Here is a 72,089-nt window from a genome sequence, read left to right as displayed (position 1 = left end):
TCAGTGGGGAATATATATATATATATATTCAACTCACGGTCAGCACTCCACTGGAGTCAAACCTCATCTCCCAACAGATAACATACCCCTACCAATACAGAGGGAAAAGAGGGGGAACCAAAAGATCAAATAAAACAACTAAAAAATCTAAACCCTATAAGAATAGGAGAGAAAAGAAAACAACCCACCCCCCCCCAATAACCACTGAACATGAAGAAAGCGATAATCAGGTAACTACAAAAATTTTCAACTTAAGTTCCCATAACTTATCCCAAGATGAGATAAATCTGTTGCAAAAGGGATTAAAATATGCTCCCACCAATCATATAAATAATTTTGATTTATATATTGACTTACAGCGATTCTCTAGAAAACTAGCTCTAAAAAAGTTTTTCTATAAAAATGAGGCAACAGAACTTCCAACAGAAGAGGGAGAGATCACCACCCAAAGATTTAAACCCAAATCCATATTTTTTCCTCAACATTGCAAGGGCCCATTTGTGGAAACATTCTCAACATTGGTATTAGAGGACATCAAATCAATAAAAATAGAAAAGGGAACATCTAACCTTACATCCAAAGAAAAAATAGCCATGAAAAACTTAAAGGAAAATAAAAAAATCATAGTCAAACCGGCTGATAAGGGGGGGGGGGGGGATTGTCATACTGGATATAGAAAAATATGAAGCCGAAATTTTAAGACAATTAGGAGACAAACAAACGTACAAGAAATTAAGAGGCGATCCCACCTCAAACACCTTGCAAAAATTGGAAGATCTTATAAAAGTAGCCCTGGACAAGAATGTTGTAACTTCGGAGGAAGCCAAATTCCTCCTTGTTGAAAAACCGACCACTCCAGTCATATACATTCTGCCCAAGGTGCACAAAAGCCTTATAGATCCCCCCGGGAGACCCATAATATCTGGGGTAGAATCTATCACTAGCAATTTATCTATGTTTGTGGACCACCATCTCCAACCGCTAGTGTCGTTAAATAAATCCCATCTTAAAGACACCGGTGACTTCCTTAAACTTATAAATTCCATTGTATGGAAAGATAATTTCCTTCTTGTCACAGCAGATGTGGGCTCTTTATATACCATAATAGAACATGAGATAGGATTACAAAGTTCAAAACATTTTCTCTCACTATCTGATAAACCAAAGGGCCTACAGGATTTTATCCTCAATAGTATAGCATTCATTTTGAAAAATAATTTTTTTCTCTTCAATGAAGAATTTTATATCCAGCGCACAGGGACTGCGATGGGCACCAGATTCGCCCCGAGTTATGCCAACCTTTTTATGGGGGCATGGGAGCTCGACACCATCTGGGCAAACAACCCATTCGGGGCGAATCTGGTGTCCTTCGCAGGATATATTGATGACATCTTCTTTATTTGGGAGGGGGACAGAGAAACCCTCGGACAATTTTGTGATTTACTCAATCACAATGATCGTAACATAAAGTTGACCTTTGAAATCGATGAGAAGAGTATAAACTTTCTCGATATCACGGTTTACATAGAGGGAGGAATTTTGAAACATAAAAATTTCCGAAAGCCTACAGACTCAGGCACCTATATTCCATCTTCTAGTTGCCACCATAGTCAATGGCTTCACTCTATACCAAAGGGCCAATTCCAACGCCTGAGGCGAAACTGTTCTGACGATAAGATTTTTCTAGAACAATCAATGGAAATGAAAAATAAATTTATGGCCTGTGGCTATGATGATAAAAAATTAGATGGTGAGATAGAACCACTGAAAAAGTAAGAAGCTATTACGCATAGACATCAGAACAAAAAAGGAAACCAGAGAGAAACTTTTTCATTGGCATTTATATCAACATATACTGATGAGCATAAAAAAATAGAAAAAATCATTAAAAAGCATTGGAAGGTGCTATTATGTGATCCGGTCCTGAAAAACATCATACCAGACACACCAAAACATATCTATCGCAGGGCACCCAATATCCGATCCAACCTTGTAAGAAGCAATTATGTTAGAAAACCCCCTATGTCGAGGATCACCTCAAAAGGTTTTTTCCGCTGTGGAAGCTGTACTGGGTGTAAAAACACCAAGAGTGATGGTACTAATAAAATAACTAATTACGAAATAAATGGCTTTAAGATCGATATAAAGGACTTCATCACATGTAACGTAAAAAACGTAGTGTATACCATTAAATGCAGTTGCAATAAACATTATATTGGCAGAACTACGAGGGCACTTAAGATCAGACTAGGAGAGCATATTAGAAATATAAAAAAAGGCCTGGAGTGCCATGCTCTATCGGCACACTTCAAAAAGGTGCATAATTGCTCTCCGGCTGAAATAACATTCTTCTGTGGCCTAAAGGTAGTCAATAAAAACATCAGACACAATGACAATACCTCTGCTTTAGCAAAATCTGAGATGAATCTCATCTATAACTGCAAAACACTACTACCCAGTGGTTTGAATAGCGATTTTGAGCTGAAGTGGTTCTTATGAGGACCACTTCAGCTCATGAGCTATCATCATGTTTTCTCCGCTTTTTGTGTATATTAAATTTTTTAATGTAAAATGCCAATGGTTACATTTAAAAATCGTAGAGGATATCTGCTCATTAATGTTTCTCTCTTTTTTTGTTATGATAGATGGACGCGTCGCCATGACAACATATTTATAAGCACGCTACTTTCTACACCTTACGCTATGCGGTTCAAATACCGGAAGTTGTAACATCTCCATTATACGTCTGATCCCTCCCGGCCTCCGTAGTTTGCGGTCCAGCGACCGGAAGCCAGAGGGACAGCGTCATAGTCTCCGCTCGCCAAGATGAGTCCTCCCCAGGATACCCGTCAGACACCTTTGCGGTCCAAATCGCCGGAAGTCGGTGTTTGCGCCCCAGCACGGCTTCCGGAGTCTGCGGTTCAACACAGATGACCCGGAAGTAACGGACATCGGCATCACGATCTCCACTCTCTAACTCATGAGGTGATGATCGCCTGCTTGTAGTACTAGGATTATTCAGGTTGGACTTATTACCTCTCCCAGCCCGTTCTGATCCTTTCCCTTATCACTGAAATAAAGTGGATCAACACCCGATCCCGGAAGTTACACCTGTACACCGTTCTTACTACATCTCCATCGGAGCTTTATATATGGAGTAAATGTATATGTTTAAACTATGGACTATACCTCTATGATATATGTATATTATTATAAATGTTTTGTTAATTTTCCTAAACTGTTTTAATGTAATTAGATACAAACAGGAAACACATCATGAAATCTCACTTCCTGTGATATCTGATAGGCTGCTCTTGGTATAAAAGATGGGCTCTCACCCTCCACAGACATGTCTTGAAAAAGGTGCTCTTGAACACCGAAACGCGTCGACTATTTCTGTGGAGTGTGAGCAGCCATCACCTTCTTCATCTATTTCCGGACAATTTTGGACTTTCTGTATGTATTTTTAACTTTTTAAATTTTTTTTATTTTTTGGTATTTTTCTGGGATTATTGTGGATCTCCTGCTGCTATATTTGGGACTTGTACCTGATCCTTCCATTGTTGGGATGGAGGATTTTTTATGCATTTTTTCCTATGTACAATAAAGAACCTTTTTTAAAAATAAGAGAAATTTTTTTTTTTCGGCTAAGAATATTTTGGGGGACTCCATCCTGAGCAAAAGAAACCGCTATAGGTGGTAATATACTTACTTCATTGTAAGTTCTGGTACGCATATCTCCAACTCATTGAAAATATCTGGGGTATATATGTGATTTATGTATATAAACACTATAAGCGGTGAAATCCCTTCTCTAAAAGAAACCTTTCTGGGAACCCCTCCACACATCACAGTGTGAGTCACGGTACGATACTAGTACCTTTTCCTATCTTGAAAGCACTATCCTCCCACTACTTACCCTCTTTATATAGAGGCTATAAGAGAATAATTTAAGTTCACTCACTAATATTCTATTACTATTTTCACTTACCTATGTACACCTCAATTGAGAAAAACTGGTCCCGACGGTGATATTAGAACCTATATTTCAAGTCAAGCACACGCTACGGGTGGATACCTACCATACAGTCACGTAAGTGCGGTACGCACTTTTATACTTCCCTTGGATAAATACTAGCTACACTTACAAAGATACCTTTATATAAGTATCTTACTCTTCTTTCGGGTGAGTAAGGTACGAGCATCACCACTTCCTATCTGCACGGGGTGTTTAGAGAAACCTTTGATCAAATGCACTAACCCTGATTCTTTACTCCTACATTTTTCACATAAACCACTGAGTGAAAAAATCCCCGGCTTAAGAAAACAAAGAAAAAAAGAAAAAAAGAAAGAAAAAGAGAAAAGAAGTAAGAAGGAGAGATAAAGACAAGAAACCGCTACGTGCCTGTACATAGAGCTACTTACCGTGAGTGGGGTACGCCCATCCATTCGTCTCCTCCTTGTGATCCATTTCTGATATTAGAATAGTCAGTATCATTACTGATATCCTTTCTCTTTGTTTTTGAGAAATTCCCTTGAGAACTGTGAAGACTCCTGAAAATCTTTAGACCCATCGTTTTCAAGCATTGCGCCAGAGACTTGGAAATTCCCAATTTTGTATGTTGTATATATATATATATATATATATATATGTCCATCTACAAAAATAGAGGGGGTGCCTGTAATATAATTTTTAATCAAAAACGTGTGCAACAATGTTAAAACAATTTTGCAGAAAGTAGTGCCCGTACGAAGGTCTCCCTCTGGTGTGGGCTGGCTACCACAAGATTTCACAATAAACCACTGGCAAGACAGCTCACATAGATGGACTCACGGGACCCTCAAGATCTCCACAGGCTCTCCCGGCTGGCTGCGACTTAGCGCTCGGCACACACACCCGGCAAACAGCTCGGGTCACCAGCAGCGTCTCCAGCAGCAGCGTCTCCAGCAGCAGAGTAGCATCACACAAGCCACGTTCCTGCGCGTTTCGTCACAGGACTTCATCAGTGGGGAATATATATATATTCAACTCACAGTCAGCACTCCACTGGTTCTATTCCGTTAATGCCCAGGTGTCTCTGGAGGGTCAGAGAGATATCGAGGGGGGTGGTGGCGGCACTCAAAGGACTTTGTTACCATTGCTTTATGCGCTAAGCACGGAGGCTTATCTTATAAAGCAATAACGTTAAAGATTGAAACGTTATTGCTTTATAAGGTAAACCTCAGTGCCTTTTTCATGGTAGCAAAGTCCTTTGAGTGCCACCACCCCCTCGAGTTGTCCATGGTGTCCATTTATTTGAGTGCCGCCATCTCCAGACACAGTACATTTGGTGTCGACAACTACCGGAAGGCACCTGATTGTATATTTTACATGTTTTTTTACACCGCAGCATTGGAGTGCCACCTTCGAGCAGACTATATATATATACAGGGCCGGCGCCACCACCGGTGGTACTGAGCCGCCAAAGGAGAGGTACCGTAGAGAGGTACCAGAAAGCTGGGAACGTGGAGCAAGTAAGTCTGTGATTTTCCCTCCCACCCCCCCTCCCTCCCCCCATCCCACCCATAAATCAATGCTGCCCGTGGACACAGGGGGTGCGGGCGCTCGGCTTAGTATCGCCCGCACCCTTCACCACCCCCACCCTCCCACCGGAGCGCGGGAAGTGCCGCTCTGAAATCCCCGGGGATATATATGAGATAGGATGGGGAGGACACAGCACTCCAAGAGGCTTCAGAATATAGACGGCATTAGATAAGACAACGTTTCATTGCCGCGTATATATACACACACACACATAGACACGCATTTTAAAATATTGTAATGTTTTAAATTGATTTTTATTTTTAAACACTAAATTAGTAAATTGCAGGACTTTTTTTCATTACCACAACTAGTTAAAAGAAACTAAAATAATGTGTAGTATTATATAATTACGTTACAAATAGGGTTATTTAAGGTCATCTGCAGATGGTTTTATGTCTAGGTCAGATTACACTGCCGTAGCTTGGCTACCAATATTAATCTTTTTCCTAGAATCAGCCTCATTATATGTGAACATACTATTTCTAGGAACTGTACTGCTACAGTTTGGATTAAATATATAATAATAAATTATCCAAAATAATTTTATGTTTGAAATAGGGAAGATAAAAACAATATTAATGTAAAAATTATAGTAGACCAATTCAACATTGCTTACACAATATATAAAGAATGTGTATGCATTTATTGTTAGTTGCAAAGTAAACGGCTAAAACCAGATGGCACAATGCTTAGCACTAAATAAATGATAAATTATAATTGATGTCTAACATCAGAGTCAGAAGCAGGGCCGACAATAGAATTCTTGTGGCCCTGTACACTGAGATTTCTGCCCCCCCCCCCCCAAAAAAAAACCCCACACATTATATATATATACACACTGTGATTTCTGCCCCCCCAACACACATTTTATATGTATATATATATATATATACTGTATATATATATATATATATGTGTGTTTGTGTGTGTGTGTGTGTATATATATATATATATATACTGTATAGCACATATATACATATATATATATAAAACAGAGTATCCTACTCTTTGCTCAAATAAATAAATTTCCGGACCCCAATTCTAATAGTAATGTCATCTCACCTCCCTCCACATCTCCAGAAGATCTCTAGGACACCGTTCGCCGGGTGCCTGCTCTGCAGTGCACAAAAGACGGTGGAGCAGTAGTAGCCAAGGTGCAGGAGAGAGGGCTGAGCCGGCGGACAGGGTGCATTCACAGTACAGGCGCCCGCCGCCAAGCCGCCTTACAGAGCGTCCGTGCACACTGTGACAGCACACACAGCAGTACAGGTGGCCGAGTGGATGGCTGTCTGCGGGGCACAGATATTAGAGCCGGCCGCGGAACAGTATTGTACAGGCGGCCGGGACAGCACATACATCACTGACGCTACAGCCATGGCTCCGGGGCCCCTAAGATTGATGAGGCCCGTCACAGTTGTCCCCCTTGATCCCCCCTGTCGCCGGGCCTGGTCAGAGGATAATTTTATACTGTATGTTCTGCCCCTGTTTTCATACATTTCCTCTGGGAGCTCTAGCTAAAGGTGTCCCTCACTTTGTAATGCCACTGGCTCTAGTTTACTCCCATACTGCAAAGACATATTTGTTGGTTACTTGGCTTCTGACCAAATTGGCCATAGTATGATGCATTCAGAATGGTGAGCATCTCAGTCATGTCTCCACTTCCCAAGTGTTTCTGCTTGGCAATGAGGAGTTGGCATGAAGGCTGTTTTCTGAGGGCATTTCACGGCCGTGAAGGTGGAATTGAGGGCAAATTTTGTTAAGCCTGCCTGAGGCAGGTGAAACCAAACCCTGGTAAGCTGAGGATCACGTTGACTTTTCGGGGACAATAGGAAAGACCCTGGTTATAAAATGACATTGTACAGAGCTCTGCATTGGATCAATAAAGGAAAATCTGCATATTCTACACAAGCGTGCATTTTTTTAACAGCTCTCCTCTTTTGGGAGGTTTGCCTCCTGAAACAACATCACCCATACTCTTCCACCCATCACTTACAAGTACAGGAAGAAGAAGAAGAAGAAGAAGAAGAAGAAGAAGAAGAAGAAGAAGAAGAAAATATGCCCTCCTTTGCATTTCTTTTTTACTTGTTTTGCTTGTTGATTTTTACTAGTATTGCATTAGCTATGATCCAGCAACCTCTCTATAAAGTTATTTTGAAATGGTTTAAAGATCAGCTTTAACATGTTAGCCTCCTTAGGGGTGTGCTCACTTACTGGGAGGTTCACTCACTGGGGGGGGGGGGGGGGGTGGTAGGGGAGGCAGAAAAGGGCTGGAGCAGGGTTACGCCCAGTGATTTATGGGCATGCCTATAAAAATTCTTGGTATGTCAATGCCTGCTTGGGGTCAGCACCCGCTCCAAATTCGGAGGACAGCCTTGAAATGAAAAGTAAGTCTTTTCATTACAAAGGGAGGAAAAATCATTTAATGGTGAGTGACTATTGGATGATTTTTCCTTGGTGTGGCCCCACATCTACACGCATGCAAATGCAGAGATCTGCTTGGCTTCACTCGGAGGGGGGGCGGGGGGCCCGTGGAGCGGCCTTTACCTATTCACTAGGCTGCGAATATACACTGCCTAGCAAACAGGTCTGAATCATGCCCTGATATTAACCAATCCCCAACTTACCCCATTTTGAGTCTCTCTTGCAGACTTGTGAACAGTTGAGTGTAGGTGAGAATAGATGAGAAGGAAAGAGTGAGGAGTGGGGACTTGGGAAAGGTATTGAAGAAGGATAATGCCTTTATGGAATTATGTGTTGTGAAACAGACTGATTTTGAATTTGGATTTGCATGTTTTCCCAAAATTAACAACAAAAGCTAAAGATAACATAATTTGGTGCTTTTTTAATTCCTAGAATATTATTAACCTCAATAACATTAATTCCAGTCAAATTTTACAACCTCATAGATCACAATATTGTTCATAAACAAAGGCAAAAATCTGGCAGGCTAAGCAAAGCAACAGAGTAACAATACGAACACAAGGTGGTTATTTAGCAAATTAGTAATGCGTTAGCAATAACCAATTGAACCAACTTTCAAGTACTTTCATAAGAAAATAAAAGAACACATAAATTTGAGTTGACTACAGTTTGGGTTGGATGTAGTGTAGTGTGGGATACAGTGTAGGAATACAGTGTATGTTGCACAGAGTGTGGATTGGATACAGTGTGGGTCAGATACAGTGCAAGTTACTGTAAATACAGCATAGGTTAAATACAGTGTGGGTTGGAAATAGTGTGAGACAGATACAGTGTGCATTAGATACTGTGCAGGAAAGAATGGAGGTCGGATCAGGGCCGGCGCCACCACTAGGCAAATCTAGGCATTTGCCTAGGGCGCCGGCCACTGGAGGGCGGCATTTTGTGCCGCCCGGGTACCTGTCCTGCAGCGCTGTGTATTTAAATCTGGCGGCGGAGGCAGCGGGGGTCCCTGCAGTCCATTAGAAATCACGAGCGATATCCGCCGGGCTATGCGGAAGCGCTTCTAGTGTGAAAACTCTGGCAGCACGGCGCACGCTGATCTCAGCCAATCAGCGTGCTGCCAGTGTTTTCACACTAGAAGCGCTTCCGCATAGCCCGGCGGATAGCGCTCGTGATTTCTAATGGACTGCAGGGACCCCTGCTGCCTCCGCCGCCAGATTTAAATACACAGCGCCGCAGGACAGGTACCCCCCCCCGGCACCGGGGCGCCCCCACCCCGACTCGCCTGGGGCGCTCCGGTGCCTTGCACCGGCCCTGGGTCGGATACAATGTGGGATACAGTGTGGGTTGAATACAGTGTGGTTTGGTTACAGTGTGGGTTTGATACAGTGTGGGTCGGGTACAGTGCAGTTGGAAAAAATGTGGGTTGGATACAGTGTGAGTTGGATACAGTGCAGGATACAGTGTAGTCAACCTACACTGAATCCTGCACTGTATCCAACTCACACTGTATCCAACCCACATTTTTTCCAACCGCACTGTACCCGACTCACACTGTATACAGTGTGTTTTGGATACAGTGTGGTTAGGATACAATAATGCAGGATGGATACAATGCAGGTTGGATACAGTGTGGGATATCATGTAGGTTGGATACAGTGCAGGTCAGATACAGTGTGGGTTGGAAAAAGTGTGGGTGTGTAGGTCAGCATCAGTAAGCGTCGGAAACAGGCTAATTCATCATTGATCACTAATCAGAGAATTTGCAAATTGAGCGATTATCGAATGTCTACGCATGCACACCGTGAGCATCGCACATGTGAGATGGAATTAGTGACTGAAAATACATATGGATCATAAACGCAATTTAACTGGAGCATGACTGACAGGAAGCTGGCATTTGAAGTTGAAACCTGACATTTTTTGTATGTTCTGGCATTTTTGAGGAGGGCCTGTGATAACCACTTCCAGCCTGTCTTAGTCACAGATTAGTGGAAGCCTCAGACCTACTCGCCATTGCAAAGACAGCAAAAACTCTTTGATGGGTCAGGAATTGTGTACAGATTTCAATGAATTCCGATTAGCCATCCATTCACAATTCTTTCACAATTTAGTGCATTTTCTCTTACTGTCTATATGGATTCTTCCTCCCAGTGCACAGCAAGTTCTCAAAATAGGGATCCATGCTGAATTAGGTCCACATTGTGGAATTAGTGCAGGTTGGGTACACCAATAGAGCACTTACTGTGACAGGGGCACTGGTGGTATCCTCAGCGTGGGGATGCTGGATGTGCAGCAGTGCTGGAATGCTAGCAGTGCTCTCAGTGTGGGGGTGACTTATGTATCCTCATTGTGGGGGAGTCAGTAGTGCAGAATTGCTGTCTACGTCCTCAGTGTGAAGGTGCCGGCATTATGGGCAGTGTTTGAGGTGTGCTCAGTGCAGGGGTGGTAGTGGTATTGGCAGTGCGGTGATGGAAGTGCATGTGTTAGCAGTGCAGTTTTAGCATTGCAAGGTTGCCGGGCGTGTCGGTATTGTGGGGTCGATGGTGTCCTCCATGTGGTGGAGGCCACCATCTTCCATGAGTCTGCCCCCATTGAAGTTTATGTATAACCAGTGTCATGACATTGATTTCAATGGGAATTGTAAAAGTGCCAAACAAAAAAATATCTTAAGATTCGACAGTGGTATATCAAGTTTTTGCCCTGCATTGGGAAACAAGGGAGACAGGGAGATCGGAGCTGTGGCTTAGATCACCCTGGATCCTCTAAGTTTGGGTAGGTTTAGATATCTATAAATAACTGCTCATCTCTACTATTATTAATACCTAAAAATGTTAAATAATCAACCACCTAAACATTCTGTCTATTCCGGACTAATGTTCAATGTTCTGCTTGTTCACTTTCCTAAAATCTTTAGTGTTTTTTATGATAGAGAAGTGAGCATTCTAACAGCATGTGGCTTATTTGTTAAAAAATCGAAAATCTATCTAAAAACAAAATGATCAAGGTCTAATTCTGATAATGTTATTACTAAAGACATTGGTACACCAGTATAAAATGCTGAGCAATAATCCAAAAATAAGATAATGACTCCAAATAGCTAAGTACAGATGTAGCCATGCTCATAGGTGCAACATGGTACACCTGGACAAAGTGACTAGATATGTTGTCCAATAATTCCTTTGGCCCACTTGCCACACCATTTTTACTGTCAATAGGTTGCTCAGAATGTGGCTATATCTGTACATGATGTACTATAAAGTAAGCAAGTATCGTCCAATACTCTATTAGACCTATATGAAAACTGAAATGGGTCCAAATCAGTGTATGCCCCTGGCCTGCAGCGCCAATCAAAGACTGCAGCGGGAGACAGCCAGCACATATTAATATATACGTGTAAAGTTGTATGTAAGGTATGGAATTAGCAGCTGCCACAGCACAGGACACATGCTTAGGACCTAACCAGTCGCAGGGTATTGCTAATCAACTAGGGACAGAAAATGGAACAGGATGGAGTTACCATACTGGCAATTGAGATGCCAGCAGCCCAAATCCTAGCACTGGAATTCCAAGTGCCGCACATAATGCCCACAGTACTAGTGCCTCTTACACATAATGTCCACAGTAGTAGTGCCACACATAATATCCTCTGTAGTACTCCCCCTTACACACAATGTCCACAGTAGTTTTGCCACACATAATACCCACAGCAGTAGTACAACTAAGACTTATGTTCACAGGAGGGTAGAGGAGAGGTCGGGGGTGCAAGGGAGATCAGTAAGAGACTGAAGAGCCACGCCTGCCACTTCAAGTTGTTGGTGCCGCTGCCAAAAGGTGCAGAGTGGAGAAGGGGAGGAGAGAAGAGGGAGGGAGCTAAAGGGACCTGACACAGGAACCGCTGTCTGTCATATGCTGTGAAGTACTGTATGTAACGGCAGCCGGCAGCAACAACTGAGTAGCAGAGTAGGGCAATAGCCTCAGGATCTGCTGAGTGGGTTGCACTGGCTCTGTGTAAACTTATTTTGTTAATGGATTGAAATTCTAAATTCCCATCCATCATACATTAAAACAACAGTATGCAAATTACATGAAGTTACTTCTGGGAAATAAAAATGCAATTAATATATTATTGTTTAATTCAAATTACAGCATGCATTGTTTTAATTGGATGCTAAGCTTAAAGGAAATGTGTGCCCCCTTTTAAATGTTAGAGAGCCATAAGAGAGTTATAAGCAAACTGTGTAGGGTTTGTTAAACACTCAGTAAAAGAGTTTTGTGAGTTTAACTTATGCGGTATAATGTGAAATTACAAAAATGATATAACACAAGTGGTTTTGCGAGACCAAAAGAGGAGAAAAGATTAATGAGGCTCAAAAAAACTTGTGTTGTTGGGTAACTATTATTAAGGTTATGTAAGATGTGTAAGGATGAAATTCGGAGACTGCAATTATGTCTGCATGCCTCCTTTATCAGTGTGTCCTTCATTGCTCAGTGACTAAATTGTTAGGAAATCATTACACAGTAGAACAAATGCAGCTGTTGGCCATTGAGCCCATTAAAAAACCTACAGAATAGCTATAGTCTTCTCTAGTGCTTTAGCGCCCACTTGTGGTGGATTAGGAATAGTTTGTTTTGTTATTCCATTGTTTGCAGTGTAGATATATATTTATATTTTTTTTACTCCAAACTACAAATTATCTTCCTCAAAATGCCAGGGATTAATCAAGCAGACATTAAAATCAATAAAAACAAATACATTATAACACATTCCATTATTCACGTCTGTAAAAAATATGGAAGCCAAAATCAAACGACTTAAAATGATTAATTACAATGTTTTCATTATAAAATACCAAACTGATTTGAAAGCTTTGAATTTGTTAACAGGTGGTCGGTAAAAATGTTGCCAAACGTCCAATAGTTTCCACACCAAATTTAAATTTTGCAAGGAAGGACAGTGGCAAGCCATCAGTTCACTAATGTAGAGCCTGATTCAGGGAAGGACGCAGCTTTGTCCCTGTATACAGCTCCTGTAGAAAAATATGCAAATACTGCAGGAAACATCTGGTGTTGATAAACACCTCCTGTTGGCTTCTGTGATCTACCAATATGACTGAAGATCCATGATTCTTTATCTATGACATCAGCCATCTGAATAACCCTCAGGTTTTATATAGGGGGGAGAGGGGGGTGGGGGCGGGCTTGGACTGCACATCCTAATTCTAAACATAATGCGGCAGATGTATGATGTTGCATTATGAGGGAGAAGCAGAAACGAATTTAGACTTCATGGGGCCCAGTCCATACCTGCTCATTGTACTGGTCGTTATAACAGTGCACTGCCTAGCACTGAAACATTGGCGCATATTATAATGAAGGCTTATTGAAAGATGAACTAAAAACCATTTCAAACTTCATTTGGAGTGGCACAATCTTCTTCTGGATATCTATCTATCTATCTATCTATCTAAACACACACACCAAGGTGGAGGTGCAGTAGGGCAGGGAAAAGAGGGCCGCCTACCTGGCATTGATCATGTACCAGTATTTACAGTTTCTTATATAGTGCAGCAAACTGCAGTCCCTCACTGTGTCCTGGTCCCTGCAGCTGCTGTACGTTTGTCAGCAGGGCTTATTGTGCTCCTATTCAGAAGCCAGGAGAGGAGATGCTGGTCTGTAATTTAGGGTGGTGGGGTTAGGTGATAATGTATCACGCTCTGCTCCCATTCCAGCAAAATGAAGCAACCTATGAAGAGGAGGGGATATGCAAACTATGGGATTTGCATAATTTTAACCCGCATCATCCCCAAAGCACAGTGATCGCTGGCATTTGTCTTTTGCAGCCATGGGAGAATTGGCCGCCTTTCAGGGAGGACCGGTAGAGCTACTCACTTTTTGGGAGCCTCCTGTCTGTACCAGGAGGGTAGGGAAGTATGTGCAGGAGCGCACGTACTTCCCTGCTAATCAGAATAATTATAATTAACTCAACAATATAACAGAGAGGTACTAAGCATACATTTGGCCAAAAATATGGGCGTACCAACCACAAACTGGAGACCTCACTACAACCAGTGTAATCAGGGGCTCCATACACACTAGGGGATATTTTGAAAGATTTTGCTCAGAAAATATCTTCTGAGAGATATCTTTCACAATATTCTCTAGTGTGTAAACTCAATTGTTAACAATGCGTGCTCCTGTGCTACATCAATGAGCCTTGCTGTCTGCTAAATATGCAAGTAACTTTTGCTATATAGCCAACGTGTGTGGTATATAGTGCCGACAGTCCGGATCCCGACAGTCATTAGCCCGACATCGGGATCCCGACTGGCCGGACTCAGACAGCGGGGCAAGCACAACAAAGCCCCTTGCGGGCTCGCTGCGCTAACCACACTGCGGGCACGGTGGCTCACTACACTCGCCACCTATTCTATTCTCCCACTATGGGGGTTGTGGATCCCCACGAGGGAGAATTGCCGGTGGCCGTTGGGCCCCCAAGTGTCGGGGTTTTGACAGTCGGGATTCCGACGTCGGGGTAACGACTGTCGGGAAACTGTCCAGCACCCATAGCCAACACCTGCACGTTCAGCATGTCCCACTTATGTCACTGAAGGACATCCTTTACCAATATCGTTCAGTGTGTATGCTCAATATTGGCCACCCATGAACAATATTATTAACGATATCACCTTTGCCAACATCGTGTAGTGTGTATTTTGATTGCCAATTCTGACTGTGTGTATCATGTGCTCTTAGAACCAGCTTTTAAGAGCATGCTTGTAGAAGATCACTGAATATGTGATGTTCTATTACATTCAATAAATTAATGCTTTTAATGAAAAATATAATTTTCTAGTAGATTAAATTTATGTATACCTGAAGGAGACCTAAATATGAGAGACATATATTACAGGACAAGATTTTAAGAACATTATTTATGTCATTTGTCTATGTACAATATTATGTTCCCTTGAAATTTGTATTGCTTCAAGGTGATATTGTACATGTTGTATTTCCGCTGGATATTTCTTCCCTTCTTTAAAGGAACAATGTTATACAATTTGTAAATGTATTAGATTTTTACATGATAAAAAAACAACCATATTACTTATTTACAGTGCACGTTATATATTTCAAGAAAATATATAGGGTCAAATGTACTACTGGTACCCCTTTCAGACAGAAAATGAAATTACCGGGTGAAGCAGATCTACTCGGTAATTTCGTGAATAACACAGGTCCTTTTTCTGTCTGAAAGGGCACACACAGGTCGTAAATCCCATGTCTCCAACTCTAGAATTGTCCAGAGTCGAGGACCCGGAATTTATGACCCGGTTGACCTTTTCACACAGAAGAAATACCAGTGCTATTCAGCAAATTATCCGGTAGAAATTTTCAAGCCAGTAAGATTAATGTAATGCCAGCACTAGGCATGGAATGGGTTAAACATCCCAGGCTGTGTGTGTGACCCTTGGGGAGCATGTGACTCGGGGATCCAATAAGGTGCTTGGGAATGGCAGAGTTAGCTGAATATTGGGTCAGGAAAGGGAGGAGTCTTCCTCTCTTTCCTGATGAGATTTTGGTGAGTGGACGTTTTTCCCTGAGCTCCCACTTGTCCTAAATTAAGCACCTTTCCCTCTGCTAGGCCATGTCCTCACGGTCCCCGCGCCCACGGCGTTCTGCCAGGCTGCCTGCCCGTTTTGCTTCTGAGGATGCCCAGCTGCCCGCCGCCGCGCTTACCGCGCGGTCGCCCGCGACAACGGCGTCCACGCCTCCCTTAGGTCGGCGTGTGAGGAGGGCTGTGTCCGCTAGCCCCAGCCCCCGGGCTGCGGGTGCGGCTGCGGCCTCCTCCGGGTCGGCTGGTGGGCAGCGTGGAGCCGCGTCCGCGGGTGGGAGGGGGCCTAATGCTGCCTCAGCATCCCCGGCCCCTGCTAGGAGTCGGCGGGGGGGTCCCGGGAGGGGTGAAGCTGCGGGGTCACAGAGGAGTGTGTCTCCTCAGTCTGATAGGGGCCTCATTCAGAGCTCCCAGCCTGCTGCTGGGGCTCGTAGGGCTCCGCTTGTGCGCACGCCAGCCAGGGCGCGTGGAGGTGTGGAGGCACAGCGGTATCTGGGGTTAGCGAGGGATTCCCCACCAGGGTCCCCAAGGCCATATAGGCCCACTTTGCTGGGCACTAGGTCCCGGCTTGCCGCAGGTGACGCTGCGGGTGTGGGACATAGGGGCTCTGGACTTGCTCGGGGCAGAAGCTCCGCCCGCGGTGGTCAACATGGTCGAAGGACTGGTCAGGGCCCTGCGGCAGGATCTGCCGACATGGCCTTTGACCCCGAGGCCCTATCTGCTGCTTGGTCCTCGGTTGCTGGGGCTCTGGCTCCCCTGGTGGAGGCAATGCCTCGGGACGCGGGTGGTAATGGTGATAGTTGGAGGTCACCGGGTTCGGCCAGTCGGGGTGTCGCCCGGGGTTGCTCCCAATTCATGTGGGCCATACAGGATATTGGGCGACGCAGTAGCGGTGATGGGGGGAGGTCTGCCCGTAACCCTGACACCGTCGAACCCACCCCACGGCGGGCCCATAGGGGGGGTCCCTCGCGCCGGGCCTCAGGCCGCTCAGCCCCCGTCCCGGACGAGTATGATACTGCCATGGAAGAGGATTTCCCTGACACTGACGATGTGTTCGGCGAGGAGGTCGACACGGCTGACGATGCCGACATGGATGATGATACCTGGGTTGCTCAGCCAGAGTCGGCAGGTGAGGCCTCTGATGAGGAGGGGGCAGGGTCTGATTCTGAGGGGTCGTCAGGTAGTTCCCAGGGCACTCGATCTACCTCTTCTTCCTCTTCTTCTGCCGGTGGGTCTGACCACGGCAGTGCGGCTAAGGCCCGCAAGCAGGCCGCTAAGTACGCTAAGAAGGCCGCGGGGCGCTTAGCGCAGGGGACAAAACGAAGGAAGAAGGTGGCCTTATCACGTAGGGAACGCAAGAGGCGTAACCTTCCCGGGGTGGTGCACTGCGACTACATGGCAGTGTTGAGGGGCCTTAGAGAGAGCTGTAGGGTTAAAATTCAAAAGGGGGATTTTGTGGATGTTTTTAGCCTGACGGAGAAGTCCAAGAAGGCGTTCAAAGAGGCCAAAGGTAAAGGGGGGATAGGGGCGGAGGCATACTGCCCCTATGATAATTGGCTGGCAGGTTTCTGCGTATTCGCAGCCTGCTACCTGGAGGACAGGCCTGAGGAGCATATGAATGTCATAAGGTACATCCATATGGTCCATGACATGCACCTGAAATATGGTGGCGCTGCTTGGCGTAGCTACGATGAGCAGTTCCGACGCAAGCAGGATTGCTTGCACATATTGGACATGAGGGGTAAGGATGTGGAGGTGTGGATGGAAGTGGTCAGGGTCCATCTGAGTGCATTCAAGGGTGTAGCGACAGCTGCGGCCGCGGCCCCCTCCAATGCACCCAGGGTTCCCCCGGGCACCCCGCAGGCGCAGCATCCTGCGCCTGGGGCCAGGCCTGCTGGGACAGGGCAGGTGAAGGGGAAATGTTATGCTTATAACAACTCGGGACAGAAATGCAGGTTTAAACATGTCTGCATTAATTGTTCCGGGAACCACCCAGCCTCCAGCTGCTTTCGGGGCGGCCGCCCCGGCAGAGGGGCGGACGCAGGTTCCTCCTCCAAGGCGGGTCCCTCCAGGAACCCTCGATAGGACTCATACCCCGGTTAGGGTCAAGGCGATGGCCGGCTGGCTTAGCCGATACCCAGATAGGGCGACTGCAGAGTTTTTGTTTCAGGGTTTTAGTCAGGGGTTCCAGTTGCCAGTTCAGGGCGTAATTAGAGGGGGCTCCTTCAGAAACCTGTGTTGAGGGAAAAAGTGGACAAAGAGTTACAGTTGGGGCGTATGGCCGGCCCCTTTGATCAGCCCCCAGTAGATGGCTTGGTTATCTCCCCAATAGGAGTCGTGCCCAAGAAGGTCCCTGGCAAATTCCGCCTAATTCAACATCTGTCTTACCCTGCGGGTTTCTCTGTCAATGACGCCATCCCGGAGGCATGCTGTTCAGTGGCTTATCAGTCATTTGACGATGCTCTGGCTATGGTTAGGTCATACGGTGCAGGGGCCCTTATGGCTTAGATTGATGTTGAATCCGCGTTCCGGCTGCTTCCATTACACCCCAATGCTTTCAGGTTAATGGGCTTTCGCATAGGAGAGGAGTATTTCATCGACAAATGCTTGCCGATGGGGTGCTCGGTATCCTGTGCCTTTTTTGAGAGGTTCAGTACCTTTTTGCATTGGTGTGTGGAGCAGTCGTCAGGGGAGAGCGGGATCGCTCATTACCTTGACGACTTTCTGTGTGTTGGTCCGGCTGGGTCCACACGTTGTGCGGCCATCTTGGATAGCATCCGTTCTCTTTTCCATCAATTCAGGGTTCCGATTGCGGAGGAGAAAACGGAGGGCCCTGTCGTGTGTCTCTCCTTTCTGGGGATTCAGATCGACTCCGTGCAGGGGCTTAGCTCACTACCGCGGGATAAGGTCATGAAGCTTGGGGAGGCCATAGACGTTTGTCGCCGAGCCAAAAAAGTTAAATTGCATCAGGCTCAGTCTTTGCTGGGGCAGCTGAATTTCGCTTGTAAAGTTATCCCTATGGGCAGGTTGTTTTGTAGAAAGTTGGAATGTGCCACTGCTGGGGTGGCCAGAGCGCATCACCTAGTCCGCCTGTCGAGTGAGATCAGGCGAGACCTGGAGGTTTGGGCTGCATTCCTCCAGCATTTCAATGGTGTGCGGATCTGGTTGGCCCCGGTAGTGGACAACCTTCAGTTACAGCTGTTCACTGACGCCGCAGGTTCCACTGGCTTTGGTTGTTTTTTAGCGGGTAGCTGGTGTGTTGCTCCTTGGCCCCCTGGTTGGTTTGAGTCAGGCCTGACGCAAGACTTGCTGCTGTTGGAGTTGTTCCCCATTATGGTCTCCATGGAGATCTGGGGACCTCGCGTGGCGAACAGGAGTCTGCTTTTCTGGTGTGATAATTTAGGGGCGGTTCACGCCATTAACAACCAGAGGGCCAAATCGCTTGTTGTGTTGCACGTGTTGAGTCACCTGTTTCTTCAATGTTTGGGCTTCAACATATTGTTCAGGGCGCGACACGTGCCCGGGGTCGAGAACGAAGTGGCTGATGCCCTTTCTCGCTTCCAGTGGTAACGCTTTCGGGAACTGGCCCCCCGATGCTGACTCTGCGGGGGTTCCCTGCCCCTCTTCTGTTTGGCAGGTGATCGGGCCGGAATGGAGGGGTTGGCTGAGTCCTCCCTGGCGCCTGCTACCCTTAGGACATATCGGCAGGCCTGGATTGAGTGGGAGGAGTTCTCTGGAGGGGCCATGCGTGCAGGTAAGCGGGGTTACAAGCGCTTGTCGTCCTTCCTGTGGCATTTGTACAGCTCTGGCAGGTCCAGGGCAGTGGCGTCCCGCTATTTATCAGGGATTTCCTTTTTCTGTAGGCTTAAGGGCTATCCTGACTACACAAAAACTTTCTTAGTTACCAGATCAATGAAGGGCTGGTCCTGTGTTTCCCCAGTCCCCCCGGACTCCCGTCGTCCTATAGATGCTTCCATGCTCCCGGCCCGGATGGATGAGGTGGGTCGCTGCGCTGACTCAGTGTACGAGACCCTCTTATTCCGCCTGGCCTTTTCTTTGGCATTCTATTGGGCTTTCCGAGTATCTGAAATTGTGGCACCGGCTAAGTCCAGGGAAGCGGTCCTTTTGTTGTCCGATGTGCGATTAGATTCTGGGACACTATGGGTACGGCTTAGGCGGTCCAAAACAGATCAGGCGGCTAGGGGTAGATGGGTATCATTAGCGCCCGTGAGTCCGGAGGGGGTCTGCCCGGTGGCTCTTGCCTCGCCGTATGAGTTGGTGCGGCCGCCCCGCGAGGGCTCTTGGCTCTTGCATTATGACGAGTCCCCGGTGTCTCTTAACCAGTTTCGCTGGATGTTGCGTCGCTGTTAGGCAGGAATGGGTCTCTCCCCTCGGGAGTTCGGTACCCATTCCTTCGCATTGGGGCGGCCACATCTGCTGCTGTGGCCGGGCGATCTATTGGGGACATTAAGGCTTTAGGGAGGTGGCGCTCTGCTAGCTATAAGAAATATATTAGGCTTCACCTCCTGCCCTGAGCGCGCTGTGCTGTCTTGTTCGTTTTGTTTGGATGCTGAATGATCCTTTGTTACCCCTACCCTTGTCCTTCCTACTCAGGGATTAGCTACGCTCTGCTGTTGGGCCAGCGTCCGGAGTTTTCTCGCTTTTTGCCTGACCTGACGGACTGAATTGACCTTTAATTCGGCTATAGTCTTAATTAAGACAGCAGGTCCAGTCGTTTTTTCTCCGGCCGAGTACACCTTTCATTCCGCATCCCCTTCCACGTATTGTTACCCTCAATTGTTTGTGACTCTTCCCTCTTGTATCCTGGTATGGCTTCAACTGTGATTGAAGCATGTCTCCGGCACCAATACGTGCCACAATCAGAATCTTACAATTTTTTTCTTTTTTGGCAGATCCTCTAGTCCAATAACATGTCCCTTCATATCAATACAACCTTACTAATGGCTTCTTTTTTCTTCTCCTTTTTATAGGTGTGGGGTACGATAGGTTAAAGGTGTGGGCAGTGGGTCACTCCTTTATCTATTGGGCTGCTAGGTTGATTGCCTCTGGGGAGGGGCCTGAGTTTCCTTGCTCTCAATCTATTAGGTGGTTGGGTGTTAGGGGAATGACTTGGGGCGCCCTGAAGTCATTCCTTATGCTGAATATTCACAGGTTTGGTGTGCCCGAAGTCCTGGTGCTTCATCTCGGTGGCAACGACCTTGGGAAAATGTCCCAATTGAGATTGCGGGCCCAGATCTTGAGTGATCTGGAGGCCATTTGTGCAGCCTGGCCACACTGTAGGTTAGTGTGGTCTTTTATTGTGCCTCGTATTTGTTGGAGAGGGGCCAGAGATGCTAAGGCAGTTGACGAGGCCAGACAGAAGCTTAATTCGGCTGTTGCCAGGTGGGTTTTAACGGCCAGCGGTGCTGTTATACCTCATACACGGATTAGGTTCAAGTGCCGTCACCTGTTTAGGCCTGATGGGGTTCATTTAGTTCCAGAGGGGCTGTTTATGTTTCTGGAGGATCTGCTTCTGGTTGTTGCCAGGGTGTCTTAGGCTGGTGGCGGGGCTGTACCCTGGGATCAGGGTTCATGCCTTGGCAGGAAAGAACGGCAGGTTAATAGTTTCTTAGCCTTCATTACCCGTTTATGCAATGTATATAGATTATTTTCGGTGCGCTCACCTATTCATTGACTTAGGCCTTTCGCTCGATCTCCCGCTCGGGGTCAGCGAGACCACCTGGCTGGGTGGTAGTCAATGTAGTAGGTCGAGTGGATACCGCTTGGTAGGGTAGTTTGATTACGTATGCTGAGTTTGGGGGTGGAGTTTAGTTTAGTAGCCATTCTTTCTTGGCCACCATTTATTTAAATTAGTTTAATCAAATCAAAAACTAGCTTAAATATTCAAATAATAAATCAGCTAACAATTTCTGCCAAACCTATGTCTCTGAGTCTTTATTTCAGGTTTTATGTTAAGATAAGTTAAGTTAAGGTTTAACATGCTAGAGGTACACACACATGAGGTGCTAGGATGTTTATTTGTTCTTCTGTGTGAAATGCCATGTATTTGCCGGGATTTTCAGACTTTCCTGTCTGAAAGGGGTATAAGACTTGGAAAGAGATAAGGTAGAGAGATAAACTAGTGACCAATCAGCCCCTGTCATTTTCAAAACACAGCCTGTAACATTGCAGATAGGAGCTGATTGGCTGCAGTGGCTCACGCAGGGGGGTTCTGAGTACCCAGTAACCCCCGGAAAGAACAATTTTTTTTTCATGTAAGGAACCACAGCATTACTGTGACTATTATTTGCCTACCTTAAGAGGGGGCTGGACCATTGGCACTATATACAGTATATAGAGGAGCTCAGTATTTTACACAGATATCCACATCTATATCTCTCTACATCTCCTCATACTTTGTAAAGACAAGCTCAATATATGTATAAATTGGAGAGGGTATAAAATGGTCCACCTCAGTCTCAACTCCCATGCTTGCTCCACCCCTTTTCTGGAACCCCCCTCCCCCTGAAAATCCTGCGTTTGCCCCTGAACATGATGACTTTGACTATGACAGACAGTCATGCATAGTCTATGCAGTACTAGCTGTAGTAACTAGTTACATGCTTTTTATTTTTTATATTTCTCCAACATCCCACCCCCTTTCACTCCATCTGTCTTCTTGACTCCCCTAATACTGTCTCACCACCGTTTTAGCAGTCTACAGTACTGTTTAGGCAGTTTGACAGGCATTGTATGTATAAAATTATAAAATAGTTGCCTGACAGTGTGCTGACATGTTAAAAAAACAATATATTTACCTATTATTTTATCTGCTAAAAATACAACACGTTTATGACTTTATAAAAATGCCATTGGGCTGCCTCTTGGATTGTTTCTGATTCATTCATATTTTATTCCCCAGATTTCTGTACTTGTTACTATTTTGAAAGATTTAAACATTTGTTTATCTTTCTCCATTATGCTTGAGCACAACACTATAGGTAGATGTGCACATAATGGAAGTCAGGGTTTAAAAGCCTCCGGCTAACATTTAATAACAAATACTATAGTTTAGGAATTTATGAAATAACTATAAGCATAAAATTTTGTCAAAACATTAATTCTGTTAAAAAAAAGTAACATGAAATGTAAAAGCACACAATTCAATACATTCTTTCTCAAAATAAAATGCCATTACATTTATATAGATATAATATATCCACTGAGCATTCATTAAGGAAGTATGTAACAGTCCGCTAGAACTTAATGTAATTTTACTGCAATATATTGTTCTAGTGCTTTTGAATTAATTTGATTGGTATTGATTCCTCAAATTACTTATAGCTTTGTTTTTGTTTCGTATTACAGCTTTATTTATATAGAAAGCCTTTTTTATAGTTTATATAGGGAAAAAAAGCATTATTTTTAATCTTTTTTTAAAATATTAAACTGTTTCCTTATTCTTAAACACTGACTTGATCAATCATTTTTATTTTAGATTTTTATCATTTGTCACCAACTTTTTCAGAACAGACAAGATATATTTCTTTAAGGTAATTTAATAAGTTCTCAAAGTCTTTCTTTAGTTTATAATAAAATGTGAAAGCTGTTGAACCTATGGCATTGTGAGCCATAAATAGGTATTCAAATATTAAATTACAATACGGAATTTAATCACTGTAAACTGAAATGAGGTAAAAAAATAATAATTTGTTAGATTAGTATCACAGCCCGTTCCTGTCGCTTTCCAGTCCAGGTGGAATGGTGGGATCTGGTCCAGGTGCATGGTCTCTGGCACGTGAGCGGAGCGCCAGGGGAGTCTGGGCAGTCACCATTGTTCGTGGGTGACATTGCTGCTCTGACTGGTCGCCTTGTGCTGGCGTGGAGTGCCCTGGTCTGGATTCCGGCTCTGCCTCCTCGCCCTGGATGTCAGTGGCGACGGAGCAGCACTTGCGGTGCTTCCAGCCGCCTGTGGGGACTTCTCTGACTCAGGGCATATTACCTAAGCCGCAGGGTCTGCGCAAAGGCGCCATCTTGTCGGAGTCCTCCAATAATAATCCGGGCTGAAGTCAGCAGCCTATCAGAGACTCTCCAGGGGGATAAAAGACTTATGTTTGAAACAAGCTGATGCCAGTGCTTCGCTTGTCACTCCTTAGGGAACACCAGCGTCCTGAGCTCTCCTGACTACCTGTGCACTTCCAGCATCTTGCTCTAAGTGCAATCAGTCCTGATCACTTGCGCACTTCCAGCGTCTTGCTCCAAGTGCAATCAGCTCTGATTACCTGTGCACCTCCAGCGTCTTGCTTCAAGGTGCAATCAGCCCTGTTCATCAGTGTACCTTCAGTCTGGTGCAATCTGCAAGCAATCTCCTGTGCACCTTCCGTTTGGGTACAACCTCCTGTAATCACCTGTGTACCTTCAGTCCGGGTGCATTCTGCAAGCAACCTCCTGTGCACCTTCCGTTTGGGTACAACCTCTTGCTATCACCTGTGTACCTTCAGTCTGGGTGCAACCTGCAAGCAACCTCCCGTGCACCTTCCGTTTGGGTACAACCTGCTTCAACCACCAGTGTGCCTTCCGATTGGCTACAACTTGACACAGTCTTCTGCGCACCCCCTGCCTGGGTGCTATCCGCTACAGTCACCTGTGTACTCCCAGCCTGGTCACAACTGGTTCCCGATTCCTGTCTGTCATCTGTTCTTTCATTATCTTCCCTGTGGCTAACTCCTGAGACCCATCCTACACATCAATGTCCACAAGCTCCGAGCTACTCCCAGGTCCCGTATGAGAAGGACCTATATACGCCCTGCTATCCTTCAAGCTGCACCTGTTCCTGGTCGTCACCTGGGTCCACAGAATTCCCAGGTACTGACAATCCTGAGGTATGGACAATGGAATGCATATACAGATGGAGCGCCTTTCAGCCAGCGCTGGGAATTGCCAGATTCCCTTAGCTAGCAATCGCCGGTGGAGAGTAGATCCGTCGGAACGGGGTGCGTGAGCATCTCGTGTGCGCACGCCCCCTTCTGGCAGATGGTGTCGGTTGGCGGTTGCCGACAGGAGCTGCTCCATCTGTATGTCTGTATAGGGATCAATTTTTTATTGCTTTAACTAAAGCTAGCAAGGAAGAAAGGGTACTTGTTTCCTAGCACGGCCACACCGATTTTGATCGGGTTGGTCGTGTCAGAAAAAATTGCGTCGGTCGCATCGCATACACTCCTCCTGCAATTTAGAAGTCTAGATTTAGACGTCTAAATCCAGACTCCCTGCAAACCGCTAAGATGGGGGCATCTAAATTTAGTAGGGTCTAGGGGTACACTATTAACCCCTTCCCGACATTTGACGTATATATACGTCATGGTCGGGAAGTAGTTCCCGACCGTTGACGTATATATACGTCATGGCTTTAAACTGTCACCGCGTCTATAGACGCGGTGACAGTTTGGAGATGTCTGCTGTCCCTGACAGCAGACATCCCCCCTCGCCGCCCAGGGGGGGCAGGGGTGCCCCCCCCGGTCGGCGATCGCTGCGATTGGCTGTTCAAAAGTGAACAGCCAATTGCAGCGTTTTCTGTGTTACCGGCGGCTAAGCCGCTCGGTAACACAGAGATCTGTGGTGATCGGTGCTGTTAAGTACAGCACCGATCACCACCGAGCGGCAAACCGCCCTCCCACCCGCCCGGCAGCACGCCCTCCCTCCCGGCAGCCTCCCTCCAGCCCTCCCTCCCACCCAGCCAGCAGCCGCAGCGCCAGCCCCCCTCCCACCCCCCCGCCAGCAGCAGCACAGTTAAAAATTTAATTTGGGGGTTAAATTAATTTAATATAAGATATATATATATATAAATATAGATATATATAGATATATATATATATATGTGTATATATGTATATATATATATATATATATACACATATATATATATATATATATATATATATATATATATATATATATATGTGTGTATATATATATATATATATATATATATATATATATATATATATATATATATACACATATATATATATATACACACACATATATATATATATATATATATATATATATATACAGGGATCGGTGCTGTTAAGTACAGCACCGATCACCACCGATCGCCAGCCCCCCCCCCCCTCCCACCCGGCAGCCCCCCTCCCTCCCACCCACCCGGCTGCCGCAGCGCCAGCACCCCTCCCACCCCCCCGCCAGCCGCAGCGCCAGCCCCCCTCCCAAAGCTGGTGACTAAAATGGGGTCACTTGTGGGGGGGTTCCACTGTATTGGTGCTTCGGGGGTCTTGCTAATGCGACATAGCACCCACCATTCATTCCACCACCAAAAATCACTCCTTCCCTTCTGAGTCCTGCCATGCACCCAACTGGTATTTTTTGGTCACACGTGAGGCATTGCCGTACTCTGGAGAAATTGGGGCACAGATTTTGGGGTGCTTTGTCTCCTTCATTCCTTGTGAAAATAAAAATTTTTGAGCCAGAACTGCATTTTTCTGTAAAAAATTACATTTTTTTACACAAAAATGCAGATCTGGCTCAAAATTTTTCATTTTCACAAGGAATGAAGGAGACAAAGCACCCCAAAATCTGTGCCCCAATTTCTCCCGAGTACGGCAATGCCTCACGTGTGACCAAAAAATACCAGTTGGGTGCATGGCAGGACTCAGAAGGGAAGGAGTGATATTTGGATTTTGCAGCACAGATTCTGGTTGAATGACCCCCGAAGCACCCATACAGTGGAACCCCCCCACAAGTGACCCCATTTTGCAAACTACACCCTTCAGGGAATTCATCAAGGGGTATAGTGTACATTTCAAACCCCCAGGGGTTTCACCAATTTTGATACAACTGAGCTGTGAAAATGAAAAATTATTTTTTTTCATTTTCACTGCCCAGTTGTACCACAATTGGTGAAACCCCTGGGGGTTTTAAATGTACACTATACCCCTAGATGAATTCCCTGAAGGGTGTAGTTTGCAAAATGGGGTCACTTGTGGGGGGGTTCCTAACTTTTAGCATCTTATGGTGCCTAGAAACCTACATGGTGCCTAAAAAATAATCTCATAAAAAGGAGGCTCCAAAATCAAGTAGGTGCTCCTTCCATTATGAAGCCGGTGGTTTGGTCACCGTGCACACTAGGGCCACATATAGGATATTTATGAAAACCAAAGAATTGGGGGAATCAATTTTTAGTCACATTTCTCTAGTAAAATCGACTGTGTTCCTTAGAAAAATGTATTAAAATTGCAAATCTGCAAAAAAAATGAAATTTTGAAATTTCACCTACACTTTGTTTTAATTTCTGTGAAACACCTAAAGGGTTAACAAACTTCCAAAATGCTGTTTTGAATACTGTGAGGGGTGCAGTTTTTGAAATGGCATCATTTATGGGGGTTTCTCACATACAAGTCACTCAAAGTCACATCAGAACTGACCTGGTCCCTAAAAAAATCAGTGTTTGAAATTTTCTTGAAAATTTGAGAATTTGCTATTCATATTTGAAGCCTCCTAGTGTCCAAAAAAATGAAAAGGAGGTTGAAATAATGATTGCAACATAAAGTAGACATATGGTCTTTGTTAGTTATTAACTATTTTGAGTGGTATGTTTATTTGTCTCACAAGCAGAAAATGTGACATTTTGCAAATTGCTAAATTTTCCATTTTTTCACGACATTTTGGTATTTTTCACAAAAAAACACAGACTGTATCGACCAAAATTTACCACTAACTTGAAGTACAATGTGTCACGAGAAAACAATCTCAAAATCACTGGGATAAGTAAAAGCAAAAAAAAGTTATCCCCACTTAAGTGAGACATGTCAGATTTGAAAAAAAGGGCTCTGTCATGAAGGCACAAACTGGCTCTGTCATGAAGGGGTTAAACCTGTTCACAATGACACTAGTCGACGTAACAGCTGTCGACCTTGCTAATTCCACAATCCACGCCAACCCGAAGCGTGGCGAGCGCAGCGAGCCCGCGAGGGGCGGTGGTACGCGTCCTACGACCTTTTCATACCCCCACTATCTACGTCGGCATGGAGTTGATTTTATAAAGTGTGGCGAGTGCAGCGAGCCACCGAGCCCGAAGCGTGGCGTGCGCAGCGTGCCCCGCGAGGGGACGCGTATACCTGTGAAGCCCGCGAGGGGACGCGGATACCTGTGAAGGTATCCGTGTCCCCTCACGGGCCTCGCTGCGCTCGCCACGCTTCGGGCTCGGTGGCTCGCTGCGCTCGTCACACTTTATAAAATCAACTCCACGCCGACGTGGATAGTGGGGGTATGAAAAGGTCGTAGGACGCGTACCGCTGCGCTCGCCACGCTTCGGGTTGGCATGGATAGTGGAATTATCAAGGTCGACAGCTGTTACGTCGACTACTGTCATTGTGAACAGGTTTAATAGTGTACCCCTAGACCCTACTAAATTTAGATGCCCCCATCTTAGCGGTTTGCAAGGAGTCTGGATTTAGACGTCTAAATCTAGACTTCTAAAATTGCCGGAGGAGTGTAAATTGCCGGGTTGTCAGCGGTGCGCAGGACTGCAGGGAGTCTGAATTTAGACGTCTAAATCTAGACTTCAAAATTGCCTTATTTTAACATTGAAGCCTATGGCAAAATCGGGTCCATCGCGTCGGTCGCGTGCCATGTTAATGCACACGACCGACGCGATGGACCCGATTTTGCCTTTGCCGGCAAAATGGACCTGATTTCAAAGGAAATCGGGTCCATCGCGTCCATTGTGTACCTTAACTTAAAGATACACGATGGACAAGATTGTGGCCGTGCTAGGAAACAAGTACCGAAGAAAGTTATGTAGAAACAAGGTAACATGGCAATGAGTTCTTTTCAAGGTTCTCTATGTATAAGGCTACAAGGTACAGAGCCCCAGTATTGTAAAAGGGTATAGTCAATCAGCAGGTGTGTCATGCAAAGTGAATATCATTGGAGGTGCTATGTTACTGCAAGCCAGAGCTTCCAAACAAATTTGAGGGTGTGGCTATGCAGTGGCTATGCATCCTTGATGCCTCCATGTATTTAAACACCAGCCTTCAGCCCTCCTGCCACAAACATTTAAAAATGGGATCAATATCTTATATCTAAAAACTTGGGCTAAATTGGTTTGGACAAAGATTTTTCAATCAAATGCTAAAAGTTTAGCTGATATTAATAGCTGGAAACATTTGTCTATAATGTTATGGTTACCAATCCATGCACTACCAAATAATTCTAGGAAATGTGGACCTACAGTAGTTCAAGGCCACAGAGAAGCATATAACAAAGCTAGGAAGAGGAAGCCAAGGGCTCACTTATTAACATCCTAGAAATTCTGAAATATAGGTGGACTGGATCAATATTGTCCACTGAAAACATTGTATTGGAAACCGCAAAAGAAACATTGATCAGTTGATGAAAAAATAGGGGCCGAATTGTGGATGTCCATGGAGTATAGGCTATTATTATTCTATTGACACAGGCACTAAGGAGCATCAATAGGTGACTTGGGTGTAGAAATGCATCCTGTCCTGATTTCACACCATCTCTTTTGGTCCCCATTAATAAATGTCTTTTTGATTTCTCATCTTGGATTCCATGTCATATACAACCCCAACTTTCAAAAAATTATATTCCCATCAGCCAGCAGAAGATATCTACTGTATTTCTATTTCACCAGCACATCAATAAAGTCTTTTCCAATCTCAAGGCAGACAAAATAAGAAAGCTAGAACATGCAGTAATGTAATACTTTTTAGTACACTGACATCCTTATGTGCACTTATAGGGGAAATTGAGAATATGATCAATACTACAGTACATATAATAAAAGTAGAGCCAGAGTATCTACAGAGGCTTCCTGTGCAACTGTATGTCCAGTCCTATGGATGTATCATTGCCCAAAATAAATCAGTACAGTACAGTAAAGTATAATCTAAGGTGGGACTGTTTTGTGTTAAACTGGGTATACACCTATAAAAGATATGGCCTGATCATCTGATATAGAGTGAACGGGCAAGTTCAATAAAAAATATCATTGTTAATATCAGGAAGATGGGTTCACATGAGTTATCAGGAATCGATTATATAAAATATGATTGGTACTTGTGTATTATCACGGCGCCCATCGCATCGCATACCATAAGGCATACGATGGTATGCGATGCAATGCGATATCACGCGATGTTGAACAATGTCATACAATTTTAAAATTGTATGACATTGTATATGGCATACAATGCCATACAATGCGATGGGATGAGATAAAAAATTGTATAAGCACCCTAATGGGTGCTTACAATGTTAAATGCACCCCTACGCCACCCCCCACTATAAACGTGAACCCGAAGCGTGGCGAGCACAGCGATCCCGCGAGGGGCGGCGGTACGCATCCTACAACCTTTTCATACCCCCACTATCCACGTCGGCGTGGAGTTGATGGTATATAGTGTGGCGAGCGCAGCGAGCCACCAAGCCCGAAGCGTGGCGAGCGCAGCAAGCACCGCGAGGGGACGCGCATACCTGTGAAGTTATGCGCGTCCCCTCGCTACGCTCGCCACGCTTCAGGCTCGGTGACTCGCTGCGCTCGCCACACTATATAAATTCAACTCCACGCCGACATGGATAGTGGGGGTTTGAAAAGGTCGTAGGACGCGTACCGCCGCCGCTCGCCACGCTTCGGGTTCACGTTTATAGTGGGGGGTGGCGTGGGGGTGCATTTAACATTGTAAGCACCCATTAGGGTGCATTTTACATTGTAAGCACCCATTAGGGTGCTTATACAATTTTTAATCACTTTAATGGGTACTTACAATGTTAAATGCACCCCCACGCCACCCCCCACTATAAACATGAACCCGAAGCGCGGCGAGCGCAGCGAGCCCGCGAGGGGCGGCGGTATGCGTCCTACGACCTTTTCATACCCCCACTATCCACGTCGGCGCGGAGTTGATTTCATATAGTGTGGTGAGCGCAGCGAGCCACTGAGCCCGCAGCGTGGCGAGCGTAGCGAGGGGACGCGCATAACTTCACAGGTATACGCGTCCCCTCGCGGGGCCTGCTTCACTCGCCACACTTCGGGCTCGGTGGCTCGCTGTGCTCGCCACACTATATAAAATCAACTCCACGCCGACGTGGATAGTGGAGGTATGAAAAGGTCGTAGGACGCGTACCGCCGCCGCTCGCCATGCTTCGGGTTCACGTTTATAGTGGGGGGTGGCGTGGGGGTGCATTTAACATTGTAAGCACCCATTTGGGTGCTTATACAATTTTAAATCGAAAAGGGGTCTAAAATCGCGTCGCATCGCATGCCATCGGTTGTATGGCATGCGATGCGATAAAAACATTGCGCGATCAATATCGGGGGCGCCGTGATAATACACAAGTACCATATGATTATATCAATATTTAACCTTTGGGAGATATAGTTTAAAATTGATACCGTATATCGTAAATCCAAAAAGTCTCTCTTTGGATTTTTTTTGTCTATCTCTTCTATTGGGTCTTTGATAATCCTCTTTATTTTAATAACTTTGAAATCAGTAGTATTTTTCTTGTGTAATTTATTGAAATCGTATAAGATATTGAGTAAGCAATCCTTTTTCAATGTTTAGTGGATGTTCTCTTGCTCTTTTTTTAAATGATCTTGAAGTGCCAACATGCTTGAAACCAGAAGGGCATTCCAATAAATAAATCACAAAATCACAGTTGAATGTAAACTTTACAGATTCTGTAAGCACTCGATCCTGACAGAGAGGAGGGGGTCCAGATTGATGTGGATTGAAAGTTCTATAGTGTCCAGTGAGACAGTCAATAGGTCAGCACCAAAAGTTTCGACACATACAAAAGGTCAACATGTACGAGTTTGACACAGTCAAAAGGTTGACATGGAAAAGGTGTCAATGTCGACACTTGTTCACATGGAACCCCAATTAGTAAATGGATCAGTTCGCTTACCATGCTTTGGGCATGATGCCTTGCTCCAGTGGCGCGTCACGTGGATGGAAAAGCATGAAAATGTCCAAAAAATTAAAATATAATTGTGAAATATTCATGTTGAACTTTCATGTATAATCCATCGTCATGTGGGCCCAAGTCAATGTTGACTTATTGCATGTTGACCTTTAGTCAGTGTTGACCTACAGTAGTGCATGTCAAGCTTTTGCTATTGACCTATCAAGACTCCGTAGACCTTTCAACTGCTTCACCTCACAACAACAACATAGATATTTGTTTAATACCACAGTGAGACCTACACATTTCTATAATTAGTTAGTGTTAGGGATAAATTTGGGGTGCGGGTTTGTGTGGCTGGCATGCCTGAGGTGGCACACCATAATATTTAGAACTTTTAAAATTATTTTACCTGTGTAACCCCTATAACTCATAGCTTTTGCTTCTTTCTTATTAAATCACTTAGATTCTCAGTAGTGCTCTGCCCTGGGAAGACTAGCTTTCATCTGCTTTTTTGGGGGGTCCAATGCCCTAAAGGTCACTTAGATGCTGGGTGGTCGGCTAATATTTCTTGGTCAATTACCAAGAACCTCAATATTGCACAATACTAGATAGCAAAACATATTATAATTATTGTGGAGTGTGCATCAGCAATGTATTTTTCTTTCTTTGTAGAACTACAAGTCCCAGCATGATGTGTGTGTGTGTGTGTGTGTGTGTTTGTGTGTGATTAGGGTGAACAGTCCAATATTCCTTTCCTCCTAGTACCTTGCCAGATTTCCTGTTGACCAGATGACAGACCAAGAAACTATTAGGACAGTTTGGCGTACCGCAATATTGAGTAATAGAAATTCCCGTAATATGAAAAGTGTTAGTAGTATGCAGGGCTATTTTTCAGTAGGCTCCAGCAGGAACTGAGGCCCTTATTCTAGTTCACTCTTTCTGACAAAATATTTCTTAGATGGACAAAACCATGTGCACTGCAGGTGAGGCAGGTGTAAAACCCCACCCAAATCTAATTATCTCTGCACAAGTAACACCTGCCTCACCTGCAGTGCACATGGTTTTGTCCATCTAAGAAATATTTTGTCAGAAAGAGTGAACTAGAATAAAGGCCTCAGTTCCTGCTGGAGCCTACTGAAAAATATCCCTGGTAGTATGCAATAAAAAGTATGCAATACAAATTATGGTTACTAGAAGCCCACAATAGTAGTAATGATGACCAATATGATGACAGCAATAGTAATGCTCATTAACAGTCAAACAGTTGTATGATCATGATTTCTAAATGGTGTGTCAAGAAAGTCAGCAGCAGCTTACATAAAAACATAGGGTGAAATGTAAACACATTCTGACAAAATCCTTCTTAAGCCCCCCATACACGGTCCGTTAATCGGATCCGTTGTGTGCTTAAACAGCACACATCGGATCGGATCGCATCCCTAGTGCATGCAGTGTGCATGCACTGCGATCCGATCCGATGTATAGCTAGTACAAAAAGTATGTGCAGCACATACTTTTTGTACCGTACTATGTGATGCGCGGGAGCGCGCATCGCATAGTACAAAACGGAGCCATACACAACGGACCGTGTATGGGCTCCTTTAGATGGACAAAACCATGTGCACTGCAAGGGGGCAGATGTAAAATGTGCAGAGAGAATTAGATATGGGTGAGTTATTTTGTTTCTGTGCAGGGTAAATACTGACTGCTTTATTTTTACACTGCAATATAGATCTCACTTTGAAGTAAAACCCCACCCAAATCTAATTATCTCTGCACAAGTAACATCTGTCCCACCTGCAGTGCACATGGTTTTGTCCATCTAAGAAGGATTTTGTCAGAAAGAGTGAACTAGAATAGGGCCCTAAATGTCTAAAAATCGCACATTTTTTGTTAAGATCACAATTGGTGAGAATCTTTAGACAAACTTTTTTAGTAATGAAAATGTGAGATTTTTAGACGTGCGATTTTTTTAGTACTGATAATGTGCCACTGAGTGGCTTCCCCTGACTAGCTGAAAGCATCTCCATGGAGATGCATTCAGCCAATAAGGGCTGAGGGCTTCCCCAGCACAAGACAGTGACATTTTCCACCGTCAGTAGTGCGAGGGGAGCCACTTCATTCTGCAGTCAGTGCAGGGTGAGCTGCAGAAGAGGATCACTGCTGGAGCCAGGGATGGTAATGTATATTGGTGTACAACTAATGTGTGTAATAAATCTGTACCATTCTGTGTGGGTGTGTTTGTTTTTATTTGAACTTTCTTTTTACAGGTAAACTACAAGTCTAAGGGGGCCCATTAATGACCCACACGCTTGGACATGTGGTTCGCCAAGTCGCAGCATGCAGGGGAGGCCTGCTGGGACTTGAAGTTCGACTGTAAAAAGCAATGTTTTTTAGTGCATCAGCCTGGTGACTACCGCCCTCAGATGATGGGAACAACCCCAGGCTTAACCCATCCAGGGCTGTAGCCTGGGACCCCTTTATTGGGAGCATCCTAACTCCCCCAGGTACCCCGTCCAGGGCTGACCAGTCACAGTGCGCATGGTATGCCCGGGGGACCTTATGTAAAGTGTCCTCTGGCTTTGGCATGTCCGGGTCTGGATTTAGAAATATGGGGGACCCCTATACTTTTTGTCCCCCATATTTTTGGATCCAGGCCTGGCTCAATGACCCGAGGCCTGGTTATGCTCAGGACGGGGGACCCCACACCATTTTTTATTTATTTTAACTTTTACACATTGGTTTCGTCAAAGTCACCAGTTAGAACCTGGTCTATTTTTTTTTTTGCAATTTTTGGTAACGTTTAACAAAAATCGCACCCTATTACATTTGCGAATTGTATACTTTATAATCGGAAAACATCTGGATTCGAATTGAAGTGTGTGAATTTGCAGACAGGCCAAAAGTCCAAAAGTCTCACTTTATTACATCTTGCTTATAGAATGTGACGGAAGATAACCATTCAACCCAATGATCCTTATTTCTTTGTAAAGAATTTCATTATGTTTATTCCATGCATATTTTAATTATTCTACTGTTTTAGCATCTACCCCCTCTGATGGGAGGCTATTCCACTTGTACACTACCCTTTCTGTGAAGCAATTTTTCCTCAAACCTTTCCTGAACCTAACTACAGTTTCAGTGCATGTCCTCGTGTTCTAATACTTATTTGAAGACCATTTCTCTCCTGGACCTTGTTAAATCCCTTTATATACTGTATATTCCTTTCTTTTTAAACTACACATATTGAGATTTTTTTTTTTAGTCTTTCCTTTAAGTTTTGTGAACCATGTGAGCCATAGTTGCCCTTCTTTTGTACCATCTGTAATGTGTTACAAAGAAGGGCAACTAAAATGGTACATGGTCACAAAACTGACCCGGGAAGGTACTCGTGATAATGCACTCTCTCTTTCATCTCTCTCTCTCTCTCTCTCTCTCGTCTCTCTCTCCCTCTCTCGTCTCTCTCTCCCTCCTCACATCACCAGAGTTTCTAATTAATAGCTGAAAAACTGCTGTATATAAATCCAGAATTTGAAATAAGTATTTTTCAATGTACTGTAACATTACCTTTGTACACATTACTTTCTACACGTTCACATAAATGATAACATAACTTGGTACTTGTGTAGTTTCATGGCGCCAGCTCTACGCTACGTTTGAAGCTACGCTATTAGCGTAGCCCAACGGCTGCCTTACTTGTGTAGTTTCACGGCGGCAGCCTAAGATATGTTATTAGCATAGCCCAACAGCTGCCTTACTTGTGTAGTTTCACGGTGGCGGCCTAAGCTACGTTATCAGAGTAGGCTTCCACCGTGAAACTACACAAGTGTTGCCGGTAACTGCATCTCTGTTCCCGGCGTCCCTTGCAAGCCTACTCAGCGCCTCTTTCACACCACCGGCGCCAGCATGATCCCCTCTCTTTGGCAGAGAGGGGATCATGCTGGTGCTGGAGGAGAGGTGCTCCATCTGTTTGACACGCAGGAGCAAGGACACGCTCCTGCGTCTGAGTGGCTATTACGGCAGGGTACAGCAACCCTTCTTACAGGATTCGGGGTTCTGTAGTGCCTTTTCAAACCCCCACTATTCACAGCAGCCCGAAGCGTGGTGAGCGTAGCGAGCCCCCCGAGGGGACACGTTACGAATCCACCCGACCTTTTCATACCCCCACTATCCATGTCAGCATGGAGTTGATTTTATAGTGTAGCGAGCGCAAAGCGTGGCGAGCCCCGCAAGGGGACGCGGATTACATGCAAGGTAATCTGTGTCACCACGCTATATAAAATCAACTCCACGCCGATGTGGATAGTGAGGGTGTGAAAAGATCGGGAGGACGTGTTCCGCCTCCCCTCACGGGGCTGCCGTGGATAGTGGGGGTTTGAAAAGGCGCTACAGAACCCCTAACCCTGTAGACAGGGTTGCTGTACCCTGCCATTATAGCTACTCAGACGCGGGGGCGTGTCATTGCTGGAGCATCTGAGACGCTCCTGCGTGTCAAACAGATGGAGTACCTCTCAGCCGGCGCAAGCATGATCCCCTCTCCGCCAAAGAGAGGGGATCATGCTGGTGCTGGCGGTGTGAGAGAGGCGCTGAGTAGGCTTGCCAGGGATGCCGGGGACAGAGATGCAGTTCCCGCAACAGTACGGTAGTTACTTGTGTAGTTTCACAGTGGCAGCCTACGCTGATAACATAGTCAGGGACGCTTAACCGGCTGCGGGAACACTACGCTACTTCTGACTGACTACGCTAACTACACTGGCCGTGGGAACACTACGCTGATTCTGAAAGGGAAGCTACGCTAACTACGTAACTGGCACCGTGAAACTACACAAGTAACATAACTTTAATAGAATTTGTATGTATATTAAAACTGTTCAAAACTTTTATCCAGTATACTCAACAGATCCCCAGTCCTTACACTGTAGATCTAATTGCAGTATTGGATCATCAGTAGCACAAATCCAATGCCTTACACAGATTTCATGAGCAAGAAATTAAGTGAGTGTATTTTTTCCTTTCAATTAATGGTAATGCTTACCCTGGCACTATACCGAGCAGTTGCTTGACAACTATAAAGCTAAATTGAGTGAAGTAATAAATTTAATTTTTATATTGCAGCAGGTACACACAAATTCGGAAATCCTTGCATAGACATTAAAGAAAGACCGTCAGTGAGAATACCAATGCCGGCATCTGCTGCAAAACCTGATACCCCCGCAGCCAAACCCTAAACCAATCCCATGTAAGTACCTTACCGTAACCTCCCCTCCCCACATCTTAATCCTAACCTCCCCCCATAGCCTAACCCTAAACCAATACCATGTAAGTGCCTTACCGTAACCTCCCCACATCTTAACCCTAGCCTCCCCACGCAGCGTAACCCTAAGTCCTCCCACTAGTACCTCAACCTAACCCAACCTACCCCAGCCACAAGCTTACCCGAACCTCCTTCTGTCCCCTGTTTCCGTCCACTGGAGGCAACCATTTTTGCTATAATCTGTTAACAGCTGCTCTACCTGGCAGTCCAACCATAAACCTGGTCCAGTGTTATGTACCCATATCCCTAAATGTGCCACATTATACTATATGCACAAAGAGGTATCCATTTCATAGGACAGTAGTGTCTTAGTCAACAGTCAAAAAAAGGTCAATATGAGTTTATTTTATTTATTTATTTTTTTCAAATCTTTCATACTTGACCACCACATGGACTCTGTTTGGGAACGGTAAAGAGTGGCAAGCACAGTGGGGCAGATGTATTAATCTGCCTATAACGTTTGGCGAATAACGATTCCCGCTTCGCCAGCATAACGTGGAGAAGCGGGCAAACATTATAGGCAGATGTATTAACCCCATCCCAGCTGATAAGGAGAGCCGTCATCCCCAGCGTGAACGGCTCTCCTTATCGTCTCCCACGCCGCCCCGCACATGCGCACTCGCCGTCCCCCCCCCCTGGACGGCTTTCTGGGCATGCGCGAGATCTCGCTAAAACCGCGAGAACTCCAGAGCAGCCCAAGCCAGACGCAGGACTAGTGTTGTCCCCATAGTGGGGGATAGGACAACGCTAGCCCTGAGCTGGCGAAGCGGCCGGGGCGAATTAACGCCTTGAAGGCTGTTAATACATTGCCCCGGCCGTTAATCCCTGGGGGGGATTGCAGGGACACGTTAGGTGCGCTAGTAATACATTAGGATAAATGTAATCCCCCCCCAGTTAACCAGCGTTAAGTGCATTTTTGCACTTAACGCTGGTTGATACATCTGCCCCAGTATTCGCAGAGTGAGGCACTTGAAGCATGGTGAATAAAGTGAGCCATTTGAGGGGAAGATGTACATTCATTTAGGGTCCATATGATGAAAACTACATCCTACCTCCTCCAACTACCTCCTGTTAAGGTCTACATACAGTATAGGCCCTTATTCTGGTTCACTTGCAAAGGCAAATTCCTTCTCAAATGGACAAAACCATGTGCACTGCAGGGGGGGCAGATGTAATGTGCAGAAAGAGTTAGATTTCATTGTTATTTTGTTTCTGTGCAGGGAAAATACTGACTGCTTTATTTTTACACTGCAATATAGATCTCACTTTGAAGTAAAACCCCACCCAAATCTAATTATCTCTGTACAAGTTACATCTGCCCGACATGCAGTGCACATGGTTTTGTCCATTTGAGAAGGAATTTGCCTTTGTGAGTGAACCAGAATAACCCCCATACTCCAACTCCTACTAATGCTGGCTAAAGTACACTTTTTGAAGTTCCACAGCTGCCACCTGTATTAAGTAAAACAAGGATGTCCCCCTCATAAACAGACTTTGTTTTATGATAGTCAGACTTGGTGGTGCCAGCCCAGATCCTGGAGCCCTAGGCAGCTGCCTAAAGCTTCCTAATGGTATAGACTGCCCTGCACGTAAGAGCAAAGTATCCATGGTAAGAGAGGAATACAAAGCCATCACAGAAGCAATAAACAACTGGACCACTGCAAAAAATGGTACAACTCAAAGACATATCCACCAAATGTGGAAGTAATATGCTCACATCATCACCATAGGGAATTGTGGAACTTGAGAGTACTGGTAGAAACAGGAGTTGTGCAACCTAGGACTGGCCTGGATATCCAAAAAGGATGACAAAAACCATGCTAAAACTAGGTTATGTCTGCCACAGTCCAAACAGAAGCTATGGAGGATAACTGACAGGAGGGAAAAAAGGGTGCTGCTATAGAGTAGCCAGAGAGGAAGGGTATTTGGTTAGAGGATATTTTTTATTAAGGACATCCCATGTGGAGAACAACAGTGTGCTTATGGGAACTGAAGGTTGCTGACACCGATCACAGGGGGGAAGGGGCGGAGGTGGAGTGGACGCCCCAACATTCTCCCTCTCCCCTCCGCTCAACACCCACTCTGGCCTGGTCCACTTTTGCTGACACCAATTGCCTGGCTCCACGGTGGGAGGGGGGATGCACGCGATGTATGCCAAGATCCATGGGGGGGGGGTGACCATCCCACCGCGAGTGTAGGGGGGAGTGGTTAGGAGGCAGTCGGTCACCTCTGACCTGGTCTTCAGGGGGGTGCTGTGTTCGCCGCTGACCTGGCTCCACGGTGGGTGCAGCGGCCGCCGCTTCCATACAAAGTGCCGCCCTCCAGTGGCTGGCGCCCTAGGCAAATGCCTAAACCTGCCTAGTGGTGGTGCCGGCCCTGGGTATATATATATAATTATAAAATTAAAGTTTAAAAGATTATACATAAAGAGGACCTAGCTCTCCAGAAGTATTTCAGATTACCTGATAACAATTTATAGTGCTTCATCCAATGCTTGGAAAACCACAGTAGCTTGGGGAGAGCATTCATCTATAGCATGTTATGAACCACCCAGAATATAAAATACATCTTGCAGTGCAACATATCATGTTCAATCAAATTAAACCAAGGGGGATAATTAACCTTATTTAATTGGATAAACGTTTAGTCCTGTAGACGCCACAATATTTAAGTGTGTTCATGTGCCATGTAAGGTCAAAGTTTAGCTGCAGTAGTGTTTTGAAGGGCTCCAGAAAAACAAATGGCAAAACTAACGATTTATCATGATTAACCTTATACCCAGACAACCAGCCACAGAGTGACATAGCTTCAGAAGGAAAATCATGGGTTAAGTCACGTGAAGAGGCCATCATGGGCAAAAAGGGAATGTTTATAATGAGAGCTGCCTATAATGTACAGTAGGTTACATACAGATTATCACTTATTCTGCAGGCAAGTCAGGAGCATATGCAGGTATATATAATTATTAGTAAGCGCTCTCAAAAGAAATGCTTCGAAAGCTAGTACGGTAGCTAATGCCAGAGAGAGAAAGATGTAGGTTCATTCACTGCAAACTGATGGCAGTGTTTCGGTGACACACAGGGCGGGATGTACTAAGTTAAAAATGCAGTAAAACCCCTGTTTTCGGGGGTTTTACCGCATTTCCAAATGTACTAAAACCCGGTCACCCGTCTTCGCTGGCAAGGGTATCATCCCCTTTGGGTGGCGATTTTCTATAGAAGCCTATGGGCTTCTATAGCCGCCCACGGCAACCCTGCGACCCCCGCTGCAGATGTCGCTCCCTCTCCCTGGCTTACATTCCTCCAGGTTCTCCTGGTCCCGAAAGGTAAACTCCTCCTCCCCCTAGCAACCCAACCGGCTCCAACTGTACTGTTTTAGCCGGTACAGTACCGTTTTTTAACGGCCTGTACCAGCTAAAAATCCCTGTACTGATTGCACTGTTTTTTTTTAAAGCAATAGGACTGGGCTTCCTCCCCTGAGGTGGCCAAGGGGACTCTGGGAGATATAGTTTCCTACACCGCCGGCTGCTTCCTGGGTAGCGTGAGGGGTAGCCGGCTGACAGGACTACAACTCCCGAGGTGCACCACCTCGGGGGGAGAAGGAAGGGAGGAGGAGATCACATGGCACGCTGTACAACTGAGAGGTGGGAGAGCACCAGCGCCGGGTAGGTGAAAAGCCTTAATAGCAATTGAACGCATTGGGTAAGTGACACAAAAATGAGCAGCGGGGGTCTAGTGTCTCCACTCTCCCATATGCCTGCAGCATACTACATCCACATACATCGATAGCGGAACCAATGTGCTGTTTCCGGGGGAACCTCCTGGCAGTTACACCGTTCCCACGTGCATCAGGATTAAGCTCTGCTTCCTGTGGGAACTTCCTGTGGTTACTCCAATGCTGCTGCCCTTGTGGAGCAGGTGCTATCAGCTGTCAGGTAATAACAAGTGGTTGCTGCACTGTGCTATACTCAGACCCCGGTTGCCCCATGTGCTGATGTGAGCTGGCCAATGCAGGGACACTGTACCATAGCAGCATCAGTATAATTTTATGGGTACTCTTTACCTAGAACGGCGCCCGCGATCAGAATCGCGGGCGTCGGGGGTAAAAAATCGCGGTCATCGCGGGCATCGCGGGTAAATCGCGGGTACATCAAAATCGGGTACCCGCGATCACCGCGATTTTCCCATAGGGAACAATGTTAAAAAGCCTAATTGACCGCGATTTTGCATTCAATGCCTCAATGCCCGCGATTTTCCCATAGGAATCAATGTTAAATGGGCTACAGAGCCCAAATAGCCCCAATTAACCCTTAAATGTCCCCCCAATTTTTGTACGCCACCCCACGATCCACGCCAACCCGAAGCGTGGCGAGCGCAGCGAGCCCGCGAGGGGCGGCGGTACGCGTCCTCCGACCTTTTCATGCCCTACTATCCACGTCGGCGTGGAGTTGAGAATAGAATAGTGTGGCGAGCGCAGCGAGCCACCGAGCCCGAAGCGTGGCGAGCGCAGCGAGCCCCGCGAGGGGACGCGGATACCTTCACAGGTAAACGCGTCCCTTCGCGGGCTTCACAGGTGTCCGCGTCGCCACGGACACCTGTGAAGTCCGCGAGGGGACGCGTATAACTGTGAAGGTATCCGCGTCCCCTCGCCACGCTTCGGGCTCGGTGGCTCGCTGCGCTCGCCACACTATTCTATTCTCAACTCCACGCCGACGTGGATAGTAGGGCATGAAAAGGTCGGAGGACGCGTACCGCCGCCCCTCGCGGGCTCGCTGCGCTCGCCACGCTTCGGGTTGGCGTGGATCGTGGGGTGGCGTACAAAAATTGGGGGGACATTTAAGGGTTAATTGGGGCTATTTGGGCTCTGTAGCCCATTTAACATTGATTCCTATGGGAAAATCGCGGGCATTGAGGCATTGAATGCAAAATCGCGGTCAATTAGGCTTTTTAACATTGTTCCCTATGGGAAAATCGCGGTGATCGCGGGCATCGCGTCGCGGCCGTTTATGTACTGCCCGCGATGTCGCGATCACCGCGATGGGCGCCGTTCTAAGTAAAGAGTACCATTTTATGTTACTTCCACTTAAGTACCATTGAAAGTATAGGAAACGAGGCATGGCCACATCCCCTTCCCATGGCCACGTCCCCTTTTTTTTAGTTGTACCGAATTCTGCCCTTCACATGTTGGAGGGTATGCTCAAAGTGGGTGTTGGTGGGGGGGAAGAGGGGGGGGGGGTGGACAGAAAGTTTGCCTAGGGAGCTGAGAAAACTAGCACCAGCCCTGCTCACACACCCTTCCTAAAAACACACCCTTCCGAAAATGTCAGTTACTAGTTGGAAAACTGACAAACTGTCATTCAGAAATTACCAGATTTTTGTTCCAACCAGCCAGATCTGAAGATAAATCTGTAGGTGTATGGCTGCATTAAGATCCATACGCATGTGCAATCATTTGATAATCAATCGCCTTGCAAATTTGCACAACAGCGATCTCTAATCCAGTCTATTTATTCATGTTTGGGACGTACTAAAAGGAATGACAGTGGAATGACAGTCTGGTCTGCTGAAAAGGAATGCCAATTGACTATAATGGGAGAGAATTTCATTTATATGTATATTTCTGAAATTATTACACCTATGAACTACAGGTATATTTTTTGTACACATCTTGCTAAGACCATTACACATATGTTACATGCAGAATGACGCGGAATGACAGCTGCCTCCTATGGAATGACGGACGTTTAATTTGCCATCCCTATGCAAAAATAGCATTGAAACAGCTCCATTTTGCGATATTAAGACTCCGATGTTACAGTGATTCCCTATTCATATTTGGAAAAGGGTGAGTGCGTGCGCTAAGGGGATCATCGTAACATCGGAGTCTTAATATCGCATAATGGAGCTGTTTCAATGCTATTTTTGCTTAGGGATGGCGAATTAAACGCCCGTCATTCCATAGGAGGCAGCCGTCATTCTGCATGTAACATATGTGTAATGGTCTTAGCAAGATGTGTACAAAAAATATAGTTCATAGGTGTAATAATTTCAGAAATATACATATAAATGAAATCCTCTCCCACTATAGTCAATTGGCATTCCTTTTCAGCAGACCAGACTGTCATTCCACTGTCATTCCTTTACCCATATAGTAAAATGCTGATGCTATTTAAGTAATGGTCAATAAATAAATAATTGTGCTATCTTAATATTTAGACTTATTGGGTTACTTTTGTACAATGAGCGCTCTGGGAATTACTGTCTCTGAATTCCGAATGGTTTGCTTAAGCAATCTCAAAATACGGCAGAAAATTCAGAGCTAAGGAATGGGATGTTCATTGTAAGTATTGTGGAGCTGGAGCTGCATGGATCCCACTCCGGGATTTCTGTGGAGCTGCTGTCTCCCTCCCAGATGCCGTGCCTCCAGGTCCTTACAGAAAGATGTGAGCTGGATCTGGGGCTGGGCAGAGTGATCAGGTTCCGCTTGCAGTGATGCCCACATTATCAGGCATCTTAACGGTGCCCGGTACGGAAGCGGCCTGTCCACAGTTTACAGCAAGCTGTGGGTGACTGTCTTTGTCATTGTGCTCATCCACAGACACGGAGGAAGGAGCCCGCTGTAGGACGAATGGTTAGTAATGGAAGAAGCGTCCCAGGGTTGTATCCCTACACTCACAGCTGGCTAGACTGACATCACATTATTGTATTTGCTCCTGTGTTTATCTTTGAGCGTGTGCAGCACGTTTGTTACAGTGTATGCTATGCTGCGCATTGTTAGTGATTCTAAATGTAAATATGAAAAGTTCCAGCCTGTACAATGTTAATGCATACAAATGCTTATGGCGCACTACAGACAGCATCCTACAGTATCTGCCCACCTGTTGCAGCATAGTAGCACTCATTCATTCAGTTATTGTAATATTAGCTAAATTATTCATAATGCCTGTAGCTACTGTATTTTAATTTAGCAGTTCATTGTTAATGGACGATAAATAGTAATATTAGTAGATATTCCTAGTTAAAATAAATCTATCGCATTCTAGAGCTTTAATATTTACCTACATATTGAAGTATTTTTATTTCTTATTTCTTACATATTTAAGCATCTAATTTAACCATGCTCAGAAAGTAACTGAGTGGGTGCACACACAGTAAGGGGGTGTGGCTTTGGCTCATGGGGGGGGGGGTGTCACAAGGGGATATGGTCGTGTTGTCGACCACACTTCGGTTGACACCATTGGGTAGCCAGGTGAGAAGGTTGACATAGGTGAAGGTCGACAGGTGGCAAGGTCGACATGGGACAAGTTCGACATGGGTTTAGGTCGACAGCGTAATGTCGACATGGGTTAGGTCGGAAGGTCAACATGGTTTTTCTTACTGTTTTTTTGAGCCGACATATGCCAACAGGCGGTATTTCGTGCCCTACTATCCACTAGGGCATGGTGGGAGAATAAAAGCATCGCAAGCGATGTGAGGGGTTGCGGTTGACTTCCAACTGTGGACATTCGGGTAAAAAAAAAACAGAAAATAAAAAACCATGTCGACCTTCTGACCTTTCGACCTAACGCATGTCGACCTAACGTTATGTCGACCTAAACCTTGTCCCATGTCGACCTTGCCACCTGTTGACCTTCACCCATGTCAACCTAGACACCTGTCGACCTTCCCTTCTGTCGACCCAACGGTGTCGACCTAATGATTGTCGACCTAAGTGTGGTTGATAAAACGATCCACACCCACCACACGTCAGGGTATTCTGATTGCAGGTGGGAGAGAGGGAAGGGGGGCGATGATTATAGAGCTGGAAAAACAAAGGTTTATCACTTTTGAAGCTTAGATAATCTGGCCCCTGTCTTTTGGCGGTCGCCAGCTGCTGCTGCAAAGCATTTCTTTTGGTTCACATCCATGCATCTGTCCAAAGAATGAGACACCCGCTGCCAGTGTCCATAGACTTAGAAATAAAGATCGGTGCAACTTTAGATGGCACCATACAAACTTGCACCAGTCTTATGGCAGGTGCAGTGTATGGCCTATGTGAGCGGTTGAGTGTTTCTGTATGCGACCAGACATCCACAAAACTCCCATAACATACCCAGATGGCCCATCTCTGCAACTCTGGTAAGCCACCTTCCAGCAACCTCCTGGGAACACCCTATACCAGCGGTAGCCAACTCTAGCCCTGGAAAACTACCAACAGTTCACATTTTCCAGACAACCTAGCTGCTGCACAGCTGCACTCATTAATCACTAACACATTTTAAAAGATCCACAGATGAAGCTAATTAGCTCACTTGTGATTCTGTGAGGAGACCTGCAAAACATGCACTGTTGGTAGCTCTCGAGGACTAGGGTTGGCTACCCCAGCCCTATACCTTCCCAAGACATTTCTGAGTGTCTTCAGCGCACCACGACTCAGCCAGCATGCTATCTGATTTATTAAGCCCCTATGTTTATTAAGGTGAAGTAATAAAGTGGCTGGTGATAACCCACCAGCTAATCATCTCCTTACTAAGTGGGAATGCTCACACATATAAAAAAGATCCGCAGATAATACCAGATTATTAAGCATGTTTAAAAATCTGATTAAGCAATCGATTGGCGATCCCTACTAATTTTTTATTGGGATTGCCAAAAGGGGAGCCCACACATCTAAAATTAATTGTGGCAATCATCTCCAGATCGCAGGATTGTCACAATTAATTGCATGATGTATGGGGCCCATTACAGGCTGGGGGTTAAACAATGACAGGTAAGTCACATACACACTAGTGGGCCTGCTCTGTGTAAACAATATCGGCTGGAGGCAGGTGATTTGAGCATACACACTGAACGATATTGGTAAATTATATCGCTCAGTTATATCACCAGTACCCACGCAACACGAGTTGGATATAAAGCCAAAATCAGCCTGCATGTTTAGCCGAATTATACAGTATGCTTGCTCATACACCACCTATTGTAATCTCTATAGTAGTGATTATCAGCAGCTGAAAAATAGTATGATTGTACTTTAATTAGTCCCTTTAATTCCGGACACATGTTAATTACACAGATTCTGTGGCAGTTTAAAATCAGGTGAAGTGGATTCTTGAAGTCAGCCAGCCACAGAACCTGTGTAATTAATATGTGTCCGGAATTAAAGGGACTAGGTGGTAACCCTAGTCTCACAAAAGACAGATTGCTACCATACATTAGCAATTGCAAGTCAAATCCATTGCAGATTGTCCCACTTGTGAGATTTTGTCAGATTTGACCCAATTCAGGTGGATTGAGTCAATTTATCTGACAAAATCTGATGTGCCTGTCTGACAAAATCTGATGTGCCTGATGTGTAGGACCCAATGCACAATCCCGTGCCATTGGGTATAACCAAGAGATTGATCCTCCTGCACATAGGATAAATCTCAGGTCAATCAGGTCCAACTTGTTGGACAATAAATTGAACAAGTGTTATGCTGGCCACACATCAGACCAACTTTCCTCCAACCACCCAACTAGTTGCTCGGATGGAATAAAAACCTGGTACTGGATAAGAGCAAATGTAATTTGTAATTAAGTCATTTGTTTCCTGAATCTGAAAATAGACAAGCTGTCACGTAGACAATGTACTGTAGTTGGACCTATTTGATTTAAACAATATCACTGAATGTTTTTGTCCATTCTCCTGCGTTTGTGAGCAAATTGCTGATTGGCATTTGCCCCCACACAGTACCAGATTTTCAGTCCAACCAACTAGTTGGATGGTTGGAGGAAAGTTGGTCTGATGTGTGGCCAGCATAAGGGGGCCTTAAGACTACTTGTTTCTCTATCATGCAGCAGGTGACACTGGAACTCACATTGGGTTTAGAGCTGGGACAGCTGGGAGCTAGGCACTACTAATTTGATTAGGGAAGGCTACTCCTCCCCTCTAAGCCCCATCAGCCCCCAGTTAGAAAATTGTGCTCAGGGAGCTGGTCACCATTCTACCTGCTCCTGCAGGTTGTTCGTTTTTCTACTATCTACACTGTGAATACAGAGCCCTGAGTTTTTGTCACTGCTGTGCCCTTTCATGTGCTCGGTCAGAAGTGTCTAAATTTGCCTTAAATTGAGATACAGTTGAGCCAGAGACTGAATAAAGTTAGGCTCTTGAGGTGACTTCTGTTTCCACCCTTCTTTTACCAGATCTAAAATTACACTGGGTTGTCTGCTATATGGGAGTTCAAGGGGCTGAACAACATAGAGGCATGGGGTACCTCTCTAACTGCAAACATCAGATAAGGCAGAAGTAGGTCCCAATAAAGCTTTTTGCGAGACACCACCCTTTATATCATTTGTTTAAGGGTTCAGTTAAAATGTTCCACCAGGCCACCTGTGATGGTAAACTGAAGTAGTAATTCAATTCAGCCATAATGGATGACAAAGATCTTCCATTTTCGCCAGCCTGCTCGCCATATTCTTTGTTTTATGGAAATCCTCGCCGTCAGAGGACAGCGAGGTTCACAGCAAATGCACATTCCGAGGCGAGTCTCACCGTTTTGATGGCCACACTCGCCGTTTCCACCTTGCCTAATGGAACAGGCAAGGCGGAAACGGCAAGTTCCGGGGGAGAGTTGAATACTGACAACAAGCTATCGACGCTGCTCGCTGTGTAGCTCACTGTCAACCACTGGCCCCCCGCATTGAATACACCTCAAAGTGTAACAGTGGCAGTGTCCACACTATTGTTCATTGGAATACTTACTCTCTTATGTTAGTCATATGCATGAACTCATTGAAGTTGATGAAGAAGCCAGCCAACATCTCCTTGCCATGTGCCACTTCTTGCCACTTCCCACACCACAGTGGATTATGACTCCTGTTGGGACCTGCACAAAGCCAATGTGTGTGGAGAGCTAGAACAATTATGACAATGTTCTTCCCCGTATTCAGCTACATACAACACAAGTATATTAGGTGCATTGTATTTAACTAAATGTTATATAGTTGCCATCTTAAATAGTATGTAAATGCGGGTATGGGTCATTAGGTCAACCCATATTAGGTTGACATGCATTTGGTAGACCACTGGAAGTCGACATGACTTAGGTCAACACATGAAATAGGTTGACATGGCTAAAGTCGACTGGGTCGGAATGTTGACAGAAGCATCAGGTCGATAATGGCAAGGTCGAGAGTCAAAATGTCGATATCAGTTTTTCACGGTTTTCCCAGAATATTTGACATTGACCCCGCCAAAGTGTACTGCTACGTTCGCCATGCTTTGGGCAAGGTACCTCGCTGAGCTCGGCACACTATTCTATTCTCCCTCCACGCCCTAGTGGATGGCAGGGTATGAAATACCGCCTGTCGGCACATGTCACTTTAAAAAAAAACCATAAAAACTCATTTCAACCTTTTGACTGTCAACCTTGCCATTGACGACCTAATGTGTGTGTCAACCTTCCATCCCTGCCGACCTTAGCCATGTCCACATATTGCATATGTCGACCTAATGGTGGGCATACATCAACCCGATTTGGACCGATTCGGCCGATTGCGATCAATCGGTCCGATAAATCGGCCCAAATCGGTTCTTCATGACATGGGGTCGGGTCCGATGCGCGGTCCCGTGCGTATCGGACCCGGCCCCAGGGGTCGGACCGGCGGAACATCCGATGTAGGTCAGTGGGGACAGGCGGCTGGGGAGGAAGAAGCAGTGGAGCAGCAGCGCGTTACCAGATTGGGGCGGGCGGCGGTGACCATCAGTGACAGTGTCACTCTCCACTATCCAGCGCTAGCGGGCGGGCAGCCGCGGCTATTACATCTTTAAAATAACGTGTCAAATGACTGCCCGGCTAATGATTGGCTGAGATAGAGCACTCTCAGCCAATCAGTGGCCTCCCTTCGCGGCCGCTGATTGGCTGATAGTGCTCTATCTCAGCCAATCGAAAGCCGGGTAGTCATTTGACACGTTATTTTAAAGATGTAATAGCCGCGGCTGCCCGCCCGCTAGCGCTGGACAGTGGAGAGTGACACTGTCAGTCTGTCACTGATGGTCACCGCTGCCCGCCCCAATCTGGTAACGCGCTGCTGCCCCACTGCTTCTTCCTCCCCAGCCGCCCGCCCCCACTGCTCCTCACCGCCCTGCAGCTCCCTGATATTTTTTTTACATGTGATAAATCTCATGCGATTTATCACATGAAAAATGGCACATCAAAGTCCTCATCGTAGGTGAGCCTTCCGGGGAGCTGCCGGGCGGCTCGGAGGAGAATAGGGTCCGACTTGTCCTTAGGACAAGTCGGCTCTATGTATGGGGGCCTTAAGCCATGGCGACTTTCAGTGGTTGGCCAAATGCATGTCGACCTAATATGGACAATATAAATTACAAAGTAATATATTTATTTAAGACTAAAAAAGTATTTTTGTTACACATATATTGTTATTTTATATATTTTTCTCAGGTCTTTCAGCTCCAAAAGATGACCAGTCTACCATGGATTACAGAATATCTTTGCAACCCAGTCTTCGGAAATGATTTGTTGATGCAGAGTAACTTGAAAAAATGATTAGAATCTGGGGGGCCACATTTTGGGCTTCGTGCCTAATTATAACATTCTTTTTCCTGTTGGTTACCCTTCAGGTAAGGTGAAAAGATCTGTTTTGTTTATTTTATGGAGCTAAAGGATGTAATTAACAACAGGTTCATTACAACATGAAGGCAAGCTGAGTTATTTTTTAACAAAGTATGGGAACACTATTATGCTAATAAATAAGGGGATAGTATTACTTATTCTAATCCCAAGAGGGTATTATTATTTATTATTATAATAAATACTGGAGCACTGTTATACCACTTTTTCACCAAAATCCTGGATCCAACCTGGTATTTGAAACACTGTTCGAATCCACGTCGGATCCAGGATTTGCCTCGTTTGCACTACGGTGTCGACCACACGGCTGCAGGGGGTGGCGCTTGGAGATGTCATCATCTCCAAGTGCCGGGACCGCCGATTGCCGCACTGGGGGCAAGCCCAGCACCAAGGTAAGGTGCTAGGCTGCCCCCAGCCTCCATGCTACACACGTCCATTCACCATCCATTCACCTCCTCCCCGACTCCGCTGCTGTCTGCACAGTACAGCAGACAGCAGCGGAGGCTGTGTGCGCTCCCCTCCCATCCTCCATACTGACCGCAGGTTTGGAAGTTGGGCTCCCCCATTGGTGTAAACGGTAACAACTGACGCTGATGCGGGTCTATGAGGCAAAAACCTGTTAGTTTTCGGTGAAAAGGGGTATTAGTTATTGTGGAAACACTGGGGGTTATTCTAGTTCATTCTTTCTGACAAAATCTTTCTTAGATGGACAAAACCATGTGCACTGTGGGTGGGGCAGATGTAACTTGTGCAGAGAGAATTAGATTTGGGTGGGGTTTTTCTTCAAAGTGAGATCTATATTGCAGTGTAAAATAAAGCAGTCAGTATTTTCCCTGCACAGAAACAAAATAACTCACCCAAATCTAATTCTATCTGCACATGTTACATCTGCCCCCCCTGCAGTGCACATGGTTTTGTCCATCTAAGAAGGATTTTGTCAGAAAGAATGAACTAGAATAAACCCCACTGTTTGCAGCAAAACTATCTACTGTATAAGTGCACTGACAGACCAGATTCCCAAGAGGGGCACAAAAAGTATTGTTCTTGATGCCAAGTACCATGGACAGTTAGTCAAGGGGAGGGGTTGTTTTCATTTAATGATGATGGTTTTAATAATGAGTGCTACAAGTAAGCTGCATGTGGTGTTGGCTAATGCACATTTGATACAGTGATTTAAAAACCTTTGAATATCGCGGATTTTTAGTAAGTAAATCTGGTGTATTGGAAGGTAAATTCTGCTACCCGATAAATTTCCCATGTGGTGCATATCTTTACAGCTATACAGGATACAATGTAGTTTGTCAACAAACATGAACATTTTGTGCTGAAAGAGGTACAAATTAATTAGTTTTTTTCATGTATGTAAAATACGGCCTGTCAACTTCATTTTTACTTACATATATAATAAAACTGGCTTTATAGATTTGTTTACATTATGGTTGTTTTTCCAAAGGTGATGGTTGAACTGGGTAGATTTGAAAAGCAGAAACAAAAACTCTCACTTATGCGAGATATTCGACTAAAGAAACCATCCCGTCCATTGCTGAAGGGGTTCCCGGCAAACACCTTCCATAGAAGCTCAGAACAGGAAGTGCGTAGCCACCCCATCATGCTTTGGTGGTCACCATTGACTGGTGAGAATGGAAGGCTGGGGAAGTGTGGAGGAGACACATGCTTTTTCACCATAAATAGAACATACCTGAATAATCCGGTGACAAGAGCTGTCCTATTTTATGGTATGTTTATATTAAATTTGTTTTCATAAGGTTACTGTTATTATGATAGGACAGAACATTTTATTTCAACATACATAAAGCTACATAAAGTTTTTTTTTTATGTGACATCATTATTTTACTTCATTTACTTACTAACATGGCTTACTTCATTTATATCATGGCTTACATTTGAAAAAAATAACACAATAGGCATTTGCTAATCTTAAAATGTAAGTTACTATAAAGGCCCCCATGCACTAGAGCAAGGTATCGCGTGCGGTACCTCGCAGGTGATACCATGCCAGCAGCTGCCGGGCGGCAAGATCGCATACAATACATTGGATGCGGTTCTTTTCCATACATTGTATTGTATGAGATCCCAGCAATGGCTGCGATTTAATAGTTATGGCAGCCTGTAGGATCTGCGATGCGAGGTGCATGAGGACATGCCTTGCATTGCAATGTATCAGTTTCATGCGATCCATCACAGCAATGTGTCAGAATCGCATAAAAAGTGGCCATATTGCACTAGTAGATGCCTGCCTTAAGCAAGTCAGCAAATAATAACATTGAGAAATGTGCTAATTGACTTAGGAAATATTTGGAAAAAAGGCTTTGACTTCACAGTAAGAATCTCAGCTCATCTGATTTCCTGTCTTCAAGCCTATTGACAAATGCTGCTCTATATGTCTTGGCTAGCTAAATAAAAAGTCTATGATCAGCATTGTAGACTTAAGTTTTAATTTAGTTTTTCACAGTGGGCCTTATTCTAGTTCACTCTTTCTGACAAAATCCTTCTTAGATGGACAAAACCATGTGCACTGCAGGTGGGGCAGATGTTACTTTTGCAGAGAGAATTAGATTTGGGTGGGGTTTTACTTCAAAGTGAGATCTATATTGCAGTGTAAAAATAATTCAGCCAGTATTTACCCTGCACAGAAACAAAATAACTCACCCAAATCTAATTCTCTCTGCACATTTTACATCTGCCCCCCTGCAGTGCACATGGTTTTGTCCATCTAAGAAGGATTTTGTCAGAAAGAGTGAACTAGAAGGCCCATGTGCACAATACTGTTTACTATTGTAAACACTGGTGGGTTATTCAGACCCTGTGATTTAGCAAGGTGCCCGATTATTGATTGACTGTGGATGATCGTAGGGCACAAACATAAACAGAGAAAATATCCTGAGTTTTTTCTGACTGCAAGCCGCTCGCAAGTAGATTGACAGGAAGCCAGTGTTTGGGGTTGGTAACCAGACGTTTTTTGGGAGTGTCCAGGCGTCTTCAGGGAGGGTGTGTGACTTCAGCCCCAGGCTCGATTAGCCTATTTCTATTACACAGGAAAAGTAGGGTATGGGTTATGCACAGATTGCACACACTGGGAAAATCATTCAAAAGTGAGTGTGTTGCGAATTCATTTGCAGCTGATCGTAGATCAGTGTGATTTTTGCCAGCCATTTGCAGCCTTGCACAGGGTGGGTTTACACTGTGGCGGGGCGGTGGCTATCTGATCGCATGGCTCTGCTTAAACGCCCTTCTGGGAACAGGTCTGACTGCCCCCTACTGTTAGTTACTTTTCTTGCACAACTCTATGGCCGTCGAGGGATAGCTAGTAAAGATACTATTGCCTTCACTCAACTGTTGCAGAGGCAATGTATTATATTCTAGTATGTAGAAAACAAAAGTAGCAGCGCTTATAAATTAATATTTATTGTCTGGGATTGTCTGTTTTTGATAAAGAATAATACAATTTTATTTAGCATAAAAAACTGTAAATTAATAAATAGAATAAATAAATGAAAACAACATTAATAAATGTGGCTGTTTTTGAGATATAAGGGGGCAACCATTAGAGTGTGGCCAGTTCTTTAATTGATGGATAGTTCTACTTGTGGTTTTAAAGGGGTAATCTCACCACTGGAGGAATGTAGGATTCTTGAGGTCCAATGGCATCATGATTGTACGGTGTTGTAATAAAGCAAGTTGATTTTAAAAAATACAACTGGAGTTTAGGGTCCTCAAGATGTCACGGCCGCTCTGAAGGCTTGATGGAATATCGTAGCCACTGGAGGATGACCTGTGGGCTCAATTGTGGGATCCAAATGTCCTCTCTATATTGTGGTGGAAAAAGCTGTGATAGAGACAGCGAAACGCGTCGGTGCATGAGGGCAACCTATCAGCGATAATTTCCACTTGTGACCTTTTCATCTTGGACATGACTATTACCACCACAATATAGAGAGGACATTTGGATCCCACAATTGAGCCCAAGCAATAATAGCTGTAGCTATTGAAATCGATAGCTACAGTTGTTGGAACGAGATGCATTCAACATCCCAGTGGCCACTATATCAACGCCGGCACCTCGACTACTGCCGAGAGACCAATGCCGGAATCCAGCTTGCTGCTGGGATACCGGTGCTATACTCCTGACACCAATTGGAATGTTGACGCTGGAATTCTGACTGCCGGCATGCCAAATAGTGAGCAACCTGGGTGGGTTAGAATTACACCAGGGAGTTGGGGGGGCTCGATTTATGCACTAGGGGGTAGAGGCGCTAAGGGTTAGGCTGAGGGATTAAGTTTAGGCAGCAGCGTACAGGGATTAGGGTAAGGGACTAGAGGAGAGGGTTCGGGTCAGGCTGCAGGGGCGGTTAGGGTTATACTGCTGGACAGGATAGCTGGAAGGGGGAGGGAATGTATACATATGTATTGCATTGGAACGGTCAGTGCCACTGACTATTCATACATTGCCCGGTATATCTCAAACATACTGTATCAGCGCCGATAACAACAGATGTAATTTGAAGTCCTAATTTTATTAAGGTGACACTATAAGACCATAATCTCAAATGACATAACATTGTGTTGCATTTTGATGTTGTGATTGTTGTGACTGACAACAACCCTGTTGGAAATACACTGTTCTATACAGAGTACTTGATAGAGAGCGATATGTGCCTAATTTTATTTCTAATGTTTTCTTTATGTAATGTATGGTAAAATTGACATGTTGTTTAAAGTAAACATTGCAAATATTTTAAGTCTGGCAGTGATTGCAAATGCTCCAGTGACACAAAAAAAATCTAAATAAAGTTTACAATTGATGCAGTTTTTTTCTAAAATCATTATTATAATTGTATTATATTCATAGGCACAGATTTCAACACAGACAGCTTACCACTTCCACGGAAGATTTATCATGAATGGGCTTTATTTCATGAAGAGTCTCCAAAAAACAACTACAAACTCTTCCATCAACCAACCATAACTTTGTTTAACCACACTGCTACATTCAGCCGACATTCCCATTTACCATTGACAAGCCAATATTTGGAGGATCTGCAGACCCTGACATCACTTGAGTACTTTGTACCTGTGCGAAAAAAGAATGCTCTAAGAAGAAGACTTGCTCCAGTAGTATATGTGCAGTCTGACTGTGATCCCCCTTCAGATCGGGATACTTATGTGAAAGAACTAATGAATTATATAGCTGTAGATTCCTATGGTGAGTGCTTGCATAACCAGGACTTACCTCCGCACGTCAGCAACCCATCTTTCATGGATGACACTCAGTTCTACAATATACTTGCTCAGTACAAGTTCATCCTTGCATTCGAAAATGCAGTTTGCGACGATTACATAACAGAGAAGTTGTGGAGACCTCTGAAGCTGGGGTCTATCCCAGTATATTATGGGGCCAGTAACATCGAAGACTGGTTACCAAGCAATAAAAGTGTGATTATTGTGGACAAATTTCCGCATCCTCGAGAACTTGCAGAATACATTAAACAGTTGGACCGAGATGACAGACTGTATATGGAATTTTTAGATTGGAAACTGCAAGGTCATATCAGCAACAATCACTTAGTTACTGCCCTCAAAGACAGAACTTGGGGTGTGCAAGATGTAACTCAGGACAACTACATTGATGCCTTTGAGTGCATGGTGTGTAGAAGAGTGTGGGATAACATACGTCTTCAAGAAAAGGTATGTTTAGAGCTATAGCTGTGTGTGTGATATTTAATGCATAATGATTGAAGGAACATCAACTTGTTTAATAGTACTGTAATCTGTAAAGATTACAGTGGCGGTTTTTACCCCTCCCAGGTAAAATCCGCCACTGTCTCTGCCTGAAGTGAAGCCAGATGCAGTCTATGAGACTGCACTGGCTTCACAGTGACTGGCAGTGACTTCCTATTGGAAGTCTGACCTGCCAGTCACTCAAGGCATCCCATCGGGAGGTGTTCCCTCCCTCCGGGATGCCTCTCTCTGCGCAAATGCAAGGTAGCCCCCAAAATGGGTTCTGCACATGTGCAGTACCGCGGAACATACTGCGCATGCGCTGGAACCCGATCAAGTCTCTGGGGGCTGCTGCAAAGGCAGCCCCCGGAGGCTTGGGCCTGAGCATGCGCAGTATGTATGATGTTACTGCGCATGCACCAGCCCCGTGCAGGGACAGGGGTGCGCGCGGTGTCCGGGGATGGCGGCAGCGACCAGGGACGGCAGCGACGAGAGATGGCAGCGGAGGGGCCTGCATTGTGGTAATAGTAAGATAATAGTAAGAGCCGCCACTGGTAAGGAACTGAGTAAGGATAAATTATATGGTTTCACAAGTCAATCAAGAGTCATGTCCACTACACAAGATCGTATCTGACCTTCATGGCGAGTACAGCATACAGTCAACTAGACCAGGCATGTCCAAACTTTCGCCCTCCAGCTGTTGTGAAACTACACATCCCAGCATGCCTTGCCATAGTTTTAGCATTCCCTAATAGCAAAACTGTGGCAAAGCATGATGGGACTTATAGTTTTACAACAGCTGGAGGGCCATAGTTTGGACATGCCTGAACTAAATAAATGGCTTTATTGGAAATATATATTATTGTATTGGCAATTGTGTGACCCAATATTTTGTAATATAAATGTTTATTGTATGGTAAGCAGTGTTACCATAAAGATTTTTGTAAAAAGAAACGAAAAAAAAGAATGTCAAATTTTAATAATAGTTTTACTACAATTATTCCCTAAATGAGTATAGTGAGATAACTTCAGTTCCAAAGTTTATACATTAGAAATTGAGACTGCATGGCAAGAAACTGGATGTTTTGCATTATCATGTTAAAAGTAATTTACACTAATATTATATAAATGCATATGACGCTGCTGAACTCATATGGCGCTAATAATAATAGTAATAATAATAAAGCTAATTTGTGTTTTTAACCAGTAAAATTATGTTTCTACTAGTTCTCTAACAGTAAGGTAATGTGTTATGTGTGTCTTTTTTTTTTCTTTTCAATATGTTTAACATTTTCTTTTTCCATAACTGATCATTTTTTTTTAAAGTCTAAAGGCTTAAGCTGTATACACATGCCTCGATTTATCCCTGTTTTCGATTCGATTTTGCTTATAGAAGCAAAATAATATCGAAACCTAATTGAAATAGAATGGTTTTTAGGACACTTTTGACTGGCATTCGATTCGATGCGTGCTCCCGTTTTCTCTATATCGAAAAGAAAAATAGACTGTGCAGGCAAGGAAATATTGAATTTGATCCAGTAAATCGAATGTGTACACTGCACCTTGAATGTATATCGAATTTGACATCGAAATCGTATCGAATGCAAAAGTGCAGATCAAATGTGAAAATTAATGGAAAATCAAAGGCAAAAGCAAAAGATGGTGGAGAGGGGAAATCGAATTGAAAGCGAAAGCAAATCGATGCATCTTTAGGGGGTGTTCAATCTTGATTCCAACTGTTGGAACGTTTCCGACAGTCAGAATATCGTCCATTTCTGACATCAATTCAACAGTTGGAATTCAATCTTCCGACTGTCAAAACCAGCCGCAGATTGTCGATTACCGCAGCAGGTTTTTTTTTGACAATGCAGATTTTACTATTTAAAAAGTCGAATCTTCATGCCTTCAATACAGTCAGAAATGGTCGCATTTAATAATTGTATGCCAAAATTTCTGATGGTCAGAAATATCAGCACACATTGAATAACCCCTTTAGTTTAAATGTGCACCTTCATTATCCTAATTTGTCAGCTTGAATAGAATCTAGACTCAGCAGTTTTCTGTTGAAATGTAGCAATCGGAACCTTGTCCTTTTGGTAGCATCACAATTTTCATTCTCTGGGAAGCCAACAGGCTCCTGTAAATGGTATCACTGCTTCAGATGAAAACATAATGGGAGGTTTATCTGAAATGCACTTAGAATATTGGCAAGTTCATTAAGTGATGATAATAGAAAATACTTTGGCTTTCTTTTACATACCTAAAGAATCAAAATCAAAAATCTAAAAAAATATACATTAATGTAGAACAGTATTTTGCTAAACAAAAAGTGAAGATTTACTGCATATTATAAAGTCAACTGATAATTTTTTTTTTTACGACTACAAAAGGAAAAAATAGAAAATATCCAAATTGCATGTGTTATTTCTATTTTATTGATATTCTATTTATATTCCCTAGTTCTATTGTGTATTTGGCTAAGAACTGGTTCATAACCTGGAAATGTTCATTCAGTCCTCTAAACATCTGCATTGTGAGTGTTACACTAATTACTATACGTCTTCCATTCAGTGCTTGAGTGGAAAGCATGACTTTATTCACCTGGTAATTCTGGTCACGTAGAATGCTTTCAACTACAAGCCATACATCATTTAAACAGATGGAGAATCTTATATACCTGTTGGCACATTGGCACCTGCTGTACTAAAGTGCATGTTACTAACCACGTTTTAAATGCGTTAAACATCTGTCTGCCTTCACCTGTCCTCAATACAGTTTTTACCTCTCCTGAGACTCATTTGCTTTTTAGATTTTAAGTGGAGGCCATTACTTAGCGGAATACAGAGACATTTTATCCAAGTACTTTTTTCTTTGTTAAATAGCCATTATACTAATTAATCTCTATTTTTTTAATTAGTCATTGCAGAGACACAGTGGTTCTTATTTAGAGTTAAGACCAAATCCATGTGAAGGTTGGAATTTGCAAGCTAAAAATGTTCAGTTGCAATTGACGTAAATTAATATAATTTTTTCATGCTGGGGAAATACTGTTTGTTTATATTAAGAGCAATATTAATAGGTAGCTTTACTTTTAAACACCTAAATATTTGTATGTTTAACCTTACTAGTGGGAACAAAAATCTTTTATATAAAAGAGAGCAATTGACAATCAACCGTCTGTCTCCCGAACACTGGGAAACAGACAGTAACGATTGTTCAGGAATTTTCAATGTACAGTTGTTGCTGTGTATAAACGTGTTCTGTAGTGGACCACAATGAGTACAAGTCATGGCATGACACCGCATATGCATTGCTTGCTGGCCCCCATTAAAATTAAATGGTGCCCACTAGCTCTCATTCAAGTCAATGCATGGGGAGGACACCTCTGTAGACATTACTTTACAGCGTTGTGTCCTACAATACAAAAAAGGAAGTAGCTGGTATCTGTGGCCAGGCATTAAAGCAGTGTCTGTGCAGTTTAAGGTTTATCCAGGAAATAACTTCCTTCCTTCCCATTGCATGTATAGGGTAGATTTACTAAAGCTTCTAAAAATTAAAAATTGAGTTGTTGCCAATAGAAGCCAATCAAAGTCTATCATTTTCTAGGATGCAATAGAGAAATGCTAACTATAATCTGATTGGTAGCTATGGGCAAGACCTCCACTTTTCACTTTTATAAGCTTTAGTAAATCTATTCTGCAGACGTTATATGCCAAAGAAACAGCTAGAACAGAATATAAGCAACTTCATAAAGGAGTCTATATAATAATTTTTGGAGAGAGATAAAATACCAGACAATTGGTTTTATAACTGCCATGTTACAGGAACTGGTTGGTGCTCTATCGCCATCCATTTTATCTCTCTCCAAGGCTTAGTACATAGACCTCTTAGAGTTAAAAGAAAATCTATTTAAGGGTGCCATTGTGCACATGCACAAACCATGTTACACTGCAAATACAATCCTTTATATAAACGTTTATATGTGGCTCCCAACTGATGCCAAATGGTGGACAATCTATTACTAACTCTATGGGGTAAATTTACAAAGATGCGAGTTCTATTGAAAATGGGATGTTACCATAGCAGCATCTTCTAGGGGATAATTGATGGAATTTGATTGATTTCTATGGACAACATCGTATAGAACTCCAATCTTCGTAATTTTACCCTTATCAGTCTATCCTCCACCACCCTTACCATACATGCATATCACCGTTGTAGTCACGTTATCAGTGCATACTCCTGGTACCAAGGAAATAATTTTAAAACAAGCTGTTCTAATAAATGTCGTTTATTTACACTTTATCAAAATAATATTGAATAAAGTCTCATTATGACACTTAAAATACTTAATTATACTATGTAATGCCGAAAGTGTGATTTATTAGGGTTTACCTTTTTCTTTGACAGGGTCTAAAAGCCAAGCAATGGAGAGCAAATTCAACGCACCTGACTTGTCCAGCCCCAGAACCCTTTTCATTCAGGCCAGAACTGACAACTAAATCCACAATGAGGCAAATGTGGAGGCCCAGCTTTGAGCAATCAAAAAGAGAGTCAGAAGCTCTTAGACTTTTGGTTGACAGGAACAGAAATTTCACTTCTCAAGAGTTTTGGAACCTCGTTTTCAGACATTAGAGTTTTGTGGATAGCGTTGTGGTGATGTACATAATATAGCTACAATGATGGAAATGTATTTTTATTGTAAAATTTATATTGAAATGTGTAAATTGAAAATAAATGTAAAATGTATTTCTTCGCCTTTCCAAACCATATTTTTTTAACACTTTAAATGTTTAAGGTTTATTTGACGTTTTGAAACAATAAATAGAAAGATAATGCGGCATTTGTTTCCTAGCACGGCGCCACCGATTTTGATTGTATTGATCGGGTCGGAAAAATTGCTTAGTTCGGATCGCATGCCAACCAAATCGCATGCGATGCGACCGACGCGATGCGACCCGATTTTTACATTGGAATCAATGTAAAATGGTCCCTGAGACCCGATTTTACATTGATTTCAATGTAAAAAGCCCCCAAACCCCCCATTTTAATAGCAAACCCCCCCTGATGGTTTAAATGGCCCCCCATTGTTAACGCCACCCCACTATTGAAGCCAACCCGAAGCGTGGCGAGCGCAGCGAGCCCGCGAGGGGCGGCGGTACGCATCCTCTGACCTTTTCATACCCCCAGGGGCAAACGCAGGATTTTCAGAAGGGGGTTTCCAGACGGGCGGAGCAAAGCACGGAAATGGACACTTATGTGACCCAGTATATGCCGGGTCAGTTAAAGTATTATAGATAGACTGAATGTATATAAATATAAATAATAATACAGGTTGAGTATCCCGTATCCAAAATGCTCAGGACCAGGAGAATTTTGGATAACGGATTATTCCGTATTTCAGAATATTTTAATATTTCAATTATGTATTTTGAAGTATCTTGCATGTATGCTGTATAAACACATAAAATACACACAAATATATTTTATTACCACATAAAATACACACAAATATATTTTATTTGTTCAAAAAACAAGGTTTCAAAACATGAAACAAAATTTGTGTACTATCTCAGATATTGAATTTGAATGCCAAGCAATCATTTTCTTGCACATATATAGTGCCAGTTACATATCATGTCACCAGTAATGCTGTTGCAAATGTCCCCAGTGAGTTTTTAGCAAAAAAAATATTTTTTTTTTTCACTTTCTGGAATGTATGGTTTTCGGAATAATTCGGATACTCGGATATGGGATACTCAACCTGTAATATCAATAAAAAAAATATATCTATATATCTGTATATGTATATATGTGTATATATATATATATATATATATATATATATATACATACATACATACAAACATACATACATACATACATACATACAGACAGATAGATAAATATAGATATGAACAGGTATATATAGCGCTAATCAATGTCCAGCTTAGATAAACCCACACTCTTATAAAAAGAGGGGATTAGATCACCAAAGTCCAGGTATATATATCGGACTGCAGCTCCCTTTCAAGTATGGGCATCCAGGTCAGGATGAAGAAATCTAGAAAAAAGAAGGAAAGGTGCGCTCCATGGTGCAGGTAAAACTTTTATTAGGAGACATACACATGCACTCCAACAGGTAGTTAAAAAGCAGGTGCCCGTACCATTAATAAAAGCACTGTGGGCTGGATACCACAAGGTGTTATATAAATACCACAGGCAGAACAGCAACCGATCAGGAACTCCAAATCACCGCCAGCACAGGACACAGGGACGCTGGGTTGCGCCGTGTATGCTGAGAAGACCGGGACCAGGTTACAGCCGAATCGGAGAGATGCCGGGATCAAACGTAGAATGCGGGTGTCACAAGCCACGCTCTAACGCGTTTCATCATAGAGACTTCGTCAGAGGGCATGGCATTGTGACCACCCATCAGGGTTTATAAGGAGACCAACAGCCAATGAAAAGCCTGTGGTGCGGCCATCACATGAGAGCCTCTCCTGGTTTAGCAGGAGAGGCTCTCATGTGATGGCCGCACCACAGGTTTCTGGGTACTCAGAAACCCCCCCCCCCCTGCGTGTGCTACTGACCCCCACTATCCACGTCGGTGTGGAGTTGATTTTATATAGTGTGGCGAGCGCAACGAGCCCGAAGCGTGGCAAGCGCACGCGCATAACTTCACAGGTGTACGCGTCCCCTCGCGGGGGTCACTGCGCTCGCCACGCTTCAGGCTCGGTGGCTCGCTGCGCTCGCCACACTATATAAAATCAACTCCACACCGACGTGGATAGTGGGGGTATGAAAAGGTCAGAGGACGCGTACTGCCACCGCTCGCTGCGCTCGCCACGCTTCAATGGGGGGACATTAACCATACTTTCTAACCCTATACAATGAGAAATTGGCCATATTGGCCCATTTCCCATTGTTCCCTATGTAAAATCGGGTTGATCAACCCGATTTTAACTTTAAAAAGTAATTTAACATTATTCTCTATGGGAAAATCGGGTTCATCGCGTCGATCGCGTCGCGGCCCATTATAATGGGCCGCGATGGTCCCGATCAATGCGATTTTCTAATTTAACATTATTCTCTATGGGAAAATCGCGTTGATTGCGTCGGTCGCGTCGCTGCCCATTATAATGGCCCGCGATGGACCCGGTCAACGCGATTTTGTCTTTCACCGGCAAATACACTGGTGATTGACATAAAATCGGGTCCATCGGGTTGATCGCATGGCTTAAGTACCTTAAACTTAAGGCATGCGATCAACCCGACGGGCGCCGTGCTAGGAAACAAGTACCGATAATGCAATAATAATAAAAAAAAACGAGGTAGAAAGGAGCTACACCCCCCAAGTATGGAACAAATTATCATGTATTGTATCCTATAGTATTCCTTACTTCTAATGTGTGCAGTCTTGGCAATAATTAACCTCAGATGTTTTAAAACTCCAAGCAGAAATATTGGTTTATTTTCCCATATAACATACTGTATGTGTGCAATTAATTTCCACACTTGCAGAGTATAAGGGTGATCAGATTTTCCCAAACATGATCCCCAAGGCACACTAAGGACTATTTTACACATTGACTGGAGTGTCTGCTATACCTATTAACTGTTGCACCACGCAGTGATAGCTCAAGTTGATCCGGCCGTAACATTACATTCGGCACAAAACCAACTGATCCACAGGAAAAAAAGAAATAGGTTTTTCTTCCCACTGGACGGACATATCCATTATGTGTGAAATATCCCTAACTATCCAGGTTTTAGTGATATCCATGCTTCAGCACAGGTGACTTAATTAGTACCTCAGTGATTTTGATTAAACCATCTGTGCTGACCCCAAGGTATAGGGGTGTATGCACAGCAGGCAGGCCAAGCAATTTTGACTAAGCTGATTTTGGATAAGCCCATGATCGATTTTGACTAAGTCAATTTGGCCATAGGCCAAATACACTGTGTCTTAGTCGAAATTGCCTTCCCTGTACAGTCTATTTGACCGGGCAATGAAGACACAGAGGGCCGCGCATTGCTATCGCCCGCAGTGTCCAAACGATTATAGCTAACCTTTCTAGGCAAATTTGACTGTCTAATCATTTAATTATATAATATATATTTGAACATTCACATCTGTCCCTGCCCCAGTGGAGCTTACACTCTGTATTTCCAATGGAGGTTACACTCTGTATTCCCAACCACATGTTGTGGCATTCTAGGGTACATTTTTTTTTTGTTGGAAACCAATCCATCAGTATATTTTTGGATTGTGGGAGAAAACTCATGCAAGCACAGCGGGAATATACAGTACAAACTCTGCACCGTTAGGGCCATGGTGGGAATCGAACCCATGACCTCAGTGCTGTGCATTTTTAAAGTAATGATAGATGAGCAATAAATAGCATTTACTGGGGCAGATGTATTACGCCTGGAGAAGAGATACACTGGAGATAAAGTAAAAGGATATAATGCACCAGCCAATCAACTCTCAACTGTCATTTTCAAATGCAGTTCATTGGCTGGTGCTTTACCTCCTTTCACCTTATCTCAAGTTTATCTATTCTCCAGGCTTAATACATCTGTTCTACTATGTAAAAGGGTATTCATACCTTTTTTAAAGTATATCTAATAAAAGTTTTTTTTTTTTATTGTATTAATAAGGGATTGAGAGCTCCATCTTGGATGTCAGATGTCAGCTTATATAAGTAAACAAAGGGATTTAGCTGTGAAGATACAGCAATATAGGGCTCTTCTAACTCAACCAGAAATGAACACTTGGCACCTGGAAGGCAAACTGGATACAGGAACATGGATGCTTTTCTTGGAAGCACACATCAATCTCATGTAGGCCCTATCAGAAATCAAAGCCCGCGATGCTAGTAAATTGTAGCCAGAAACAGAACCAGGAAACATAGCAGCTGTATCCATAGGCTAAACAATATAGTACAGGAATCATAGAAGCTGTGTCAGGACACAAGAACAAGACGTATATATAGCACAGGATCTAGGCTGCTGTGCTGGAAGCAAACATTATCACTGACAGAGGTGGAGTGTCAGGACAGAACTTACATGCTAGTCAGACAATCAGCACTACTGGACTAACCAGACCAGCACAGCAGTTCACCTTTAACATGCAGAGTAATACAATAGCAGAAACTGACATTTTCACATTTGCAGACAGTAGGAGTGATTGAAAGCAGTCAGATAGAAAGTCAATGACTGATACTGTCCAACAAGGCAAAATTCTAAGACTGGATGCTCATCATAATGATGTATATTCCAGGCAACCTGATACCTGATGGAAGGATATACTGGGCAGCCAAATTAGGGTGGCTAATCCAGGGATTTGCGGGATCCTGGTATTTGGCCCCAATTGCGGGATTGGATGCGCAGTCTAATGCTCAGATGCTGCCCGGCTTCTCCCGTCGACACACAGTCGCTCCTCCTGCCCCCAGCCAGAGCCGGCCTTATCCAATTAGATGCCCTAGGCAAGATTTTTGTTGGCGCCCCCTAGAAGATGATACCACCACCAAACTTAGTGTTTAGACACTAAGACACCTCTCTTTCCCCATCGCCCCTGCATCTCAGCGATGAACCTCACCGTCCATCTGCACCTCTACGCCCCCTGTTACCCCTGCACTTCTACACCCCTGTTACCCCTGAACTTCTACACCCCCTTGTCACAGCTACCAGCCCACATACACCCCTAACAGCTATCTCCATACTCCTATACCCACCACACACACTACTCTCCCTGTCCACCCACATACACCCCGTTTGCCTCTACCCTTACCTAACCTACTGCCCATGTCTTCCAACATGCAGACCATACCCCTCTACCCCCAACATACCTTACTCCCCCTATTTCCTACAAACACCCCATATACTGCTACCCCCAACACATCCTGCATTTTAGTTCCTGTGCCCCAACATACACCCCATAACCCTCCACACACCCTATTCCACCCACATTCTTACAACCTAAAATCCTCTTCTCCCATATACACCCTATTCCCCCTCTTCGTTCCACTGCACCTATGCTCCACCCACTGACTGACTGTCCCCAGACTCCCCACAGACTGCACTCACTAATTTCACCTCGGGACCAGATGGGTGATGGATTTCCCCAGGCCGAATTACAAACTGCACAGTGGGTCCTTGTCCTCTCCTGGGCTGGGCTGTGTGATGATCATGCGATGGCTCCCGCCTGACTGCTCTCCCACCTTCTCCTCCCAGCATGTGCCACAGTGGCTGGCAGAAGCGGGACAGACCATCAGTGACAGAGTAGGATGTGCTGGCATGAGCATTGAGACACACCAGTCACGTGGGGTGCGCCGCTGCTGCCTGAGTGGGCGGAAGTCAAGAATGTGAGTCTGTGCCAGGGCAGCAAACTGTAATCACAACGCGCGGTAAAGCTGCCGCAGTGCCGCTCCTAGGCATAGGCAGCCGCCCTAGGCAATTGCCTAGTATGCCTATGGCCAGCTCTGCCCCCCCGGCCACCTCGCTTGCACCGCCAGCCTGACTGGCTCCTGGACACTTCTGGATCCAGCCGACTGCGGCACCCACCCAACTCCCGGACACACCGGCATATGTAGTAAATTTTTTATTAGGGAAGCCAATCCCGGGATTGAGCATTTTTAAAACCCGAATCCCGGGATTGAACAAATGCCCTGGGATTGGCTTCTTTAACTGCATTTGGTGGGGTTGAGAAAAAAATTGGGTACTTGTTTCCTAGCACGGCCACAATCTTATGGATCGTGTACCTTTAAGTTTAGGTACACGATCCACACGATGGACCCGATTTCCTTTGAAATCAGGTCCATTTTGCCGGCTAGGACACAATATCGGGGGCATCGCGTCGGTCGGGACCATTAACATTGGTCCCGACGCGACCGACGTGATGCCCCCGATTTTTCCATAGGCTTCAATGTTAAAAAATATTTTAACATTGAAATCGTGTCGGGAAAGGTAAAATATCGGGGGCATCGCGTCGGTCGGGACCATTAACATTGGTCCCGACGCGATGCCCCCGATTTTTCCATAGGCTTCAATGTTAAAATATTTTTTAACATTGAAATCGTGAGAAAATGTGAAAAATGTGAAATGGGCCAATCTGACCCATTTGATATTATAGATGTCCCCGACGTCACCCCACGATAGACGCCAACCCGAAGCGTGGCTAGCGCAGCGAGCCCGCGAGGGGCGGCGGTGCGCGTCCTCCGACCTTTTCATTCCCCTACTATCCACGTCGGCGTGGAGTTGAGAATAGAATAGTGTGGCGAGCGCAGCGAGCCACCGAGCCCAAAGCGTGGCGAGCGCGTATAACTTCACAGGTATACGCGTCCCCTCGCGGGGCTCGCTGCGCTCGCCACGCTTCGGGCCACCGAGCCCAAAGCGTGGCGAGCGCAGCGAGCCCCGCGAGGGGACGCGTATAACTTCACAGGTATACGCGTCCCCTCGCGGGGCTCGCTGCGCTCGCCACGCTTCGGGCTCGGTGGCTCGCTGCGCTCTCCACACTATTCTATTCTCAACTCCACGCCGACGTGGATAGTAGGGGAATGAAAAGGTCGGAGGACGCGCACCGCCGCCCCTCGCGGGCTCGCTGCGCTCGCCACGCTTCGGGTTGGCGTCTATCGTGGGGTGGGGTTTACGCCGTTCAATTTGGGGGGGTTGGGAATATTTTACATTGAATCCAATGTAAAATCGGGTCCCAGGGACCCGATTTACATTTCATTCAATGAAAAAATCGGGTCCAAAATCGGTCGGTCGCGACGATCGCATCACATGCGACCAAATCGCATGCGATGCGATCGACCCGATTTTTCCGACACGACCACCCCGATGTAAATCGGTGTGGCCGTGCTAGGAAACAAGTACCAAAAATTGGCCATTCTAAGGACTTGTATTTGTCTTAAAATACATATAAAGAAAACATTAAGGGTGAGATGCATAAAGAATTTATTAACTCTGTATAAGATTTCAGGAAAGGACAGCTCTCCTTATACTATTGTAAAGCGCAACGGAATCTGCTGCGCTATATAAGAAACTGCAAATAAATAAATAAGAGCTGCCCATTGTGGTGTAAGAACTCATGGGTTTTAGACCTAGGAGTCTGATGCATCTTAGGGGGTGCTGGATAGGGGCAGATTGGCATGGAAAACTAGCCCTGGGAAATTATGGAACCACCCCTAATTGGGTTGGAGTCTACTGAGGGGGCGTGGTCTGTGAAAGGGGACAGGATGCCTACTTTTAGGGTAGGAATCCAAGTTGCAAGCAGTTGTGGCCTTTCTTGCACCTTTCGCCGCTGCTGCATCTGCAACTTTATGCTAATGCCGTTACACTGCCCTTCCCTGGTGCACAGCCATGCTCCAAAATATATAAGGACTGGTCCCGCAGGAAAATACAAACACATTTGCACCAGCAGGAAATAAAAACCTACCTGACCTCCGATACGGAAAAAATAATCAATATGCCCCCCCACATGAATAAACACATGTATCCCTTACAAATAAAACACTGTCTCAAACAGAAAATAATAATATATACTGATAGCCCCAACAGGGAAAATAAATACATTGACCCCTGACTGGACAAAAATTAACCATTAGCCCCCACAGGAGTAAAATAAAACACATTGAGCTCCACACAAAAAGTAAAAAGTGTGGAAAGTATATGTCCCTGGGTTGGGGTATTGTATCTAAGGGGTCTTGGGGTAGCATGAACAGTGTATGTACCTGGGGGCAGGGATATGGTGGGTAGTATATGTCCCTGTGGCCAAGGGTGGTTCTGGGATACTGTATGTCAGAAAGCTATATTCTGGAGGCCAGAGGTTTGAGCGGATAGCGACTATGGGCCCTAAGTGCAGGTGGTGGTTAGGGGACAGACTAGGAGCAGTAGTGGGAAGCAGGGGCAGGCTGGAGTAGTCATAGTGCGGATAAGGGGACAGGCTAGGAGCAGGAGTGGGAAGCAAGGGACAGGCTGAAGTTGTAGTATTGCTGATAAGGGGACAGGCTAGGAGCAGAAGTCGGAAGCAGAGGCAGGTTGAATTAGTAATATTGCAGTTAAGGGGACAGGCAGGATAGGAGCTGTAGTGGGAAGCAGGGGTGAAGCTGAGCTAGTTTGCTGGCTCCGAGTTAGAGATACAGTATGCAGCTGGGTTTTTGTATAGTTATACAGATGGAGCCTTCTTCAACTACCCTTCTCTGGAGAGCCATGGCACACCAAGTCTTATTATTATCTATTGTTCTCAGCTGAATTACAATACATAGAACAATACAGTAGGGGATTAGCAGAGGATTAAGGTTCTTTTTCAAATCTGATCGCAGTACAAATTTGTTCTCAAAATGGGCAAAACCATGTGCAACCAGGTGGGGCAGATGTAACATGTGCAGAGAAAGGTGGGGTGTGTTGAAACTGAAATCTAAATTGCAGTGTAAAAACAAAATAACTCACACAAATCTAACTCTCTCTATGATGTTACATCTGCCCCACCTGCCGTGCACATGGTTTTGCCCATTTTGAGAATAAATTTGTACTGCGATCAGATCTGAATAAGGTCCTAAATCTGACAGCTCTGGCTCACTTATTCCTATTAAAGGGCTACATAAGGATTCAATTGCAGTGTTTCTGAGACTCAAAGACACTAGACATATTTAGGTGATATGAAATACCCTTGTAAAGAATCTGATGTGTAGTGTCAGATTCAGGAACGAATACAGGAGAGGGATCGAAATGTCCCTATCATGAGACAATTTCTTCATAGGCATAAAGTGGTTTATGTTACTTGAGCATGATGTAAACCAGCGGGTTCACACTCAGACCATATCCTCTATTGCCAATGGTGGCTCCACGTGTGTCTTGGGAACTTTCTCGAAAAAGGGAGTGTGGGCTTGCGGAAAGGGGGTGTGGCCTTGAGGAGCATCCATTCTGTGCCACTTTGGCGGGGTCATGACATCAGAGTAGACCCAATTCTACATCACTCAAGGGTCTACCCAGCATACTCAGGGCCAGATTCTCTAAGCTTCAAAAGTGATAAAATGGAGAGTGATAAACAGCCAGCCAATCAGCTCCTGTCTTACATTTTTCAAACACAGTCTGTGACATGGGAGGTAGGAGCTGATTGGCTGGCTGTTTATCACTCTCCATTTTATCACTTTTGAAGCTTAGAGAATCTTGCCCGTAGAGATTACATGTAAGGTAATTTAATGTAAGGTAATCCGAGTCCCCTCGTGGGGCTTGCTGCACTCGCCACGCTTCTGGCTGGGGCACTATGTAAAATCACCTCCACACCAACGTGGTTAGCGGAGGTATGAAAAGGTCGGGAGGACGCGTAACACGTCCCCTTGCGGAGCTCGCAGAGCTCACCACGCTTTGAGCTGCCGTGGATAGTGGGGGTGTTTCAGGAACACATTCACACCTGCCATTTCATACATCTGAGACAGTAATGACGAAGTGTTAACTTGTAACTGGATTTTAGTTAAGAAGAAGAATTAAAGCAACTTAACACATTACAGTACAATCAGTGCTTCTGACTGACTACGCTGGATCTGACAGAAACGCTTAAGCGGCCGCAGGAACACTACGCTACTTCTGACTGACTACGCTGGCCGCGGGAACTACGCTGATTCTGACAGGGACGCTCAGGGGCGTAACTATAGCACCGCAGCCCCCGCCACCGCGGGGGGGCGCTGTGCATGTGGGGGCGCCGGGGGCTGCGGTGTTATAGTTACCTACCCCCCAATCCCCCGCAGACTTACGTATCTTGCTGGTCCCGGCGGCTCCGTTCTTCTGATGAGGACCACAATTGTCTGCTGTACGGGGGCGGCCATTTTGTGGTGGTCCTCAGCAGATGAACGGACGGAGCCGCCGGGACCAGCGCGATAGGTAAGACTGCGGGGGAGGGGGTTAGCATAGGCGGCGGGGCGGCGTGGCGGCGGGGCGACGGGGCGGCCGGGGGGGGGTGCTCGACGGGGCGGCGGCGGGGGGTGGGTATGGGCGCCCCCCCCCCTAACGGCGGGGGGTCGCCCAAAACGTAGCTACGCCACTGGGGATGTTACACTGACGGCGTAACTGCCGCGGTGAAACTACACAAGTACCGGACACATTACTGTAATTAGTACAATAGAAAATACAGCTTACTGGTATTAACAGTTACTGATTTGAACAAAGAGAAAGAAAAATAGGACTAATAAATCTCAAAATGACTATTAGTTAATATTTCGCAATGGAAGAAGGCATTCGGTGCACATTCCCTGCACGCTTACTGACCTGCTATTTTATTTCAAGATTATTTACAAGTTTATATTGATGCTGAAGACTCTCGTACTCCCCAATACAGATGTAAATTTACACTAATTAAATGAGTGTTGGGGCATTGGACTCACTTCAAAGCTGAAGATTTATATCAGCTGGAAGTTTAGAAAGTAAAGAAATAGAGTATCAGCTACTTGGCCTCACTATCTATAAACAATGCTCATGTAGGCAGAATTTACTACCATTGTGTTGAACACACACATTTGCAGAACTTTGCCCCACCAGTTCCTGATTTATTATACTATCTGCAATATTAATGCGTTTTAGAATTCCAGAGGAAACCTATTTATTAACTTGACATCACAACTCATACTATTCTGTATTTGCACAAGTATTTCGGTAAACACAATGACTGGTACTCAGGAGGTATTTTTTTTAATGAATGCAATTGAATCAAAATTAACTGACAGAACAAGGTTACATAGTATATTGTAAACAAATGGTAAACTTATACTGAAGTTGATATGATTGTTTCTGCACCTTTAAAATAATTTTTAACATTCATTTGTTTATCTTATGTTTAATAAATTTCTACACCTTTGATTAAGCCGCTCATATATTAATACCACAATATAAATGACAATTTTGACTGGCTTGTGGTCTAGAGGCTCCTGATTGGCCGCTAGCCGGCCAATAGCGGCATTCGGGAGGAGGAGCCGCCGTAGATAAACAAACTTCGTCAGGTTTCTACTCCGTAGTCCGGCTTGGTTCGGGTTTAACCCCTTCCTGACGCAGCATGTTTTTGCCTTCCTGACAGAGCCCTTTTTTTCAAATCTGACATGTATCACTTAAGTGGGGATAACTTTTTTTTGCTTTTACTTATCCCAGTGATTTTGAGATTGTTTTCTTGTGACACATTGTACTTCAAGTTAGTGGTAAATTTGGGTCGATACAGTCTGTGTTTTTTTGTGAAAAATACCAAAATGTCGTAAAAAAAATGGAAAATTTAGCAATTTTCAAAATGTTAAATTTTCTGCTTGTGAGACAAATAATCATACCACTCAAAATAGTTAATAACTAACATAGACCATATGTCTACTTTATGTTTCCATCATTATTTCAGCCTCCTTTTAATTTTTTTGGACACTAGGAGGCTTAAAATATGAATAGCAAATTCTCAAATTTTCAAGAAAATTTCAAACACTGATTTTTTTAGGGACCAGTTCAGTTCTGATGTGACTTTAAAGGACTTGTATGTGAGACACCCCCATAAATGATGCCATTTCAAAAACTGCACCCCTCACAGTATTCAAAACAGCATTTTGGAAGTTTGTTAACCCTTTAGGTGTTTCACAGGAATTAAAACAAAGTGTAGGTGAAATTTCAAAATTTCATTTTTTTTGCAGATTTGCAATTTTAATACATTTTTCTAAGGAACACAGTAGATTTTACTAGAGAAATGTGACTAAAAATTGATTCCCCCAATTCTTTTGTTTTCATAAATATCCTATATGTGGCCCTAGTGTGCACGTTGACCAAACCACAGGCTTCATAATAGAAGGAGCACCTACTTGATTTTGGAGCCTCCTTTTTATGAGATTA

At 44.5% G+C, this 72,089-nt stretch overlaps 1 protein-coding gene across 1 annotated transcript; it reads left to right on the top strand.

The window, feature by feature from the left end:
• The first annotated feature begins 43,298 nt into the window (after nt 1–43,298).
• POFUT3 (protein O-fucosyltransferase 3) lies at nt 43,299–59,981 on the top strand. The gene is made up of 5 exons (XM_083175190.1): nt 43,299–43,515; nt 49,304–49,482; nt 50,946–51,228; nt 54,364–55,199; nt 59,643–59,981. Exons 2-5 carry the CDS (start codon nt 49,405–49,407, stop codon nt 59,865–59,867), a joined length of 1,422 nt encoding a protein of 473 aa, XP_083031316.1. The 5' UTR covers nt 43,299–43,515; nt 49,304–49,404; the 3' UTR covers nt 59,868–59,981.
• The last annotated feature ends 12,108 nt before the right edge of the window (nt 59,982–72,089 follow it).

This window comes from Crinia signifera, chromosome 1 (genome assembly GCF_055691185.1).
Source record: "Crinia signifera chromosome 1, ASM5569118v1, whole genome shotgun sequence".
NCBI lineage: Eukaryota > Metazoa > Chordata > Amphibia > Anura > Myobatrachidae > Crinia > Crinia signifera.
Note: the sequence above shows the minus strand (reverse complement) of the source record. Positions and strands in the feature narration are given on the sequence as shown.

Bases quoted from the DNA above. Each gene is read 5' to 3' on its own strand.
- POFUT3 (XM_083175190.1), top strand. From the start codon at position 49,405: ATGATTAGAATCTGGGGGGCCACATTTTGGGCTTCGTGCCTAATTATA. The intron at 49,483-50,945 runs GTAAGGTGAAAA...GTTTTTCCAAAG, and splicing joins TCCTGTTGGTTACCCTTCAG to GTGATGGTTGAACTGGGTAG. The intron at 55,200-59,642 runs GTATGTTTAGAG...TTTCTTTGACAG, and splicing joins ACATACGTCTTCAAGAAAAG to GGTCTAAAAGCCAAGCAATG.